Below are 72089 nucleotides of genomic sequence, written 5' to 3'. Positions count from 1 at the left end.
TTGTTGATGACCCAGCTTTGAAATCTGCAGTAGTTTGCGGAAGAGTTGCATTTCTGTCACATTGAACGATTCTGTTTTTAGTCGTCATTGGTCCCATTCTTGTAGGCTCTTTTTCTGGCCGTAGCGATGTCGAAAATTTGGTGTTTTACCGTATTCCTGATATTCATCTGGGGAAATGTCCACTTTATCGCTACCTCGGAGATAACGCGCCATTGTAGCAGCAGTAAACGATCTAACAACTGCACTAGACACTTGTCTTATACAGGCGTTGTCGACCGCAGTGCCGTATTCTGCCTGTTTGTGTATATCGGTATTTGAGTACGCATGCATATATACCAGTTTCTTTGGCGCTTCAGTGTATATTTTAATGCTTCCTGCTAACCCCTACTTTGAACCTCGTTTTGCTTTTCTACTAATTCCTCTGTGTTTTATTATGTACCTCTACTATTGCATGATTTCATTATGTGTTTGCATTATTTCGCTATGTTGAGACATTGTCGCTAGAACATAATTGTCTGATATGGTGATGCTATTTTCAAGGATTATGAAATTTTAAACTTGTGTTACAAAATTGCAAGTCCCAAGCTACCATCACAATGAAGATTGCCATGTTGTTTTGAAGTACTCTGCAAAAATAAGATCCCACTCTCCTCAAGACCAAATCACCTACTCTTCATCTGCTGACAAATAAGTGCAACCCAGCACCACTCCACACAACTGGTTTCTAAGCAGACATTGGCAGCACAATCTTTCTTTCTTTCGCTTACGCCATAGTCCCACAGTGGTCGCAGGGTCGCCCTGGTTACAACGGATTTGGCAATGTTAGTGTTAGGGATGGCAGGATGCCCTTCATGCCACCACCCCGTACCCCCCAGGATGGAATCAGTATACCCCAACTGTCTGCATCTGGTGTCAATCGTGAAATAGTGCTGACATGTTTCAAATGTCTGCAACGTGTGTAACTGAGGCGGAACGTGGGGACCAGCCTGGTATTCACCTAGCGGGATGTGGAAAACCGCCTAAAAACCACATCCAGGCTGGCCAGGACACTGGACCTCGTCGTTAACCCGTCGGGCGGATTCGATCCGGGGCCGGCGAGGCTACCCGAGTCCAGGAAGCAGCGCGTTACCGCGCTCAGCTACCCTAGTGGGTAGACCTTGGCAGCACAAAAAGTGTCTTTAATTACACAAGAGTGGCATAGTTCAGCTTCTTGTGTAGACTTCATTTGTCCTTGGAACATACTGAAAACAGTCTATTGTCTTGTATGCAATAAATTCGACTGTTTATCATCCAGTTTCTACCTCATTATGAACTCCTTTACAACGTACTAAAACAAGATATGGATGCTATTCAAAACCAACTTAATAAAAACAAATGCAGCTTTAATGCTATCCCACATACAACAAACCATGTTTTACAAAATAAACTCCGTTCATACCCAAGTAGATATATGACTCTTGCCGATATAGATTGGCCTACAAAATCAGCTCAGTTCGATTTTAAGTTCTCCTGAATCCTTGCTTCATATCCTTGTGAATATTTCAACACAACTATGTATCCCTCTTCCAACACCACTGTATTGTAAATGCATTATTATGAAGTTGAAATGATCACCCCAAACTTACCCTTCACTTGCAGATATCCATCTGAATTGGAAGGATATATGCCTCAAACCCTACCTACTCCCTATAAATTTACTGTCTTGGTACATATATTGGCAAACAGAGGACTTTTTAACAGTCAGCCAAGATCGACAGATGCATACAGCTCTATATGCTGGAGAGTTTCAGAACTGCCAGTATATCTCCAACTATACAGGTGAGCCAGATGAGACAGGCTACTCCAAATATATCCAGAACCGATAAATATACTGAGGAGTGGTTTTCATCAAGTTATAGTGGAAAATACGTCGAATTTCCGGACATCACTAGTAATTTCTATCGTTTACACATTAAGATATAAACGTCGTTTCTTTCTAATGGAGATATACACTTCTTTCAATGAGATTTGAAGGAAGCTTCTAAGAGAAGTTCAACGACATGACATATATGGAACGTAATGAAATAGCAGCAACATAACAGTGCTGCAAACCACTGTCCCACTGCCAGGAGAAGAAGTTCCCCAAATATCTGCACAAAACTGAAACATGTTGATTGTGTTCACCTATGGACTTGAAGCATATTAGGCCGTGTTCTGGTGTTGTAGCAATCAGACGACTTGCTCGCAAAGCTACTGAGACATTCATGATATTATCAACAGTAAAAAATGTGAATATCACTTACGGGGAATATTGTCTAACTATTAGAACAGCAGTTCAGCTATACGCTGAAGAGTATCCATATAGTGCCAGCACTCACGATCTGTCTTTAAAATTATTATAGAAACAAATTCTAGAAAATGGAAGTGTGGGGAATAAAATACACTACATTTCAGCAGCAGTAACACAAATTGCATGTGTCACTGAGAGGCATATTGAAAGTATGAGAACGGAATAACCAAACAAGTGTTCTGCAAACACTAAATTCCATGGAATTTCATCCTCTTCACATTTCACTGCATCTACAGCTTCATTTGCAATGAATTTACATATTTGGCTTTACTTCTCAAACGTTACCTATGAAAAGCCTAGAGTGACCCTTTATATCTATGCAAGATTTAGTTTAAGGAAGAAGCATCGTTTGCAAGTCAATCTTCACAGTGTGCACTAATCGTCAGCTGAAAATCCATACTGACTCAAAGATGTGGATCAAAAAGAGACTCCTGGTCTATGAACATTTGGTGCATGTTTTTCAAGATCTGCGCCACTGGTCACCATTTAATTGATGAGGATCTATGTACACATAAGTACCTCGAGTTCCTAATTTTTGTTGCTGCCACAGTTATTGGAAGACATGCAACTGGACCTAAGGCAATCGGTGTGATACGAACATCATAGATGTCCCTCCCATGCTATAAACCTCATAAGAGAACCTCTTAAGGAAACAATTTGAAGAACTTTGGAATAATCGTTCACAAAATGCAAAATGTTCTATACATTCACCAAACGTAATACTTCTGTATTTATATATGTAGCGAAAATTGGGACAGGACTTTATTAGGAAACACTAACGACTCTTGAAGAAATGAAATATGATGGTAGTCAATTAGCGCAATACTTTAGTTACCATAAATGTTCCAACAGTCGGTAGCTTCCTCTTTGATTGCCAGTCTTGTACTGAGTGCGACCCCCATACTGCTGTTATTCACACAAGTCATGTAGCATAATGCATATAGCCACTCCAGCTGATAACATGCCTTATCTTGCTTACAACGGATTTTTCAAGATGAACTGCAAAGTTAATGACTTTTATTTTTCTATTTCATTAACTGTAATTTTTAATCTGACCTAACATTTTTTTTAAAATTATGACTATTATTTTGTGTTGATGTTTTATTATCATTAGCTATTTTTATAGTCTTTTGATTCAATTTATTACATTTTTGTTGTGATCACATAAATTTGCATTGAAGGAATCACCCTTCAAGTGTTAATTCTAACTGTTACTCTTTGTTTGTAAGATTCATTAATGCAATCATATTTTGCTGAGGTGTCATTTTATACTTTTAGATTAGATTAGATTTACTTTCATTCCAATTGATCCATGGTGAGGAGGTCCTCCAGGATGTGGAACATGACAGAAAAACAACAATACATGACGAATATTTACTACTAAAACAAATAAGCTAATGTACCATTTCACAGGTCCCAAGTGGAATGATTGTCATTTTTAATGAACACTATATGAGTCATTTTACAAATACTAATGCACTGAATTTAAAATAAAAAAGTTTATTTATTTATTTATAAGGTAATAAACATGTAATACAGCTACTATAATACTTATTTACAATGAACACATTACTGCACTGAAATGGTGCAGAAGTTAGATTGTACATACACACACACACACAGACACACACACAAATCAGTTGGTTTTACTGAGAAATTCATCAATGGAGTAGAAGGAGTTGACCACCAATAAATCCTTTAGGCTTCTCTTAAAGTGAATTTCATTGATTGTTAAGCTTTTTATGGCTGCTGGCAAGTTATTGAAAATGTGTGTTCCTGAATAATGCACACCTTTTTGTACAAGACTAAGTGATTTTAAATCCTTGTGAAGATTATTCTTATTTCTAGTATTGATACCATGAATTGAACTGTTGGTTTGAAAAAGTGATATATTTTTAATGACAAATTTCATTAAGGAATAACTATATTGGGAAGCAGTAGTTAGTATTCCTAGTTCCCTAAACAGGCTTCTGCAGTATGTTCTTGAGTTCACACCAGACATAACTCTTACTGCACGTTTTTGTGCCCAGAAAATTTTAGCTTGGCTTGATTAATTACCCCAAGAAAGTATCCCATATGACGTTATGGAATGAAAGTAAGCATAATATGGCAGCTTTTTCCTTTTTATATCCCGTATGCCTGACAAAATTCATATTGCAAACAGAGATTTGTTAAGACGCTTCAGTAGTTCTTTGATATGCTCCTCCCAGTTGAATTTATTATCAAGCTGTAATCCCAAGAATTTAACACTGTCCACTTCTTCTATCTTCTTGTCACTGTATGTTAGACATGTACTCGTGGGACACCCCTTACAAGTTCTGATCTGCATGCAGTGTGTTTTTTCAAAGTTTAGTGACAAAGAATTGTCTATGAACCAGTGATTATTGTCCACAAATATTTTATTAGCTGATTTTTCTAAGACTACACTTGATTTGCAATTTATTGCAATGTCTGTATCATCGGCAAACAATACGAACTTGGTATCTGGTAATGTTACTGATGAAAAGTCATTGATATACACAAGAAAATGTAAGGATCCCAAAATGGAACCTTATGGGTCCCCACATGTAATTAGTTCCCTGTTGGATGATGCCTGACAGCTTGATACATGTCTCTTTCCTAATAACACACTTTGTTTCCTGCAAGAGATATAAGATTTGAACAATTTTGCAGCATTTCCTGATACACTATAATATTCTAATTTACTTAAAAGTATTTTGTGATTTACACAGTCAAATGCCTTTGTCAGGTCACAAAATATACCAGTTGCCTGCAATTTTTTGTCTAATGAATTAAGCACATTTTCACTGTAAGTGTCGATAGCCTTCTCAATATCAGAACCTTTTAGAAATCCAAACTGTGGCTTTCACAGTATGTTATTTGAGATAAGATGATTATGAAGCTGACTGTACATTACTTTTCCTAAAATTTTTGAGAATGCTGGCAACAGTGAAATTGGATGGAAATTTGATGCTATTTCTTAGACAGTGGCTTAACTTCAGCATATTTCAACCATTCAGGAAATATTCCACTGATAAACGACTGGTTACACAGATAGCTTAATATGTTACTTAGCTCAGAATCACATTCTTTAATTAACTTTGTTGATGTTTCATCATACCCACTAGATGGTTTTGATTTTAAAGATTTTATGATGGACATTATTTCTGTTAGGGTGGTGAGGGTCAAATTCATATTATGGAAGTTACTTGAAATGTCTGGTCTGAGATATTCCATAGCAGCATCTACCAAACCTGACAACACCATCTTTTCAATAACAGTTATAAAATGTTTGTTAAAAAGTTCTACAACACTATACACATCTGTCACCAATGTATCATTTACTCTTAATGCTATTTTTTCCTCTTCATGTCCGGTTCGACTGGTCTCCTCCTTCACTATATCCCATATTGTCTTTATTTTGTTATCTGATATGACTATCTTTTCCTTGTAATATATTTGCTGTGGCGTCCGTATTACAGTCTTTAATATTTTGCAGTGTTTCTTGTAATGGGCTATAGCATCAACATCGGAACTGTTTCGGATTGACAGATATAGTTTTCTTTAACTCCCGATAGATAAATCGATTTGATTTCATAGTCATTCTCATTGATGCTTAGAGAGGTTTAATCAAGTAGATGACTTAGTACATTCTTCATGTTAATAGATATTCAGGTTCACAACTTTCATTTGGTATATTAAATAGTTACAACATTACTTACAGGACGTAATCAGTGGCACTAAGGAAATGTTTCAGTTGCTTATACTCTTTAAAACTGTCTCTGAAACTAGTGTAGGCTACATTTGCAATGTTACCACTGTAATAGTCCTGTGCCAGCAACAGTAGTCACTGTGCAGCAACTATACACACATTTTAAAATATGGGTTGTTAAATAAATTTAAAATATTGTTACCACTGGATTTAAGGCATTACTCAGACTGTAAAATTCACCTGTGGTGAGTTCTTTCATGGAAAGGGGAGGAGACATACAAGGTGCCACCAGGCCCCAAAACGACAGATGTTTAGTATTAGAATTTTACAGGGAGGTCGCCTTTTTGTTCATCGCCTTTCTGCCGCTACCATGACAATTTTTCAGTTCACTGCAGATCGAGGTGAATCATCATTGGCAAAGCATCCTTGCTAATCAAATAACACTACAGGATCACCTAACTTGGGAGGCTGAGGGCTCTTGGAGCCATGGCCGAAAAACGTTGCTCTCTTCTGTTCCACGCCATTACCAGACCAGACGTAAAATGGCTTAGTTACTTTTACCTTTACATGTCCCATCTCTTCCGAAATGGGTCTGGGGCTACTGGAGCTACTTTCCCTTGTTCTCTTGGTAATCCTCACCATGTAATACCCATGGACAAAGAAACCAGTGTTGTCTCTTTTTCTGAACATGTGAACCATATATTATTTAGAAGCCTGCACTGTTTTTCAATCCTGTCATGTTTTCAATAGGGATCTGCAAGAGGTTTCTGCATTATCATTTACCATTGCAGTCCTCTCCTGTGGTATGAAACGCCTTTACTTTACCAGTACTTTGGCCCAACAACTAATCCCAAATTGCAGCAGTGTCTACGACTGTGCATAATTGACAATTTTTGAGAACTCCTTCATTGTACACCTGGTGGATATTTTTTGCCACAGGTTATAGTACTTAGCTTATAAATGTTGCAATTCATTTGAGTGTCTCATTTCAGGTTTTCTTGCAACCATGTTTTTAGAAATTCTGTGGAGTTTACCATTTCTAAATGTCTACTAAAGAAACTTACAATAGGGTTAATGGATGTTTGTTTTGTATAGTACAAAGAAGTATTGAGATAGTATTACTATTTTAACGATAAAGATGTAAATGGTGAACCATTCTGTGATATGTGAAGTGCAATTTTGTACTTCATATAGCAGGTCTGTAACACTTTGGACCTTTATTAATATATATTATTTAATCTGCAAATTTTATATATTTCTGGGAATTGCTGGTCAGTGAAATGAAATGGTTCTATGGCATTATCGCCAGGAGACCCCATCTGGGGTTGTTCAGCTGCTTAGTGCAAGAATTTTTATGAGACGCCACTTCAGCGACTTGCATGTCAATGATGACAAAATGATGATGAGGGCAACATAGCAATAGTCATTCAGCTACAGTTGCTCTGGTCAATGATAAACATCAAGGGTAACACTCAGTTCAAAATGGAACATTATGGCACAACAGGATGTGTATAATATTATCTTTTCTCGTGCGTGATTTCTGCTATTTGCTCCCTAACTTTCAGCTGTGATTTTACAAATTCATGTGTAAACACCATAACTCCTACTTAGCCCAATTCTGAAAACAGTGTAAACACCATAACTGCAACATAGTCCAATTTCGAAAGCAGTGAGGAGTGATCCATCAGATAAAAGGCTTTTGTGAGATTCAGGGATACTGTTGATACATGTTTTTCAGATCAATTGCGGTTAAGAGTCCTTCACAAAATCAAAAATCATAGTTTTTATCGACTTTCGGGTACTTAATGCAAAATTGTTTTTCTTCATGAATGCAGCAAGGCCTTTTTAAAGTGCTTTTTCCATTATTTTAGTAAAATCAATCTTCTAATACTTGCACTGTAAGGTGCCCAAAGCAGAAGATGTGCTTTGTTGCTGGTGCACATTTTGGCGATTTTTGCTGAGATAAACTGACACTGCAATGTTCGCTTTCGTTACATCAGTTTAGAAGTTGTGTCAGAATCAGATAAGTAGAGAAGCAATGCAAGGCGCACATTTATTTATAGGGTATGAAAAAGCCGACAGTGTTAGTTTCCTTTATGTGACACCATGTGTTCCAGATTGGTGAGCTAATTTGAAATTCTAGATTCGCATATTTTGCTGTTCACGCCTCCTCTGCGTAATCTTTCATTGACTGTATCAGTATGCAGTTGTATTGTGATATATTGTGAAATTTATAACTTTTGCAAGTGTCTTGATAAGCTCGAACTGCCATTGGCAATTGTAGGCTAAAATTATTTATGCTCTTTTAAAATTTTTGAGAACAATTGTCCTATCCTCATTCAAAAAGGTGTCATATACTTTCACTGTACAATTACATGAGAAATATTTTATTTTCGAGAATTTTCGAATGCTCACGAAACTATACTTTTCAAAATTTTCGCAAGTCAGCGATATGAGTGTTTTGGATAACTCATTTCATAGAAAATCACCATTTGTGTTTCACAGTTACTGCGAAAGAATAGGTCACCCAGAATTTCGGTGTATATCAATACAAATAAACGTGTATTTTTGAGAATGTTCGGAAATTACTATTGTGCTGTGCATAAACTAATCCATAGTATTAAATTGACTTTTCTGATTTAGTTATTGTAGCAGATATTGTAACTAATATGCTGCATTTAATTTAGTTTTCCCTTTCAAGATGAGCTTATATTATCTACATTCATCGTAAATTAACTGTATTTTCGAGTTTGTTAGCGACTATAATCAACCGGAAGGAGTGGTAGGAAACTAGTAATTTTTAGCACAGTATTTTCTCTTGCCTTAATAGCAATCTCATTTTGTGTATTTAGTTCAGTCAGCTGGCTTAGTTTACAATTATGTGTTGACTTTGCTGTAAAACATAGCACCGGGCACAATACAGCCCAACTGTGAATGCTGTTGTCGGTCACGGGATGAATTTGTTGACGTTCGTTAGCAACTGGAAATCGCCCGGACTATATTCAGACGATTGTCAGCTGCCGAGAATCGGTGTATGAAAGGGCATAAATACAGAGTAATTCAAAAATAACTGTACATACTACTAGTGTAGATGTAATGTACACATCAAATGAAGAGTACAATGTTAAGTAATGTCTTGTCTGAAATCACTTTGTTTCAGAGTAATGCAACAGAGTATGGGTCTCAAGTGCAAGAGAACAACACAAAATTCATCTTCTCAGAAAGCAGCAACACGAAGGGACGAATTTCATCTCACAACTGCGTAGTGTATGTTTACCCCATAACATGTTCAGAACGATGTGCATGTAGACACCGATAGCGTCGTACTCGACTTCTCACTCTCGGAATGTTTCAGGCTCCGTTCATCTCATTCTGCTCACTTGCACAGTTGTTTTTAATTCCTTGCTGTACTTGTGCTACATTTTCGAGAACCCTCCCTGCGAGAGCCAGGGGGTTAAGATGTGGAGGACCAAGCAAGTGGTCTTACACAACCTCTTGCCTCATGACTGAAATGTGAAGGGGCATCATTGACATAGCATTAGTCGATTTGCTGGCAAAGACGACACGCCATAAGTCTCTACCGGCCCATGATGTAATGCCTACCATAAATGACATTATGCATCATATAACTCGGAAACAAATCAATTTCAGACGAAACCTTATTTAACATTTTTGTCTTATTCTGATCCATAAGTTACGCCCACGAAATGTGTGCAGTTACTTTTGAATCACTCTTTATTCTGTGCTATGTACAATTCCATGTGCTGTGCTATTCTTTGATTTTCAAATTGTTGAATATTCCATGCTTCATGTATTAGGGAATCTGATGTATCTATCCATACTAGTATTAATGTAACGTAATATGTGGAAATAAATCATTAACTCTCAGTATTTAACCACATATCGATCTGCCTAATCAACACTTCACTGAAACTCTGCCAGTGGGACTCAGTTCACTTGTTTTGTGGAAACCTGTTCTGTCCTGTATTAAGTGCAGCCAAACGCAAAAAGGTAGGGATCCATTAATTGTCGGGAGTTCAAACGTATGGCGAATAATGGTATCCCTAAGGGAAATGGCACCAAAGCACAGAAATGAACATCAGGGGCACTCAGCATGTATCTCTGCCAAAGCTTTCATAAGAAAGAATCTCACGTACAGCGTAATACGACAATGTAACATAAATACTATGGTAATAACGCAGTCTAGACCACAGTCTAACGTAACAGTCGCGTCACTCACTGCTGAGATAGTTGTTACCGTCTGACACATGGAGCGACACTAGCGTTCCAAGCGGCGAGTAAGGTGAACGTCAGACGCGCCGTAAGCATAATGTTTATTTTGCAACTGTTTCCTACGTAATTTATGAAATATTTGAGTTATTTTCTTGCGTCCAAGGGTTTGTGTAGTATCACAAGGCATATATGTTTCTAAAAATGATTCTTAAATAAGCGCAAGTATGGACAAAAAGCATGAATCGAGTGGCAAGCTACAACACATTCGTGAAGAAACACTTGTGACGTTGGACAGAATTGCAGCTTACCACGTTGATATTAAAAGAATATAAACACACAGATTCGCATTTAAGAAGCACAGACATGTACCTCTACATGCAAAAGCGATCGACAGCTCATTTATCATTCTGTAGACCTGCAATGTTTGTCATTGCCGCCTGTTGCCACAAGTACGGCCTTCATCTTTATGTTATTCTAAGTGGGACAAGCAACTGCCAAATAGTGGGAGAAATATGCTGAAATCTTTACAATGAGCTGATTACATTACATTTCACGCAAAAGCAAACATTTGAATAATTTTCGAACAATCTGTCAGTGAACAAGGCGCTAACAAAATAATGTCATCACAGGAAGGAAGAAAGAAAATTTAAGTCACTAACAACAGATGTGAATGAAATACATATCAATGAAGTCAGCAGCCCCCAAATGAGCCAACTTCTATAGTTTATTATTTGCTTTCTTGTTGTTAGAAACTATGTCTTGATTCCAATAAATATCGGGATCCTACTGTCTTCAACATTCGTTTGTCCTTGTTCACTTGATCCTTCTGGTAGAGTTTCTGTTGCTGTCTGTAGGCACTTTCCTTGTCCCGTAATAGTTTTGCGATCTGCACGTTCTGACACTTCACACACTTTGGTAAGACACGAATAACTGCACTCAATCTAACCACTTCATTGTCAAAGCAGGTCTGTGTTGACTATTCACACGAATTTGGCTTTGATACATGGAGAGTTGAACTGGTTGCTTCTGTATCACAGGACTGTTTTACAACTTTAGATGGAGTGTCGAATCTTTGTGGCAGTTTCCTTGTCGTCGTCAGTTGAGGTAGCTTATTTGGAATGTCAAACAGTGTGGATACTGCATTCCACACGAGGTTTGTATTTGCTGCGTTCATGAACTGGTTTTGTTCGAAATGTAGCGAACAAAACGTAATATTATTATACAGGTAAACCGGGTCATTTTACGTAAGGTCTTCTCATCTGCTATTAACTAACCATTTTCTGCTCCTAAAACGAAACACTAATCATTAATACGCATGTTGTTTGCAAGTGAATCCTGACGATACATTTTTAAGGCTATTTGAAAATTGTTTTCCCAAGAAAATAGTTAAACATAATTCCAAGAAAACATATAAAAACCCTTGGCTAACTGAAGGAATAAGAATATCTTGCAAGAGAACTGTATCTAACAGCAAGAGGGAGTACTGACCCCGAAATTGTTCAATATTATAAAAACTATTGTGCAGTACTAAGAAAAGTTATTAAAAAGTCCAGAAGCATGTGTATCATGTCTGAGATCAGTAACTCTGATAATAAAATTAAACCAATTTGGAATATTATTGAAAGGGAAACAGGGCAACCTAGAGCACAGGAAGACTTTAGTGCCATAAAACTGAATGACAAGTGTACTAACAAACAATCAGAAATTGAAAATATTTTCAATAATCATTTTTTAAAAGTTGTGGAGAAAATAGGATCTAGATCTTCACTAGAATAGGCAAGGCTACTAATAGAAGAGGCCATACCTGTGCAGTTCGAAACAACTGTATTTCCCTCTGAAATCAGTAAAATAATAAACTCACTGAAAAGTAAAAGCTCTTACGGAATTGATGGTATTTCCAGCAAGGTACTTAAAGTTTGTTCCCCACAGATAAGTAGGATTCTCAGCCACGTATGTAATAGATCTTTGGAGCAGAGTGTTTTCGCCGATAGACTGAAATATGCCATTGTAAAACCATTGCATAAAAAGGGGTATACGTCGAATGTCAACAACTATCGCCCAATCTCTCTTCTGACAGCTCTATCAAATTTTTTTGAGAAAGTAATGTATTCAAGAGTAGCCTCCCATATTTGTAAAAATAAAGTACTAACAAAATGTCAGTTTGGTTTTCAGAAAAGCTTTTCATCAGAAAATGCTATATACACTTTCACTGATCAAATATTAAATGCTGTGAATAACCAGACATCACGCATTGGTATTTTTTGTGGTCTCTCAAAGGCCTTTGATTGCGTAAATCATGTAATTCTTTTAAATAAGCTAAATCAATATGGTTTGAAGGGGGCAGTACACAAATGGTTTAATTCATACTTAACTGGAAGAATGCAGAAAGTTGAAATAAGTGGTTCATGTAATGTTAAAACAACAGCTGACGCCTCAAACTGGGGAGCTATCAAGTACGGGGTCCTACAGTGTTCGGTCTTCGGTCCTTTACTGTTCTTGATATACATTAATGACTTACCACTCCACATTGATGAAGATGCAAAGTTAGTTCTTTTTGCTGATGATACAAGTATAGTAAAAACATCCAAGAACCAAGTGATGTAATTGTACATGATGTTTTTCGCAAATTTATTAAGTGGATCTCAGCAAACGGACTCTTTTTAAATTTCGATAAAACACAGTATATACAGTTCCGTACAGTAAATGGCACAACTCCAGTAATAAACATAGACTTTGAACAGAAGTCTGTAGCTAAGGTAGAATTTTCAAAATTTTTAGGTGTGTCCATTGATGAGAGGCTTAACTGGAAGCAACACATTGATGGTCTGCTGGAACGTCTTAGTTCAGCTACATATGCTATTAGGGTCATTGCAAATTTTAGTGCTAAGAATCTCAGTAAATTAGCTTACTATGCTTACTTCCATTCACTGCTTTCGTATGGCATCATATTCTGGGGTAATTCATCGTTGAGTAGAAAAGTATTCATTGCTCAAAAACGTTTAATCAGAATAATTGCTGGAGCCCACCCACGGTCATTCTCAGACATCTATTTAAGGATATAGGGATCCTCACAGTAACCTTACAGTATATATATTCACTTATGAAACTTGTTGTTAATAATCCAACCCAGTTCAAAAGTAATAGCAGTGTGCATAGCTATAACACCAGGAGAAAGGATGATCTTCACTATGTAGGGTTAAATCTGACTTTGGCACAGAAAGGGGTAAATTATGCTGCCACAAAAGTCTTTGGTCACCAACCAAACAGCATCAGAAGCCTGACAGATAGTCAACCAACATTTAAAAATAAATTAAAAGAATTTCTAAATGACAACTCCTTCTACTCATTGGCTGAATTTTTAGATATAAATTAAGGGAGCGGGGAAAAAACCAACTTCAACGTTAGTGTCATGCAATATTTTGTGTAATGTAATATCTTGTACAGACATCTTTTATTAACCTGACACGTTCCACATCATTACGAAGTGTCGTATTCACGATCTATGGAACAAGTATTAATGTAATCTAACCTAAGTAACATAATGGTATATACCTCTCAGGACCCTTAGGATATCTAAAAAAAAGACAACTGTGGTGTCTTCTTCCTGTTGTTGCTGCAATTTATTGTGATACAAACGCTCCCACTTGCAAAAACCATTGTAGAAATCAAACAAACACTATTCGCTTTCACGATTGCGCCGAACTCACAATTTTACTGGCCGCTGGGGCGCTGCTGTCGCGGTATGGCAACAAAATCGGGGCGAAGTGTCACGACTGTTAGGCTGTGGTCTAGACCGTCGTAATACGGTCCTATCCTTGATGTCTATACTGCAGATGATAGAACAACTGTGACTGGTTCCCTATCGAAAAAAACGACTAATCGAATGATGTTTACCTCTGTCTGTGATAACAGTGGGTCAGGGTCTTAAACTGTGGTTGTAGAGTGATGTAATAAATGTAATGCGTTTGTGGGTGGGGCCTGAATGGCAGCAATAATTAAAGGTATTTGAAGAAATGTCATTATTTTATTGGTATGTATGGTGCCCTGCCCTTACTTAGATGACTGGTATGTGGACATCTGCCGTTTGCTGCCTAACGTGTAGTGTTAGGTAGTTATTGATGTAAACCGGCAGACGGTTGTTTTCCGTGTTAATTCAACCGCATAGTGTAGTAATTTTTATTTAATGCTTACTAATGCGCGGCCACAGTGCGTAATGTTAGGTAGAGTCAAACGGATAATCTAGAATGTTGTGAAGGTTTGTAAGCATTTTCAGGTATTTCCCCGTAATGGGTTCGTGTCAGATGATGTCGCTATTCGCTGTTAGTTCGGTGGTAAGATTCCTTCGTGTGAGTATTAAGAAGATATGCTTTGACAGTTGCTTTCTAAAACTAGGGAATTTTTACGAAATCACTGTATGTTGATGTGCACTCGCTCAATTACACTACATCCTTTCCTTCCACATCCTAGCACATGATCGCCAATTCCTGTAGCTCTGGCCAGAATGCTAATACCACATGAGATAGGAAACAGCAATCCCACCCTATAGTCGCATTCCGGCACGAGCTGTCGAAGTAGCCTGTCATGTGTGAATGGGTAATGTAAATTTTTCCGACGAATGCTAAGGTCGAAATCTTATGTGTAAGTGTCTTTTTAATTGTGCCCGTCTGCAACTTGACATGTGATCACCACGATAAGTTACAGTGTAATTATATTTTACTGAATTGTTGATATTCGTATCTGTAGTTTCCATAGTTTAACTACGTACATTCTTTTGGTTAGCAAAATGCGGTGAGTGAACATGTAAATAAACATTATCAGAGTTGATGAACAACCTATCTGAAACTCGGACTGTGATTTACTGAAGATATTGTCACATTGTTACTACAATCACAACTAAATTGATAAGTAGGGTTATCACTGAAGTAAATTACTCAGCACTGAAATCACATTTATCACAAGTGCCAATAAATAGATAGAATGGAACTCCTGGGTGGAGCATGGTGCAGTTTTTACAAATGTCAGTTATTCCAGAATATACAAACGTAAGAGTTTAAAGAACCCCACAGAAATGATAAATTCTAGATAGCAAACAATTGCTGGTGGTAAAGTTTGAACTGGTGACACATGGCATGCCAGGCAGTGAAGCTAACAGTTATGCTGTGTTGCATGCAGTGCACCACATAGCATTGCTGTGTGTCCAAGAGAGAGTGACTCTGTTATGGGAATTCTCATTGGAGCTGACAACAGCATCCTGGATCTGAGTCTTGTAATGGTCCTCTGTATGCCAGCACTGGTGTTTTGCAATGGACTATTTCGTCTGTTTTCTCTCCACATCTGATGGCATCTGCAAAATTCTCACAGAAAAGTTAATTCTCATTGAAGTTGTTTCTGGTTTGAACTAGATCTTGTTGGCAGTTTGATAGTAGCTTCTTTCACAGTCTTTAGTGGTAGCAGAACATGATCCTTTTGTTGATGGCACTGAGCTGCCAACCCTAGACTGTTTTGGCTTTTCCTACATTCACACATCCGGAACGAGTTGTCACTGCTCATGCCAGTTAAAAGATCCTGCTGCCATTAACTACTGTACTTTTATTTTTTCACTTACCACCTGGCATATGACTGAGGTAATGTTGTGATGGTCTTCCATGCCAAAGGGACCACATTTGGTAGTTGGTCATACTTTCTCCTGACTCTTTCCTGTTGCATTATTTCATGTACTTACAGCACCTAATGAATTCGTCATTTGTGGTGAACATCCTTACCAGAAGAGCATAGTGCATGTCTTCGATTCTTTTCATCAAATATGACATTTCATCAGCTTCTGCCATATTCGTATTCACAATGTACCACAGGGCCAAAGAAAATGCTCTGTATGGAAGGCTGTGTTGCTTCCCCATGACATTGATTTTCCATAAAGCAAATGTCTTGCTGATTGTTGTCTGTTCGACCTGGAATTGATCCCAGTAAATGAACTTCTCTTCTTTTTTCTCAAACCACTGCTGTGCTGTGCCATCCATGTAGATTTGAACATTTGCCACACACACATAATGCTATTCTATCTGTTGTATTTGGTGATTTGGTAGATTCCTTTCAGCCATTTCACCAGGTTCTGGTAACATCTCTGGGAAACACTAATTTATGCCTGATATACAGCTGACTTGCTACTATTTTGTATTAGTTATTTACCTGATATATGGACTTTGGGAATAATGTACTGTATTCCAGTTACTTTCTGTGTGAGTGACAGATTTTACATTTCCTGATTGGAGCCACAGTGATGTAAACGTTTTGAAGCACCTTGCACCTCTGCCAAAAATGGTTGCCATAACCTAAATCACATCAAAATCCAAAAGCTGATGCCCCTTTGAAATACAGCACTTAGCACTGAAATCAGTATATCATGAACACCAGAGTACAAATAAAGAACTGAACTCCTGAACGGTGTGTGCTGCTATTTGTACAAACCTCGAATATTTCATAATTTATTAACGTAACGAAAATGAAAAATTTTAAGAACCTTTGTGAAGTGAAAATAGTAACAAACAAATATTTGCTCGTGACCGGGTTTGGTTGGGGGCCTGCAGAACACCAGAGAGCGACGCTAACCACTACACCACATTCGATGCCACACAGTTTGCAGCAGAATTGGTGTTGCTCGTGCAGTATACCCTTCTGGAATACATCATCTTATCAATCAAAAAATTAGAAATGATTTGTGCATTAAAATGGGCAGCCGTTATTGCTTTCTCTTTGATCACATGTCTTATATACAGATTTAATGATGCCATATTTCAATATCAGTGGGAAAATGCCTAGAGTAAGTGATCAATTATATATTTCAGAAAAGGCAACACGTATTACATAGGAACATAAGTCCTTAGCTCTGTATTTCAAGTGCCGCCAAATCCAGATGAGCTTCTACTTTTGAGAAAATATTTAATTTCAGAAGGGGAGACATTTAAATGATTGAATTGTATGAGAGTTGATTCTTCAACACACTGATTTTCATCTTGAACTGATTATCCTTATTTTTTGTAGCACATTTAAGGATGGTTGTTAAACATATCTATTGACTGTGGCTTGTCATCTGTAGCCCTTCCAGTTAAATCAGTAGTGATTTTATGTTTTGTGGCCTGTTGTTCTCCCTCTCATTTCATGGAATTTCATATACGAGGGTTGGTACTTAAATAGTGGCAACTATTAATTTACAGCTCATACAAAATAGATACATGTTTCAAAGTTTTACTGACCTTCAAAATAGTTGCCAGCATTGTGTATAACCCGTTGCCAGTGATGTGGAAGTGCCGGCTGTGGTGGCCGAGCGGTTCTAGGTGCTACAGTCTGGAACCACGCGACCGCTACGGTTGCAGGTTTGAATCCTGCCTCGGGCATGGATGTGTGTGATGTCCTTAGGTTAGTTAGGTTTAAGTAGTTCTAAGTTCTAGGGGACTGATGACCTCAGACGTTAAGTCCCATAGTGCTCGGAGCCATTTGATGTGGAAGTTGTAGGCTACTCTTAGCAGTGCCAGTTGTGTTGACAGTTTGAGCGGTGCAGTCTATTGCCTAATGAAATTGTAGCAGTTCTGAAGCGAATACTGTGAGATGTTTCCTTCAGTTTAGAAAAAGACTTGAACGTACGAAGGCTTAAGTCAGGGGAGTGCAGTAGGTGGTATAGCACTTTGCAGCCCCATCACTCAACCAAATCAGTAACGGCTTGCACTGTACGTCCTTGAACATTGTCCTGCAAAATGATGGTCAGGTCCTGAAGAAAGTGTCATCACTTCTGTCTCTATGCTGTTCATTTTTGGATCACAACCTGCTTAGAGACAGATGGTCATAGTGAACCCTATCACTGTCTCCAACACTTTGGGCCACTATTTTGTGGAGATTTCAAGCTCCACTCACTATCACCCTGCCTTCCTCCATTGGAAACGGGTATGTGCGATTCAGTTGACACCCTTCTCTTCTCAGAATCGTGGTTGCTACATTGCAGCCTTTACTTTGAGGAAGCTAGATCATGCTCTCACTTCATCCCGATCATCTGCCCCAGGACCAGATGATGGTCACATTCAGATGTTGTAGCCCCTTTCTCTTGCGGGCAAGCACTTTTCCTTCCATTATGCTTTTGCATTTGGCCAGAGAGCACATTTCCCGGATACTAGCATGAAGTCACTGTCATAACCATACCTAAGCCTGGTAAGGGTAAACACTTTCCATACCTACCACCCCATTTCTCTGACCATCTGTGTGTGGAAGGGTGATGGAATGTATGATTCATGCCCGACTGGTGTGGTGTCTAGAGTGTTGCAATTTACTAATCACTGCACAGTGTGGATTTAGAGTGCACTGTGCTGCAGTCGACAATATTGTCACTTTGTCAGCCCATGTCACGAATAGTTTCCTGTGGAAATACCAGACTGTGCCCCTGTTTCTCAATTTGGAGGAAGCCTAAGACACCTGTTGGAGGACTGGTATCCTCCATTACTCTCTACAGTGGGGCATCCATGGCTGTGTGCCCCATTTCAGCTATGCGTGGGTTCTGCCTTGTTGAACACCATTATGCAGGAAAATGGTGTGCCTCAGGGTACTATCCTAAGCGTCATCCTCTTCGCTATTGCCATTAACCCTATTATAGCCTGTCTCCCTTTTTCTTGGTGATTTTGCTGTCTATTGCAGTTCTCCATCGACTTATTTCATTGAATGCCATCTTCAGCATTGTCTCAATCATCTTTACTCACGAAGCATCAACAGTGGCTTTTGATTTTCCACTGTCAGAACTGTTTGTATGAATAGCGCACAATTTGTTTCTTCCACCGTCTCTACATCTTGGGCCTGTTGCTCCTACATATGTTGAAACTATGAAATTCCTGGGGCTCATGCTTCATAGAAAAGTTTCGTGGTCCAAGTGTCTTACCTGACTGCCTGATTTACCTGGTCCCTCAATGTCCGACATGTCCTCAGCTGTACATCCTGCGGAGCGGATCAGACCATCTTCCTCTGTTTGTACTGGGCTTTTGTCCATTCGAAACTAAACTATGGATGCTGCATTTGTGCATCTGCATGTCCGTCCATCTTACACCACCTCTATACAATCTGCCATCGTGGACCCATTTGGCCACTGGTCCCTTTTGCACTAGCCCAGTTGAGAGTCTGTAAGCAGAAGCTGCTGACACCCCAGGGGACTCACCACTCTTTGGTGCGTTCATGCTTGGCTACCATGTGGGCACAGCCTTTGCAGCATCTTTTCCCTTCCATGCTGCATGTCTCTCCTTTTGCTATTCTTTTCCCCTCCCGGGGGGAACGTGTCTGGGGTGTTGTTGGGGATGTTCGACATTGTCTGTCGCTGACATCAATCTTATCACTGTTTTTCATTCACTTTTCCTTAATTTTTTTCCCCTTCTCCTCTCATTCCTCTGCTTTGGCATTTGAGGTTCCTCTTTTTCTTCTTCCTCCCTGTGTGCTCCTGAAGGCCGGCCCATGTGTCTGACACATAACAGGTGACTAGGTAACGCATAAATCCCAGCCCCAGGTTGACAGGGCGGGTGCATGTATCCCCTGGTACAGACCAGGCCCAAGGTGATTGCCTGAGCTGCTACCTTTCCAATTTGTGGATTGGTCCCCCATCAGGTGTTCAGGTGGTGTGACCTGAAGTGTGAATAATCACCTAAGGTGGGTGTACCCCCTTGTGAAAGGGGCCCCTAGTTGGCAGGAGCATGCCATTGAAGATGCTGGCAATCGTGGTGATTTTCTCGCAATGAGCCAATCATCTTCACAATCAATGTCTGTTATACATAAAAAGAATGAGGCTAACTATTCAAATTCCTTCCAGTTGCACCATGGTTCCTCGTGGTAAATCCGTCTATAATTCAGAAAAGTGTTGATGCAATTGCCAGCTCTGGGAAATCCTGCTCTCATTTATGGAATGGCACTTTGCTTTTGGAGACTACTTGCGATTCTCAAGCACAACTGCTTACTGCCTTAGTTCCAGGGCTATCATGTTAGTGTCGAGGCCCATAAAGCTCTGAATTCTTCCCACAGTGTACATAGTCTGCTCAACGGTCTGACCAAGGCCGAAATCCTATCTTGCCTCTATGATCAGTGTGTCACTGCCATCCATCTGGTGATGAAAAAGGTAGGTTAATTCTTATTGCCCACCAAAACTCTTTCTAATATGATAGAGTGGTGCTTCTGTCAGACATGAAATTAGACTGTGAAAGTATCACAGTGTGACCATACATTCTGAACCCAATTCGCTGCTACAAGTGTCATTGTTTCAACCATACTAGACACCCAGCCAAATGTGTAACCTGTGACACCCAGCCAAATGTGTAACCTGTGGTAGGAACGTGCACGAGGGCGATTGTGTGCCTCCATCTCTCTGCTGTATCAACTGCAATGGCAGCCGTGCTGCCTCCTCTTGGGATTGTCCCATGTATGTTGATGAGTAGGCTGTCCAAGATATCAGGGTAAATGGAAAAGTTCCTTACCCAGTCACTTGCAAGCTATTGGATAGTCGCAAACCCTGAGTTCTCTGTCTGGCACCTATAGTTCTTTGGTTACCCATCACTCCATGAAAAGCATTGCCACACTGACATGCGACCTCAAATTCAGCTCTTAGGTTGTGAAGTTGCCCAGTGTCAAGGTAGCATCACCATCCTGCCATCCAGCTGTGCAGCAAGCTATCACAGTCTCGCCTCAAGGGACAAAGCCACCAGCTACACAACCGGTAGGCTGGAGAGGACAGGAGGAGTGCTCCTGTGAAGACATCCTATGTCCCTCCAGCCAAACACCTGAGTCTTCCTGTGCTAACTAGAAAGGCTCGAAGAAGTCCACCAAAAGCAAACAGTCTTCTCCTTCACCGACTCGAAGATCCTCTTTGACAGTGGTGCCACATGATACCTTAGCCTGGCCGGCCTCCTTGTTGCTGGTGTGCACCACCAACCGTTTTTCTGCGTTCGACTCCACAGACTGACAGCACAAGCAAGCAGATGCTTCTGTGGACACCATGGAGCAGGATTCTCCTGCTTCTGTACCCTGTGGAAGTGGCACTCTGCAAGCTATCACTTGGCAGCTGCTGAGGTGGCACCCCTTCATCTCTTCTTCATCATGACTCTCCTCCAATGTAACGTTTGTGGCCTTCAGCCCCACAAGGAGGATTTATGGCTGCTTTTAGCATCATAGCATCTCCTTGTACTCTGCCTTCAGGAAACAAAATTGCGTCCTCACGACCGCTTTGAGCTTTCAGATTTCTTCCTGGTTCATTTTGACCTTCCCCTTGAGGTTGGCATTCCATCTTGTGGGGGTGTCGTGCTGCTCATTGGGGATGACTTTCATAGTCAACTCATCTCCGTTAGTACCCATCTTCAAGCTGTTGCAGTTCGCCTTTTCCTTCGTCGCCTGACCTTTTTCCTCTGTATCATTTATGGTCCCCCCCACCGCCCCCACCGTCATTTGATGTCACCAGGGCAGACTTCCTTTGGCTTATTGGGCAGCTACCTTTTCCATTTCTGCTACTCAGTGACTTTAATGCACGTCATCACTTTGGGGTTCTCCCAGAACATGTCGAAGAGGTGCCCTCTCGGCTGATCTTAATCAACTCAACCTCTTCTGCCTTGACACTGGAGCAGCCACATTCCTTTCTGACTCCTCACACATCTATCCCCATTTGGAATTATCCTTTTGCAGTGCCCAGCTTGCCCATCATCTTGAGTGGTGCATTCCTTCTGACACCTACTTGAGCAACCATTTCCCCTTTGCTATCCATTTGCTGACTCCTACCCCACCTGGCTGCATACCTAAAGAGCAGTGCTTTACTCCTCCCTGGTGACGTTCAAGGATTAAGATTTCCGCAGTTGTGATGACCAGGTGGAATATCTCACAAACTTACTGTTGCAGAACATTCCACTTCTTGCACTTCCTCTTTATGGTGCCATGTCCCATTATCTTGGTGGACTGAGGCATGCCATGACACAATTTGTGCATGGAGACGTGCTCTTCGCATTTTTATCTGTCAAACTGCGTTCATTATAAACAGATTTGTGCAAAGTGTCGACACGTTCTTTGGAAAAGCAAAAAAGCTAGCTGGATTTTGCTCATTAGTTCTTTTAACAGTCCAATCCCTTCCTTTGTCGTGTGGGCCAACTTCCAACGGCTCTTGGAACCAGTATTCTTTCGCCCTTACCCCCTAAAAGTAGCAGCCGATGTTATTGTGGACCCTGTTGCTATCTCCAACACCTCAGGCCGCCATTTTGCGGACATTTCAAGCTCTTCCCTCCATAACCCTGCGTTCCTTCATCGGAAACGAGCGGAGGAGACTCGGGCGGTAACCTTCTTTTCTCAGAATTGAGAGTGCTACAATGCTGCCTTTACTATCAGAGAGCTAGATCGTGCTCTCAGTTCATCCTGATTCTCCACCCCTTGGCCAGACACTGTCAACATTCAGATGTTGCACTTCTCTTGCAGGCAAGCACTTTCTGCTTAACACGTACAGCTGCATCTGGGCAGAGGACACATGCCCTGGACATTGGCATGAAGCCACTGTCATACACATACCTAAGCCCAGTAAGGGAAAAAGCTTCCTTCTAGTTACTGCCCCATCTCTCTCACCAGCTGTGTTTGCAAGAAAGTAAGATTCATGTCCGGCTGGTATGGTGGCTCGAGTCCTGCAATTTAATAATGACTGCACAGTGCGGGTTTTGAGCACAGCGTTCTGCAGTTGACCATCTTGTTACTTTGTCCACCAATGTCATAAATGGTTTTCTGCATAAATCCCAGACTTTGACCATGTTTTTAAATTTGGAGAAGGCCTATGACACCTACTGGAGAACTGGTATCCTCCGTACTCTTTACACATGAGACTTCCATGGCTGCCTGCCCTGTTTCCTTCAGGAATTTTTAAAAGACTGAGTTTTCAAGGTGCATGTGGACTCTGCCTTGTCGGACACCTTTATCCAGGAAAACGGGGTACCTCAGGGTTCCGTCCTGAGCATCATCCTCTTTGCTATTGCCATTAACCCTATAATGCCCTGTCTCCCACGGGCATCTTGGGCTCTCTTTTTGTTGACGATTTTGCCATCTTTTGTAGTTCTCCATGGACTTACTTCGTAGAGTGTTATCTTCAGTGTTGTCTCAATCATCTTTACTCGTGGAGCATCCAAATGCCTCTCGTTTTTCCACTGGTAAAACTGTCTGTATGAATTTCTGATGGGGAAGTGGTTTCTCCCAGCATCTTTACATCTTGGGCCTGTCGGCCTTTCATTAGTTGAAACTACGAAATTCTTGGGGCTCATGCTTGATAGTAAACTCTCTTGGTTCTCCCATGTGTCTTACCTGGCATCCCACTGTATGCAGTCCCTCAATGCCCTATGTGTCCTCAATGGTGCTTCCTGGGGTGCTGATCCAACCCCCCCTCCCCCCCCTCCCCATTTGTACCTGTCTCTTGTCCTTTCGAAACTTGACTATAGGTGCTTTGTTAATGCATCTGCACATCCATCCCTCTTACACCATCTAAACCCTAGTCGCCATCGTGGCATCCATTCGGCCACAGGTGCCTTTTACAATAGTCCGGTTCGGAGTCTGTATGCTGAAGCTGCTGAACTACTGCTGCCCTACCGCTGTGACTTTCTCCTCAGCAGGTATGCATGCTGTTAGTCTGCCATGCGTGGCCACCCACCCTATGCCTCTGTTTTCAATGATTCCTTTGTTTGCAGCAGGGGGCAAGTCCCTCTTCTCTGTTACCTCCTGGAGTCCGCTTTCGGCACTTGCTTTGGCAGCTTTATTTCGCACTACCTTCAATTTTCCTGATGGGTGTGAACCATTCACCGTCTTGACTTCGTGAAGAGGCCTGTGTTAACCTTGGCCTTCATTCACTTGCTAAGGACACTACTCCAGCCTCGCTCTATTGCCTTCAGTTTCATGAACTTTGTGTGGAATTTCGCGATAGTACCTTCGTGTATGTTAATGGCTCTTGGACTGATTGTGGTGTTGGTTGTGCCTTCATAATTGGTGCCCAATTTTTAACTATTGGCTACCGGAACACTGCTCTGTATTTACAATGGAGCTCTTCGCCTTGTATCAGGCCATGCAGTACATCTGGCAGATCAGGCTTTTAAATGGTCATTTGCTCTGCCTCTCTGTGCCCTTCAGAGCCTCTGTGCGCTGTACACCGCCCATCCCTTAGTGAAACGGGTCCAGGAAAGCTTTCACTTGCTCACTCCTGATGGAGCCACTGTGATATTTATGTGGGTGCTGCTCACGACAGTCTGAAGGGCAATGAGGCCGCTGACGCTGCTGCCAAGGCTGCAGTCCTTGAATCTCAGCACACTAGTTCTTCCATTCCCTCAGGAGATCTGTGTGTTGCTCTCTGTCACAGGTGGTGTCTTTTTGGTATCACAACTTGTCTTAACTTCATGGGAACAAGCTCCGGGACATTAAACCTCTCCCAGCAGCTTGGCAGACCTCCTCTTGGCACACTCGCCATGAGATCGTTTTACCTAGGTTGCATATTGAGCACAGTCTTTTTTTAGCCATTGCCATTTGTAAAGTGGTGATACACCACCACTTTGTGCTCGTTGTCCTCAGCCATTGACAGTTCGCCATTTCCTTACAGGATGCCTTTTTTTAACTACTTACGTTCTCCTTAGTGTTTGCCGTTATCGGTTGTTTTAGCAAACAACATGTGGGCTACCAATAATGCTTTACTTTTTATCCGTCGTAGCAGTACGGCTAAGGACAGTTTATCTTTCAGGACTTCTTTGTTGTCTCTGGATTATTTTATGGACCTTTCTCCAAGTCCGTGTTTTTAGCTGTCTTTCCTTCTGTTGACAGGGCTTAATGTATAGTTGCTTTTAACTCCTTTTATGTCTTTGTGTTCTGCAGTTCTGACATGATTGCGTATGACCGTAGTTGTTTTTTCGCCCTAATACAAAACAAAATGAAGCCACCATTCCTAGTCTTGGGCACCCGTAAGCCTTTGTGGGATGGAACAGTGATCACTGGCCCTGGTAAAGACCTCAAAACTTTGCTGGCACAAGTTGATTTTTGCCTCTTAAATTATGGTGCCCCCACACACTTCAGAGTGGCACATGGGACTTATTTGGCCATTGATCTCTCCTTTTGCAGTCCCGGTCGTCTCCATCTATCACTGGAGGGCCCACCATGACCTTTATGGTAATTACCATTTGTTGATCTTCCTGTCCCTCCCTCAGTGTTGCTCCCCTGGATGCCTGCCCAGTTGGGTTCTCCATAATGCTGACTGGGATGGCTACATCTCTGCTGTTGTCCTTAGCTCCCCATCGCAAGACAGTTTAGATGTCTCTTTAGCATACAATGGCAGCCACTCCTTTGGCAGCCAGACAAACCATCGCCACTTCCTTAGGATCCCCCTGTTGGAAGATGTACCCTGGTGGACCCCAGGATTGTTGTGGCCATTGAAGTTCATAGGCAGGTTGTCCAATACCATAAGAAGCACCCTTCAGTGGAGCACCTCATTGCTCTTAAAACGGCTCCATGCCCATGTTCGCTACCTCATGAAAGGACGAAAGCAAGAATCCTGGAAATGGTATATTTTTCACCATTGGATTATATACCTCTCAATCACAGGTATGGGCAAAGATCAGACAATTCTACAGATTCCAATCCCCTGCAGGTGCACCAAGTATTTCCATAGCAGGTGCCATTTATACTGATCCAGATACTGTTGCCAAGTATTTTGCTGAGTATCTCACTCTTGCATCTGCAACTGAGAACAACCACTCCTCCTTTCGGCTCATAAAACAACGGGAGGACTGAATGCGCTTATGATTTACTACTCACCATCTGAAGCTATACAATGCTCCATTCAGTGAATAGAAACTCTACAGTGTCCTAGCCCATTGCCCTGATATGGCCCCAGGCCAGAACGCAGTCAAAACCAAATGCTGAAACATATCTGAATAGATAGTCAATAAAACAGAAAGAAACTTCCACATGGGAAAAATATATTAAAAACAAAGATTCCAAGACTTACCAAGCGGGAAAGCGCCGGCAGACAGGCACATGAACAAAACACACAAACACACATGCTGACTATCTATTCAAAACAAAGATTCCAAGACTTACCAAGCGGGAAAGCGCCGGCAGACAGGCATATGAACAAAACACACAAACACACACACAGAATTACGAGCTTTCGCAACTGGCAGTTGCTTCATCAGGAAAGAGGGAAGGAGAGGGAAAAATGAAAGGATGTGGGTTTTAAGGGAGAGGGTAAGGAGTCATTCCAATCCCGGGAGCGGAAAGACTTCCCTTAGGGGAAAAAAAGGACAGGTGTACACTCGCACACACACACACATATCCATCCGCACATACACAGACTGTGTATGTGCGGATGGATATGTGTGTGTGTGCGAGTGTACACCTGTCCTTTTTTTCCCCTAAGGGAAGTCTTTCCGCTCCCGGGATTGGAATGACTCCTTACCCTCTCCCTTAAAACCCACATCCTTTCATTTTTCCCTTTCCTTCCCTCTTTCCTGACGAAGCAACTGCCAGTTGCGAAAGCTCGTAATTCTGTGTGTGTGTTTGTGTGTTTTGTTCATATGCCTGTCTGCCGGCGCTTTCCCGCTTGGTAAGTCTTGGAATCTTTGTTTTGAATAGATAGTCAGCATCACATCCTTGCCCTCTTTAATGGGATCTAGGGTGAAGGTATGTTCCCATCTCACTGGCGAGGAAGCACAATAGTTACACTACTGAAACTGGGTAAGAATCCTCTAGAGATGGACAGTCATTGTCCATCTGCCTTACTGATGTCTGTTAGTTGCTTGAATTCATGGTGAGCAAGTGACTTCTTGAGTTTCGAGGTCTACTGTGCATCTCTAGACAGTTTTCGCAAAGGCCGCTCCACTGCTAATAGTTTGGTTCACTTGCGAGTCCACCATCCAGACAGGCTTTGTACTTCATCAGCAGTTCATTGTCTTTCTTTGACCTACAGGAGGCTTATGACACGATGTGGCATCACCACATCCACACTAAGTTACATTAATGAGGTCTCAGGCTCCACTCCCAATTTTTGCCAAAAACTTCCTGTGGCCCCACACGTTCTGCGTTCAAGTGTGCACTTATACTCAGTCGTTCCTTCTCCCCCCCCCCTCCCAATCCAAGAGAACATGATCCCACAGGGCTCTGTACTGAGTGTCCCATTCTTTCTGATGGCTATCAATGGTCTAGCAGTGACTGTGGGGCCTTTGGTATCGCCCCTCTCGTATGCTGTAGATTTTTTCTTTTATTATTGCTTCTCACTGTCACCTACAGGGTGCCATATGGAAAGCGGAGTCATGGGCTCTCACCCATGGCTTTGTTTTCAGCCATCAAGACTCATGCCGTGCACTTTTGCTGCCATCGTATTCCCCCTCTCACACCCAGAGCTTTACATAGATGATCAGTTACTTCTTGTAGTTGAGACACACCACTTCCTGGGACTAGTCTTCAATTCCTGGCTGATGTGGTTTCCCCACCTACATCAACTTAACTGAAAATGTTGGTGGCACCTCAATACACTTTGTTGCCTCAGTAACACTAGCTGGGGTGCAGATTGCTTTACCCTTTTGCGACTCTACAAAACCTTGATTCTGTCCCATCTCGATAATGGGGGTCTTGCATATGGTTCAACATCGCCCTCAGCATTGCAGATACTGGACCCCATTCATCATTGTGGGGTCTGAAGCAATGGGAGCCTTCTGGATTAGCTCTGTGAACAACAAACTGCCGTATTTACTCGAATCTAAGCCGAACCTGAAATTTGAGACTCGAAATTCAAGGGGGAGAGAAAAGTTTTAGGCCGCACCTCCAAATCGAAACAAAGTTGGGCCATTGTAATATGAGACACAATTTAGGTTGAATGAATGATACAGCTACAGTAGTTTGGTTCGAGTCGTAAGCTTAGCAGTTTAGCTTTACCACGTAGCCATTGCTATGCGTCAGGTGCTCCATCCGTATTTATACGGGTACCCTTCCTTTTTCACGTGCTTCGTCTGGTTTGAATCGATTGCTTATTTTGCTTTGATCTGATAAGAGCAGTTTTCTTTGTTATAGGTGTTTGTGTCACTCTAAGCTGAAAATCCATTACTGCACTGTCATGAATTGTTTGTCACATTCTGATAGTGCGTGTTTACGGCCTGTCGCCACTTGCAGCATGGCTTGCTTTTGTGCGTGCTACCGCTGCGTACAGTTAAAAGATAGAGGAATCTTCTCATTAGCGAAACAATGGCAAGAGATTATTTGCTGTTACTTACACTGCTGCTTTCTTTGATAATGATCAACAAGAACCAAGTAATAGACTGCGTATGATAGAACATGTTCTGAACGAGAGTTGGCAAAAATTTTTCTCCGTTTGAAAATCATTGTGGCTGCTTCTTTATTACATCAAATTCTGCACAGAAATTAGTCATCTTAGATTTAAAAATCTAGTCAGTTGCCGTGCTTCGTTTCTGACTGTATCACTATTAGGCATAAGAATAATACGAATATAAACATGACACGATACGTATATTCTTCCGCGTTTGCTGTTGTCTCACTCTAGTTTCACAGTTTATTAGGCAGACAGGATTTAAATGAGATAGCGGCAAACACGAAAGAATACATGGCAAAATGTTTATATTCGTATTATTCTTATGGTGAAGAGAATACTGTATGTGATTCACATTTCATCAGGTTCCTATTAGCAACCATCTCTTACAGGTAGGAAAAAATTCAGAACGTAGTTGGCCATATTGACAAACATCCCAAACAGTCTTGCCAGTCGGATTTTCGTAGTGCACTGAAGTTCTGCTACATTTGAAGATGAACAATACGGAATTTGTATTTACTTTGTTGGATAATGTATGAAAATGCAGTGGTCGAAACTCGGGGTGGAGAAAAAAAAAGCTAGTCTTCCACCTTTTTCTTTAATTTATTTACTGACGCAGAGGTTTTGGCACCAGTATTTATTTTTGTGCCTACAAAGCATGCCTGTGTAGCGCTACATATATTTGACGGCAGAAGTTGTGGCGCCACCTACCAACATTTTTCAGAACTTCTGCTATCAGGCGCCAACAACAGTTGCTGAATTATGATGCTATTAATGCATTCATAGCTTCCCTTAGCATTCCAACTACCATGTCCTTTACCTTGGAAGGGAGCTCCACCTCCCACATTGGCAACTCAGAACTGCGTTTAAAATTGCTGAAGGTCACCAATGTCTCTATTTGGAACTGCAACTTCTCCATTGTTTCCTCTGGTCAAGGAGACATCCTTTCTACCCACATGGCTTGTGCCCTGACCTAAGATTTGCCCCAAGGTCTCCTTTGATTTAAAAGATTGTTGATCCCATGATTTTTTTGCCACCTGTTCTTGGCTGTCCTTGAGAAGTAACTGGTTATGGAAGTGGTATTCACCGATGGCTCAACAGTCAATGGACAGACAGGCTTTGCATAAACAGGTGCACAGTGTAGTGAACTCTACTGTCTGCCAAATGGCTGCAGTGTCTTCACAGCTGAAGTGATGGCCATTAAATTAGCCTTCAGGCTGTAAACCAGTGCTACTTTCCTCACCCACTGGTTACGACTATCCAGGATCTTGTCTCAGACCTCCATAAAGTTGGGCAGCCAATCATTTTTGTTTGGATTCCTGTTCATGTTGGAATTTTGGGAAATGAAAGAGCTGACTGGTTGACCAAACTGGCCACCAGGTTGCCGATTCTGGAAATGGATGTCTTGGAACCGGACCTTTGGTTGTTTATATGCCATCGATTGCTGGAAGCCTGGAACTCGGAACGATGTTTCTCTGATATCCCTAAACAAACTGAGGACAATTTAGGAGACCACAACCATGTGGCAGTCTTCCCTGTGTGCTTCTCTCAGCAAATCCACTGTCCTCTCTGTAGACTTTGCTACACTTGGCTGACCCATGGCCACATTCTGACATGAAAATCCCCTAGCTGCCAATGTGGAGCTTCCCTGACCTTGGTCCACTTAAGCTTAGGCTGCCCTAATTTGTCTGCTTTGAGACGACATCTTAATTTTCCTGACACATTCCCTCTGGTGCCAGCAGATGACACGAGCTCGGCTGGTCTGGTGTTGAGTTTTTCCTGTGAAGGTGGTTTCTATTTGTCCGTGTAAGATAAAGCTTTTTGGTGTCATTGACTGCTTACGGGGTTGGTAGGGCACCCATCTGTCTCCCCTTCCCCCTCCAGGGGTTCCACTGGCCCTTGCTGGGTGGCTCAGCCTGGCCACTGACCTTTCCACCTTTTTATTCTCTTTGTTTATTCTCTTTGTTCTTTTTCATTTCTTATTTTTAACGCATTGTCTTGACTTATATTTTAACAACCTGTCTTTGCTGTCTCTTTTTCTGGGCTTTCTCTGGGTTTTTTGTTAAGTCAGTTACACTTAGGCTTTCCAGAATTTGTCTTTCACCTCCTTCCTTTGACAACTACTCGTGGTTTGCCACTGGACAGATAAAGGGAATGATGACCAGCTGTCACCACATACTATTAACTGCTTGTTGCTGCCTGACAGATAGCACAGTAAGGAATTCATATACCCCATAAACAGTTCAAAATTTCCCCGTGGGGATCTGTACATAGTTACAATGAAAAGTGAACAATTTTTCATTATTAATTCACAAGCGCACATTTCTGTGTGAAGGTCACTAACCTACAAAATCTACTTTTTTCAATGTTACTTTGTGTTCTATGTTAATGTGCATCAACTCTTCCTTTTCCCATGCTAGTTTTATGTAACATGCCAGAGTGTAATCTCTTGTATTTAACACTATGGTTATATGATGCGCAGATGAGCACTGGATGTATCTGTCTTTTCAGAGCCCTCTGAATTTTCCAAACAGACAAGAAGCTCTTCTGTGTTGTTATTTAGTCCTCTAATATTCTGATGAAATAAACTACCATTACTTTTCTGTGCATTCGTAAGCATTGTGTGTGGTGTTTGTTTTAACTTCTTTCACAACAAGGTGCTGGAATCCTTGTTCCAACCTAAAAATGGTACCCCTTTGACACCAGTAACCACAGGGATCTTGCTTTGTATGATAGTGTCTCTCTGTACTTGTTTTACAAGAATCTCAGCCATCCTATATTTCCCTGAATTTTTTACAAGAATCTAGCCAACGTATCTTTTCCTGATCATGCCGATTATCTTGATTATGCTTAAGGATATTGGTTAATTAAGCTGCTCAAAAGTTCGTCACTACTTTGACAACAGGTGCAAGACCAACAATACAGAAACTTAAGACCATTGGTGTCACCAAAATGTCATTTTACTTTGTGTGGCATTGCACTTTGCTGTGAGAGAATAAAATAGAGTATTTGAAACATCTTATTATATTTATGCAGAGTATCAAGAAATAGATGTTTTATGAGGAATACTCATTCCAAGAAAAGTTGAATAACATACTTCTTCCTCCTATATACATCTTGCGAATTGAACATTACAATGAAATTTGATCTTGAACAGTGGCTTGCAGACAGCTGTTCTTTGCATGTACCTTTCATTTCTGGAACAGCAAAAGGAAAGAGAATGATAATGACATAATATGTACCCTCCAACAAACACCGTAAAGTGGCGTATGAACTAAAAATGTAGATCTAGACACAGAAAACTGAAATACATGCTGACCACAAAGTTGGGCATAGAAGGATGTTTTATATCTTAAACACTTGTCATTTATGTAATAATAACTTGGAGGAAAGATATTGTACCTCTGGATGCAACAACTGGAAATCACTGCTACTTGAGTGCACTACCCCATGTCGATGTAAAAGTTTTAAGCCAAGAAAGTGAAGAGTAGCTGAAGATGATTGTGAATAATCCATATAACCCATGTTCCAATTGTACTTTAAAAGAATTGGCTACTTGGCGGTAGTCTTGGAAAACAATTGAAATTGATAAAGACATGATAGGCGGCATAATGTTGGAGCAGTTGTCATATGTACCAATCACACCAAAACTGCAGATTATTATTCCTTCCTTGGATGTTTGTATGGGGATCAAATTTAATTAACATTGGATGCATACATGAAAAGATATGCATCTGCAAAGTTAGCCAAAATTATCTATATGCAATTTTAGTGTATTTTTTGGGGGTCAATATCTCAACTGTGTCTAGTTCAACCTTTTTTTTTTTTCTTGCTACAGCTGGAAAGAGCATGCTTTAAGCTTTCAAAGCTGGCTTTATGTATCATGCATATTGATGTGTAAGAACACCTATCAAAAGTGGGGAAAATGGATTATCGATAAATACAAAAAATTAATATGGTTTGAAGTTGTAAATGAAAAAATGTGTAAATAATTGTCTTTTAATAGTAAAAGATTTGCCTGTGGTTTAGGGAATGTGACTATGCTGATAAGAAGTGTTTACATTATTTTACAGTATAGAATATAAATATAATAAAGCCTCAGAAAATGTTCTTAAGATTATAAAATCTAGATGATCATAATGGAATGCTGTGTCATTTTAGAATGTTTTAATCCTACAGTGCATTGTGGTGCCTACAGTATATGCATTGTCACCCAGTTTCCATTGGCATTATAAAGCAGCAATGGTTTTTAAGGCTCTGTCCTTGCAGCAATGATACGAGGGTTGTTCAATAAGTAATGCCTCACATTTTTAAAAAAGCCATTAATATATGTAGACAAACGTCATTGTTGGTACTTCACATTTAATGTTTGTTCTGTGTGCCGATGAAATTTCAAACCATTCTGACAGATGACGGAGCCGTAGTACAGCGTCAAAGTGGTGTCTACATATGAATCACATTATAAGCAACATGCTGTTATTGAATTCTTGTGTGCAGAAAAAGGAAATGTGGTGAACATCCACATAAACATTTGTGAGCAGTGTATGGTAATGCTGCAGTTGGTAGGCAGTTGGATGATGGGTAAAGAGAGTTACTGCCTCAGGAAATGCAGAAACAGAACTCCATGATCAGCCACACTCGGGATGTCCTGTTGTAGCCACTGCTTACGACACGCTGAATTATGTGGATGCCATTATTCATGCCGACCATTGCATCACAACTCGACAATTGGCTCTGCAGTTGGTCAGCATTGGAAGTGTGTTGGCAATGATAGAGACTGCCAGATATTCAGAGGTGCTCATGATGGGTTCCACAAATGCTCACAGTGGACCACAAGACTCAAAGAAAGGCCATTTCATCTGAATTGTTGGAGTGTTTTGAGACCAATGGAGAGGCCTTTCTGTCACGGATCATTACGGGGATGAAAGCTGGCTGCACCACTTTGCGTGCTTTTACCAGCAGGGAATATATGCTTTTCCACAATGTTGGCATATGGCCATAGAACGCGATGGAGACCACATCTACATATATACTCTGCTAGCCCCCAAGCGATGTGTGGCGGAGGGCACAATTCGCGCCAAAATCATATTTTCCCCCCCCCCCCCCCCCCCCTCTCTCTGTTCCACTTGCGGATCGCACAAGGGAAAAACAACTGTCTGAATGCCTTGGTACAAGCTCTTATTTCCCTTATCTTTGAATGATGATCATTATGCGATTTAAAAGTTGGTGGTAATAATATATGCTCTACATCCTCGGTGAAGATTGGATTTTGGAATTTAGTGAGCAGCCCCTTCTGTTTAGTGCGTTGTCTATCTGCAAGTGTGTCCCACTTCAAACTTTCTATGAGATTTGTGATGCTCTCTCGATGGCTAAATGTACCAGTCACGAATCTTGCTGCTCTTCTTTGGACCATCTCAATTTCTTGAGTCAGACCCAATGGGTAAGGGTCCCGTACAGACAAACAATAGCTGAAGATAAGCATTGAAACAATGTTTTGATATGCTAATTGGTATATTTTATATACAAACTAGTCTGAATCTGCTATGCTTTAAACCAGGACATTCATGAGCTTTCAAAATTGCTTGTTACAGGTTAATAAACTATTGTATAAAATGAACCAAGAGACCCTTGCACCCTGTTACTTTGGTAGATAGGATGGCACTGCTTGTCATAAGTCATTACCATTCTATTATGAAATATCACCTGTGGACAAGGAGCTTCAACATAGGTCTGGGCTTGATTTGACTGAAAATGCCCAAATTTGTCCATTTGATAATGCCTTGTTGATGACAAAATTTCAATTCCTGCAGAAGACTTGCTGTAACCTGTTTGGTGAAGAAAAACATGGTATCAAGGTGGTTTTAACATCGGTAACTATCTGATATGTTGAAATTGCTGACTAATGAAGTTTTTAAACCTGATCAGAAAATTTGTACCAAATGTAGACATGAAGTGGCCCAAAACGAATCATCCCATCAGGATAAGCAAGAATCACTCTCCACTGAAGACATGGATGTTGTTGAGGCTTGCTTCACTGCTAATGCTTCATTATCATCACTTAGTGTCACCATTAAAGCTTATACATATCGGCAAAAAGGATTCAATGGGATACATAAAGTGCAAAGATCTGAAAGCTCAAGGCAGCATTATTAAGGTACTTGCTGCAGCTGCTGGTGTGAGCCAAGTAGATATTGATCAAATACAAACAGAAGAGTGCCAGAAATGAAAAGATGTGGACATCTTAATTGAAGACTCAAGTTTCAGAGTTCAAAAAATTGCAGTAAAGTTCAAATTTTGACCCTGGCCTCAAATAGCTGAACTGTTGAAAAAACCACTAAATAACTTCCTGTTTCACATAAAATGGTGAAGTGAGCTAGGAGACTAAGGAGGGAAGATGGGATTTTGGCAGTACCTGCAAACCAAAAGCAGAAAAAGCTCAATGTTGAAGTAAAACAAAATGTCCTCACATTTTCTGAAGATGACCAGTTTTCTCATTTGTCCTGACAAAAAGGGTTGTGTTGCAGTAAGAATAAATGGGGATAAAGATTAACAGGCAGAAATGCCTGCTCCTTTGGAACTTGAAAGAAGTGTTCATTTGCTTATTGTAAGCAATATGGAAATCAACTGAGGTTCTCAATATTGTGAGCCCAAGCAAAAATGGTGTTCTACAGTTAGTGTTTCTGGATCACATTGTGTGTGTGTGTGTGTGTGTGTGTGTGTGTGTGTGTGTGTGTGTGTGTGTGTGTGTGTGTGTAAGGGGGGGGGGGGGGGGAATTATTGCCGGCATCAGCAACATCCATCCAAGAATTTGACGAAAGAAACTGTATGCAGTTTGGAATCAAAAGATTGTATGCTGCCACATTGTGAGGAATGTCCAGTGATGCTTCATTTTGGCCCACATATTTTCATTGTCCCTCAAGACCATCATTTGAACATGCCAGTCGATGAGGTTGACACCAGTCTGTTGCAGAAACTACAGCTGAACAAACTAATGTGAAGGTCACGGTTAAAGCAGGCTCAGACATGGTAATTAGATGTCTCTATAAGCCCCCTTGCTCAGCAGCTGTTGTGGCTGAGCACCTGAAGGATAATTTGGAAAATATTTCAAGTAGATTTCTCCACCATGTTATAGTTCTGGGTGGAGATTTTAATTTGCCGGATATAGACTGGGAGACTCAGACATTCATAACGGGTGGCAGGGACAAAGAATCCAGTGAAAATTTTTTTAAGTGCTTTATCTGAAAACTACCTTGAGCAGTTAAACAGAGAACTGACTCGTGGCGATAACATATTAGACCTTCTGGTAACAAACAGACCCGAACTATTTGAAACAGTTAACGCAGAACAGGAATCGGCGATCATAAAGCGGTTACTGCATCGATGATTTCAGCCGTAAATAGAAATATCAAAAAAGGTAGGAAGATTTTTCTGTTTAGCGCAAGTGACAAAAAGCAGATTACAGAGTACCTGACGGCTCAACACAAGTTTTGTCTCGTGTACAGATAGTGTTGAGGATCAGTGGATAAAGTTCAAAACCATCGTACAATATGTGTTAGATGAGTATGTGCCAAGCAAGACCGTAAGACATGGAAAAGAGCCACCGTGGTACAACAACTGAGTTAGAAAACTGCTGCGGAAGCAAATGGAACTTCGCAGCAAACATAAACATAGCCAAAGCCTTGCAGACAAACAAAAATTATGCGAAGCGAAATGTAGTGTGAGGAGGGCTATGCGAGAGGCATTCAATGAATTCGAAAGTAAAGTTCTATGTACTGACATGGCAGAAAATCCTAAGAAATTTTGGTCTTATGTCAAAGTGGTAGGTGAATCAAAACAAAATGTCCAGACACTCTGTGATCAAAATGGTACTGAAACGGAGGATGACAGACTAAAGGGCGAAATACTAAATGTCTTTTTTCCAAAGCCGTTTCACAGAGGTAGACTGCACTGTAGTTCCTTCTCTAGATTGTCGCACAGATGACAAAATGGTAGATATCGAAGTAGACGACAGGGATAGAGAAACAATTAAAATCGCTCAAAAGAGGAAAGGCCGCTATACCTGGTGGGATACCAGTTCGATTTTACACAGAGTACGTGAAGGAACTTGCCCCCCTTCTTGTAGCGGTGTACCGTAGATCTCTAGAAGAGTGTAGCATTCAAAAAGGATTGGAAAAGGGCACAGGTCATCCCCGTTTTCAAGAAGGGATGTCGAACAGATGTGCAGAACTATAGACCTATATCTCTAACGTCGATCAGTTGTAGAATTTTGGAACACGTATTATGTTCAGGTATAATGACTTTTCTGATGAGTAGAAATCTACTCTGTAGGAATCAGCATGGGTTTCGAAAAAGATGGTCGTGTGAAACCCAGCTTGCGCTATTTGTCCACGAGACTCAGAGGGCCATAGACACGGGTTCCCAGGTAGATGCTGTGTTTCTTGACTTCCGCAAGGCGTTCGATAGTTCCCCACAGTCGTTTAATGAACAAAGTAAGAGCATATGGACTATCAGACCAATTGTGTGATTGGATTGAAGAGTGCCTAGATAACAGAACGCAGCGTTTCATTCTCAATGGAGAGAAGTCTTCTGAAGTAAGAGTTATTTCAGGTGTGCCGCAGGGGAGTATCATAGGACCGTTGCCATTCAAAATATACATAAATGACCTTGTGGATGATATCGGAAGTTCACTGAGGCTTTTTGCAGATGATGCTGTGGTGTATTGAGAGGTTGTAACGATGGAAAATTGTACTGAAATGCAGGAGGATCTGCAGCGAATTGACACATGGTGCAAGGAATGGCAATTGAATATCAATGTTGACAAGTGTAATGTGCTGTGAGTACATAGAAAGATAGATCCCTTATCATTTAGCTACAAAATAGCAGGTCAGCAACTGGAAGCAGTCAATTCCATAAATTATCTGGGAGGATGCATTAGGAGTGATTTAAAATGGAATGATCATATAAAGTTGATCGTCGGTAAAGCAGATGCCAGACTGAGATTCAGTGGAAGAATCCTAAGGAAATGCAATCCGAAAACAAAGGAAGTAGGTTACAGTACGCTTGTTTGCCCACTACTTGAATACTGCTCAACAGTGTGGGATCCGTACCAGATAGGGTTGATAGAAGAGATAGAGAAGATCCAACGGAGAGCAACGCGCTTCGTTAAAGGAGCATTTAGTAATCGTGAAAGTGTTACGGAGATGATAGATAAACTCCAGTGGAAGACTCTGCAGGAGAGACGCTCAGTAGCTCGGTATGGGCTTTTGTTGGAGTTACGAGAACACCGAAGAGACCATGAGGATAAAATCAGAGAGATTAGAGCCCACACAGAAGCATACCGACAGTCCTTCTTTCCACGAACAATGCGAGACTGGAATAGACAGGAGAACCGATAGAGGTACTCTAGGTACCCTCCGCCACACACCGTCAGGTGACTTGCGGAGTATGGATGTGGATGTAGAATGTGAACAGGTGAGTGATCGTCCTGGAACTGAATTACTCCATTGGGATAATACACTGTCGGACTAGGCACCGTAATGTGTTTCATTGGTGTGCACACGGATTCATGGTGATATGACCAGAAGTTCAATGAACTATCTCTGATCCATCTGATGACATCCAGCACAAACCACTGATGTAGTCGTCATGCCAATCTTGCGCCCTGTGCAGTGCATCGTAACTTGCTCCCAGTGACCCATAGACCATCACCAGACCGTCATTCACTGTACCAAATATTGACTCGTCTGAAAGATGATGTGGTACCAATAGTGGTCTACATTCAGTCAATGCAAACCAGCCTATAAAGTTTGTGATCATTGGGGAGGGACTCTTTATTAGCAGCCCAATGGACTCCATGGTGAGCATTCTGTAAGCAGTTGTGAATGGTTTACAAGCATCCAGTGAAATTGTTCTTATTCCAGTGTGTATATGACTCAGGACAGCCGGGAGATCCAGGAAAAACCTGGGAATTTTTTCATCCGGGAGAAAACCAGGAAAAACTCGGGAATTTTTCATTGTTTTTAGTTAATTTTTTGTAATTTTGACTGGTAAAAACCAATAATATAACAAAGGATATTGCTGTATCCCGCTACTGCAGATAATACGGCAGCAATAAAACATGAACAAGAGAAAAAACAGAAATAAAACTTAAATTGCAAAGTAAATGTGCCATATACAACAACCAAACTCAGTGCTCATACAAGCGTCTACCAACAGCAAAATGTGTCAAAGGCTTTAGGAAGACTATGCAGTGCTTCGTAACAATAAATTGCTCCTATGAGCGTCATGTTACAACTGTTTACATTGGATTCGTTTTAGCAGTTACGAGCGGGATCAAGCATATGCGCAGTTGAATACTGAAAAGTACCTTCTCCCGCTGTTGGCTGTGTAAGCAGTCGCAGCAGCTAGTTGCTTCCGGGAAAAATTTTACTGGAGCGCCCAAGCTGCCAGATTAATGCATGCGCTGCAGGTCCAGATCGAGGGGGCTGGGGGGCAAATTCATATTCTTGAGGGGGAAAAAAACCTTGTTTCACAAAGTGACTAGCATCCATCGCACGTTAATCTATCGATTATTCATATGACTTTGAAATGCATCCCTGTCGCTTTTTTAACATTTTTGAACACGTTCTAAGTTGATTTCGGAATGAATCGAAGTCTGATTGTGTGGTTGATTGGGTTTGTGAATGATGAGCGTTGTTGTGATTACTAGCAAAATCATAGATTCAGACTACAGGAGTGGAAATAAACTAATAACAGGTAAGAAAGATTACACATTACGTTCTCGGTGTATCGAAGGAAATGAAATTTTGACGGAAAATTTTTGGCCAGATCGCTATACTAGTAAGGGCCAGTTGTACAGTCCCCAGTTAGAAGCCGCCTGAAGTTCTATTCTGGAAGAAGTGCGGAAAACGCATTGTACGAACATGTAATAATGCCTAACCAGTGAATAATAGCGGGATAACTAAACTGGTAATTCTGGCATAGTTAGTGAAGTTAACCTGTGAATAAGCTTTGACACTGGCAGGAATAGTTACAGAATTAGTGATAACCAGACTATTTGTTAGAACGAGGAAGGAGAAGAAACGGGGACATCACACAAATTATGGAACAGTATGACAATTCCAAGTTTGTATAAAAATTTCGTACTACTATTCGATTTCGTGCTTGAGAAATTGGGGCGTCGGAATGAAGTGAAACTATTCCCTAACGTAAAGCTTCTTGCTTGTAGTTGGCCTAATAGGCATTTGATATTGGTACTCTGTGAATTATATACTGTCGTTGCAAAAAAGACAGTTTGTGCCAAAACAGTCTCATTTATTTAGTGTGTTACAATTGTTGCAGTATTAGAAAGGCCTAGTTTGTTTTATCTAGCAGACAGTGACAAAATAGACGCAATAAGATCAGGAAACCACACCAGTCTTGGGTCCTATATGTATTAAGAGCTTTTTCAGTATTAGACAGTGACATTTCGATTTTTCATGTAGCAAATCGTTTGACGAACTTTGATGAGGTAATACATCTTTTCACACAAAGGAAAGCACGTATGTAAAGCTGTAGCAAGATTAGAGAGAGAGAAATTCTAGGAGCTAAGGATTGAAGAAATGTGTGTGGTCTTGCTTGTCTCATGTCTTTACGGGTCTACGTATCCTATATTTAATTTTATGTCACACAAATCAGCAAGTTATTAGCTGATAGGGAATAAAGAGTGCAAATTTTCTGAAGAGCTCTTTAAAAAAAAACAGAGGGACAGGATGTCAAACCGGCCAATTGTAAGCAGGAGAGGCACCACAGGACATTTTAATTTCCACTGTCCTGAATATGGTTTGATGGCATCCATTACAAAATATACACGTTTCAATTCCACAGAGTGAAATATAGTGAGGTGCAGTAGAATGCTTTATGAAGAGGTGAGGCACTGCACTTTGGTGTACTTAAGACCATATAATATGTCCTACATTTCCTCGAACACACGTTTTATGCATCAGACTCAACAGAAAGCTGTGCGCTACAAAATGAACAAATTTTTGAAAATTCCTCTTTTTTTTTAAATTTTTGACATCCTATCTCAAAACGCTCGGAGTGGCGGGGTATTGCCCCGGTTCGGAAATATCGCAGACCCGGGGCTGATGTGCAGAGCAGTCTGAGTTAGTGGGGAAGTGGGTAGTCTCCACGTGCCCCGTGTTTACATTTAATGATTTTGCTATTTCCTCTTTCCTCTTCATTTACTGCTCTCACATCAAATGAAAACAAAACAGATTCCTGTGGCTGGGAGCTATCAAGTGAATTAAAATATATTCACATAAGGCGAAAATGTGTTATTAGTAGCAGATTTTATTTCCGCCTTCCTGACAGTCAAGCATTAATTGCCTTGCAGAACAATGAAGTTATTTTTGTTGGTTTGCTGAAGAAATTTCCTTTTATTATTCTTTTCTGCTGAGGCAGACAATATATTTGAAACAAAGTGTTTAATTCCACACACTGTTCGCTGCATTTCAAGTGCACGTTTTCAGCTTCTAGCACATATAGCATTATGCCATAATAAACAACCAAACATGAGATAACACAGTATTGATACTCCAAGAAAATTTTTGTCCCAAAACCCACATTGATAAGCTTAATATCAGGTTGTGGCCTACTTCACTGGGAATCTGGATATGAGTGTGCACTTTAAATGTGCACATTTTACTATGGGTCATGAAATTCCGATGCTCTTGGAATACCCTTTGATGTTTTGTTTCTTTTATTACATAATGTAAGATCTTTTAATGTTTTACACGTACGAATATATGGACTCCCCACGGCATTGTAGCTGGGAAATCTGGGGAATTTTTTTTTCCTTGTCCACGTATACACCCTGTATTCTCTTTGTTGAATAGCTTTTAAAAATGGATGTTCCAAAGAATTGTTAACCAAAATGTTGTCTTGCGGAGTTGTTAACGTCTTTCCTAAGTCCAACACTCATAGCCAGCCAGTTACCCCTATCTTGCTCAATCATTTCAACCACTTGTGAGTACAGCGAGGCTACGGGTACGTGTGGACTGAAACCATCGTACTGGATGAGTACCAGGAAACTGTCTCATGGTCTACATATGGTTAGTCATTCTGGCAGTAAATGACTATTTGATATATCCCATCTGTGGCACAGTGTTATCGTGTTCAGCATACCTCAGGTGCATTTGTGTTAAGCTTGTAACACATCAGCAAACAATAAAATGTTATAAAAGAAAGTATGGTATCTAGGAGATGAGAAGCCTAATTACTTTGGTGGAATTCCAAAGGCCCTGCTATTGCCATATAATTGTACAGATTTGCTGGAGGAGGAGGACCGATTTCCTTTTTGTACTATTCATTATTCCATCCTGGATTTTTCATAGTTTGCTATTACATTTAGTTGGTATTAATAAGAAGTGAAATGTAATCTTCACCTCAATAGAAGAGACTGAAAGTATATTACAGAATAATCATGTACTTGAATGTGGCTGAAGTAAATGTTGATATTGGATATTAAACTTGGCAGATTTGTTTCTTGCAATGTGTGTTGAGTACTGTAGCAAATAAACATTACAAGGTATGCTGAAACATGTGAATTACTGTTTTGTTCATATGTGAGGTCTGTTATTTTGAATTTCATTTTCCAGACACGGGGGAGCTATGGACACGCCTGTTTGATCATAGGCCTTTTTTAAATGGAGAGATCAAATTTGTTCTGAGAGAATTTGAAGTAAGTTTTCACATGCTTTTACCTACGTCATTTTACTATTTTCGGGTTTTCTTTGTTAGTAACAGTTTGCTCAACTATCATTCATGAAATGTTAGCAGTATATTTAAGTATGGGAAGTGACTAATGTTAAATATCTGAGAAGTGATCAATGGGTAAAGCATAGCGTTCATGTTTTTAATAGCTTACTTGGGGTCGACCAAAGCATCCGATCCCACCTGTCGGCTTTGACCCGTGATGTAAGGCTGTTGTGGTGTGTGACGTTACTAATTTAGTTTGTGAGAGTGGCGTGTTTGTAGGTGTCGTTTTGATGCGATCGATGGTGCTCTCGGGTGGTGTGTTAGGTGATGTTTTTGGTTTAGTTTGCGAGTGTGGTGTCGTGTGTGAATTTTGGTAAATTGCTTTTTTTGTCTTTGGTAGGTATGGATATGACTGACAGTGTCAACAGTTTTCGGTTGTTGGCTATGATGGGGGACAGTGCGTTGTCTCTAGTAAAATTTCTTCAACTATTTGGATTTTTGGATGAAGTCGTGAAGTGTTCAGTATGTCATGAAGAAATGGGGCTTGCTTAAAGTTCCGGCGTCTCGGACCAGGGATGACTATGTGGAGATGTCGTAAGGATAACAGGTCAAGGGAAGTGTTTGATCCCAATGTGTGGCTGTGAATGTTGGTATTGGTATTGGTAGATGTTTTTGGCTATATAGGTCAAGGGAAGTGTTAGGTCCTAATTTTTGGGATTGGGAGCTGCTGTTGATCTATATAGGTCAATGGAAGTGTCTGATTCCAGATGATATTGTGTTTAGTGGTATTTGGGGAGTTTTTTGATGTTGGGTTTTTCATCTTTTTGTGTTTTGTATGGGGATGGGTGTCTAAATTTGTTTATATTTAGTTTGTCCCCACCCAAAAAAAACCTATTTCCTGCACTTGTCCCGTTAGTATCATTAGGCTTTTTGTGGATCGTGTGTGTGTTTGTTTTTCAATGTATTTTTGTCCTCATAATGTGTACTTAACGACTTTATATGCACCATATTGGAATCGTGCTTTATGGTTGTTTCGCCTTGTTTGTGGCGTCATGAGTCAAAGCAGATGGGCGGTTTCGGACGCTTCTGTATTTCCCTTACTTGCTGTTCAGAGCTTGCCTGACAGCTGACATGTTCCTTATCTTCCTTTGTTACCTTTACATTTGCAACATTTTGTGTTAAACCTAAAATAAAAATGTTGTAGTGTTATAAAAGACTGTTGCTTAATATATTCTGAAGCAAGCTACAGTAACCAGAATAAGGCTGAACATTCTCCAACAGTAAGAGATGGATTGAATCAAGGTGTTCCTTTCTCAAATTGCTCAGAATGCTGCAGTAGAATAGGAAAGAGGCACGAGATACATGCTACAAATAATAATTAATAAACAGCCAAAGTTGCGATTCTTTGTACTTGCATTTCCCTCTAACAGAGGAATTATCATGAAGTTTAAGAAGCTGACCAGTGAAAAATCCAGGGTGGATGTGTTTGGGAGGTGCGTTTGTGAATTGCGAGTGAGTGTTTGCGTGTGTGTGTGTTTAAATCTGGCCTGTTTGGTCAAAAGCTTTGTTTGGCAGTCTTATTGTTGTGCCTATCTGGGACTCAGCATCTCTTCTGTATGTTGAGTTTAAGAAGCTTAATATTTAATATAATAAGGAAAGTTCTGGCAGAATGCAAATAATTTAGAAGTAAAGGAGACCAGTCACTGTATATCAAAGAACACAGAAGAGGAGGGATTGGGGAGGGTAGCTCTTGGCTTGGAGGAAGGGAGCAGGTTTGCTGGGGAACTGAGGAGGCAGAGGTGCTGGGTGCAAGGGCTAGGCATGTGGTGCACTTGTACAGGTGCCTGTGGGGTGTCGTTCATGATAAACATCACATGGGGTGACAGGACAGAGGAAGAGGACACTGCTGGCTGGAGGGTGAAGACTGAGGGCAGGAGGGTTATGGATGCAAATGATATGCTGCAAGGATAAGTCCCAGCTTTAGTCAGCAGAATTTTCCATCAATCATACATGCAACAAGTAATTTGGTTATATTTGAAACATATTTTCTCAGTAGAAATATGTGTATTTAAAACACACATGAATGGCTTTTATGGTAGTCTTGAGCTTGAATTAAATTCAATATTTGGACCTATCCAGAAACTCATGTTTGAATAAGATGAGCTTAAAAACTAAAATGATGTTAATTTGCTTTTAAAACCAATTTGTCTATCAGTATCTTGAATTCACAGGGGTGATTGTCAAATATTTTAATAGTTGAATGCTTTGGTATCTTTTATGCAAGAGACATTAAGTTTTTAGGCCATTTTTCCTAATATTATGAGTGTTTCTCTTATTTTCAAATTGTGAGCAGGTTTTAACAAGAAATTGTCTGTAGAATGTGCAAATGTATTAAAAAATGTCACAACAGTGGAGTGGAACTCTATCTTGCTTGTCACAGCAGCTACTGAATGTAGAAAAAATGAAGGGTTTCAACATCAATGCTCCTGTTCATATATCTCATCTTACATAACGGTAAAAGTTCCTGATCACCATGGATAAGTAGGAGCAGCATGAAATAGCTCAAATGCTAACGATATAGATTCTCACAAATACTCAGAATTTTTTCTTTTTGAGCTGACTATAAACAGTTCCTCTCATAAGTTTATGAAGTAATCCGTAAAGAACTTGCAGTCGTCAATTATTTGATCATTTTCTTCAATTACTAAAGCTAAAAAAAATGCTGTTGACATATTGTAGTTGCTGAGAGCAATGCTGCCTGCTCACAGCTGGCTACATTTGACAAGGCCCTGCATTTGCCTACAATCTAGGCAGCACAGTGAGCAAATGGCACTCTTGAAGAAAAAGGAAAAAACTATAGCTGGCAGCTGGTCCTATGTCTCAATTTGCTGAAATGTTGATCAAAAAGTTATATTAATCAATGTACAAACCATTTTGTTCCTTGACAAACATCCCAGTTTCCGTTCTTCCTATGACTTTCCGTTCTGTATTTTTTCCCTCTTAGAATTATTATTTTATGAGATGATGGGTGAGCTTTGTGATTGTTTGCTAACCCTTGTCAATAAAAATAGTTAATTGTAGACTATGATAGTTGTTGCACAGATGTGATTATACAGTCAGTTTCATGTATTTCTCTTTTTCTGTTTCGTGATACTTAGATGCATTTTTTTGATGTCTCATGGTTGTCATATTGAACACTTTTCATTATGACGGAATCGTTAGAGCTGAAATAAGTACATTTTAAAGTGAGTTAAGTAATTATATCATACCTTATATACCATCAAGAGACACTCTGTGCATTCCTTCTAAAGCTGCTTGCCTGTCTGGATTGTTGTTAATTCATCTGATAGCTTAGTACACACATGAAATTGGGTTCTGTCATGGTGTGTAGTTCATCTTTGTTGAATGCCACATTTTTGAGGAATACTTGTTCAACTGGTAGTTATGAGTCAGTGCAAATTGTGGCATCTTTAAACTACAAAATTTGACATTGATCACTGTTCTTTGACGATGCTGTGGAGTGGAATTAATTCACTGACTGACATGAAAAATGCAACACTCAATAAATGATGTAATTATTGTGTAATTATCTATTTAATTGAAGTGAAGCACTTCAACCAATTTTTTTTAGACATGATATATTGTTGGTACTGCTTTGTGAACAAGCAATGGGGTGTTGATTATTCATTGCACTACCCTTAATTATTGTTTCCTGCGCAACGTGGAAAACACACTACTGAATGTGAGCAAATAATGTTTTACCACTCTTGTGCATTTATTGTTGTACCCTGAATTGTTCCCCTTTCAATAACGTGTTTGTAGTATCTTTGTATGATGTTGATCAGCTTTCTGTAGCAAACATGACATTAAGTCCTGGACAAGCTGCAAAAGCCGTTGCTTAGATGGAAGATGGCTGCAGCATCCATTGTGTTGCAGAAGTGTTGACATCTATTCATTTCTGTAACTGTACAAAGGCACAGGGAAACTGGAGGCTTTGCAAGGAGGGCAGTACAGGCTTGAGGAGAGCAACATCAGAGAGAGATGACTGCTTCTTAAAACTTATTTAATGTTCTCCGCAACCATCACACCACCCTTACTGCAGTACGAAATCAACTCCACCAGATTTGAGAGATCAATGTTAGTGCTAGTACCATTTGAACAGAACTGGAAGAAGCCAATCATCAGTCTAGAAGACTTGCAAAGCATTTTAGAGCTGTGCAATGGTCTCTGGTGAGTTCCAGACCTGTAGCAAGGGAACATCTTGGCTGGGCAGTATAAAAATGGGATCAAGTGTTGTTCACTGATGAGTCATGATTTGGCCTCCAATCACTTGACAGAAGAGAGAGGGTCCAGAGAAGGCCAGGGGAAAGGTATTCCCCTTGCACAATATCATCCAGGTCGCCTTTTCAGGGTGGATCTGTGATGGTGTGAACAGGAATCAATACGGCTGCAAGGATGGATTTGGTCTTCGTGGAACATGGGAGCCTTACTGCACATTGGTATGTGGAGGACATCCTTCTGGAGCATGTTGTTCCTTTTGCCCCATTTATTTGTTATGATTTTACACTAATGAATGACAATAAGTGCCCACGTATTGCGAGAATTGTGGAAGAGTTCTTAGATGAGCAAGGATTCATGTTGTGGGTTGGCCTGCTTGAAGCCCTGATTTGAATCCCATTGAGCACGTTTGGGACCAGCCGGGGAGAAGAGCCTGTCAGCACTATCCAGAGACCCTACAGAATGCCCTCTTGGAAGAATGGGATATGATTCATCAATAGGACATTACCACATTCATCTGGATCATGCCTGAAAGATTGAATGCCACCATTGGTGTAAGAGGTGGCACTACACGCTTTTGAAGATGCTGACAGAAGTCTCCTCAGTCGTCTCTGAGGTCTGTGAAGGAAAGTGTGACGTGTGTAACTTCAAGGCAGACATGCATAACCTTTATGAGCTTACTCAGAATTCCCTCGAATGTTCATCTCTGGCTTAATTTGTTGAATTTGTTTATAATCATCTGTCGTTTGTCATTATTGGATACTTAGATGGGACTGTACCATAATATTCCATCATAATATAGCAGATTAGTGTCATTAAATTATCACAAATTTAAAATAAATTTCAGTTTTTGTAAGAAATTGAAGTGTGGTGTTTTTTGTGCCATTCAGTGTATAAGGGGCATTCAAGTGAAACCCGGTCACTAGTGTAAAGTAACATTAATAATTTTATTAACTCAAAAATGTTGTTATACACAGTACATCCTAGAAAATGGTCACCAAAACTGTTGGAACATTTATCCCATTGCGACACTAGCCGGTCGATTCCATCCTTCAAGAAACTAGTTGGCTTCTGTTGGATCCACGCCTGGACTCAGTCACACACTTGGTCGTATGTTGCGAATCGATGCCCGTGAAGAGCTTGTTGTAGAGGTCCAAACACATGAAAGTCACACGGTGACAGATCGGGACTGTACGGTGGATGAAATTTCAGTATTTCCCACCGAAACTGCTGCAATGTTGTCTCTACCACATTGGCCGTGTGTGGGTGGGCATTGTCATGCAGGAGGATAACGCCATTCGCCAGTGCCATTCGGGTATTGTAGTGTTAGTTGGTCAGTTGGTGGGGAACCCACTACCCAAAGATTTATTCGAAAGTTCAAGTGTTGATGCATTATGGAGTGGGTGGTGCCCACATTAATACCAATGGATCTTGTCCATGGTGATTCTACGGTTGTCAAAGACTAAAGCATTCACTTCTGCAACCATTTTTGGTGTGATGATAAGATAAGCCTGTCCAGGACAAGCATTGTCTTCCAGTGACTCGTGCCTTTCAAGGAATCGTTTGTATCATTCCACAACACTTGAACGAATCGCTGTACTCACCGTACACAGCCTTCATCTGTTAGTACATTTCATGGCCTCCAACTCCCTCTGCCACCAAAAATCAAATCACTACTTGCTGTTCCTGCTTACTCACCTGCATGTTCGGTAGTGGATGATAACTTGTGAGAGACCACCTTCTCTTCAGTGTGAAACCACACTGGCACTGTTGTTGTTGTGGTCTTCAGTCCTCAGACTGGTTTGATGCGGCTTTCTATGCTACTCTATCCTGTGCAAGCTTCATCTCCCAGTACCTACTGCAACCTACATCCTTCTGAAACTGCTTAGTATATTCATCTCTTGGTCTCCCTCTACAATTTTTACCCTCCACGCTGCCCTCCAATACTAAATTGGTGATCCCTTGATGCCTCAGAACATGTCCTACCAACCAATCCCTTCTTCTGGTCAAGTTGTGCCACAAACTTCTCTTCTCCCCAATCCTATTCAATACTTCCTCATTAATTATGTGATCTACCCATCTAATCTTTAGCATTCTTCTGTAACACTGGCACTATGCAACATCAAACAGTGAGCATGTGTCAGTCTCTACCAATAGATGGTGAAACCATATCCGCAGTTACATGGTGCCACCTTATGTGTAAGGCGCAGGTAGATGCACTGACCAGGTTTCATTTGAGTGAACCTCATATTTTGTTTTTCCTGCAGGAAACTGACTGTCAGAATGTGTTGATACTCATGGAAAACCACCATGGCTTGCCAGCAGACAACTCTGCCCTGCAGATAACTTGAAGTCTGTCAATGTAGCCATCTTATACTTTGTGCTACAATATAGATAGAAGTGTAAAGTTAGAACTACTATTCAGCAAATGAGAGTATTCATTAAAATTTAATAAAGTATTCTTAGAGAGGAAGCAATTATCAAACAATTGCAGATTAATGTGAGGTCTGGTTGAATTACAGGACAAGTTGGAAAATAAGGAAAATAATGGCCATATACACTCACTCACTTACTACAAAGTAGAGGAGAGGTTCATTTTACTGTTTTGCTTTTGCCACTAACAACAGTTTTCTTTAAGAATACAATAGAGCCCCAGTCTTTTGGGGTTTCGTAACCCAAGCTGGTCTTAAGATAATTAAAAAAGTAAATTAATTTTTTATATATAAAACTAGAGTAAAAGCATGTTCATATATTATCTGCATGCACGTTTTACACACTTTCAACTGTGTTCCATTTTGAACTTTTTCAATTTTCCCTGTACGATATAGGTAAAACTGTCCCACTTAGGGTTTGCATTCATAATGAACAGAAATAACTTGGCCTCAGAGTGCCAATTCCTCTCTCTTACAGATGGACCTACTGTTAGGTTTCGAGGAGTGCGCTTTCTTTTCCTATATCTACCCTTCACTAACAACTGTACAACTGACAAACAGTTGCACAGTGCATAGCATCCACGTTGGCACTGTGATTGTTGTACCTTAATGAAGTATGCCTAAGTAACAATACACATTTTACAACATTGGCTGACCATTGTTGCATGAACTGTAGTTAGTTGTGCAGTAACATCAGTACTGTTGAGAGTCCACCCGTGTCACTTTAATTTTAGTTTTGTATGTATGAACAATGAGTGGTAGGAATAAGAGAAAATTTGTGCCTGTGAATGTGAAACTGGAGGCTTTGAAAAAAAGACAAAGGAGAAATATTAAAAAAAATGCTGCTGAGTATGGATTCAGTGAAGTGACAGTTGGAGATTGATGTAGAAACAGACAAAATTGAGAAGTTTTCATCAAACAATTGTTCTAATTTGCATTTAAATGGAAGTCAGTGAAGAAATCTGTGTATAAAAAATGAGGGAGGCTTTGGTCATTTAGTTTAGAGAGACCAAATGGAAATCCAATTTCAGTTCTTGTTCTGCAAGAAAAAGCTGTATTTTGTAGAAATGAGTTAAAGGAAGGCGAGATAAGATGTTATTGCAAGTACAGGATGGTTGGATAGGTGAAAGAAGCAATGCAATGTAAGGCAACTTTGAAATTCCTGGTGAAAAACTTTCTGCAGTTTTTCAAACTGTTACACAATTTTGTGAGAAATTAAGAAAAAAATATACAAGAAGAAAATCTTACTCCAGATCAAGTGTGCAACCGTGATGAAACAGAACTAAATTATAAAATGCTTCTGTCTAAAATTTGAGCCTTGAAAGAAGAAAAGGCTGCCCTGGGCTACAAAAAATGTAAAGAGAGGTTAACAGTTCTTGCTGCATTGAATGCAAGTGGAGATCATAAACTGAAGCTGCTGGTAACAGGGAAGTATGCTAAGCATAGAAGTGTAAAAATATCACTGCTTCTGCACTGCCAGTTATGTATGTCTGCCAAAAATCTGCTTGGATCAACAAAAAATATTTTTAAGAAGAGGTTTTGAAGATTTTGTTTCAGAAACCAAAAGCTACCTAAAACAAAAAGTGCTTAGCTTCCAAAGCAATCTCAATGCTTGGCAACACTGGTTCACACCCTGATAAGGCAGAAGTACTAAATGACAGTGTTCACACATTATTCTTACCCCCTAAAGTGATGAGTTTAATACAGTCTATGGACCAAGGTGTTTTACAATACTTAAAAAAAAAAGATATAATCATTGTTCGCTTCGGATGCTTCTACACACAACAGAAGGTGAAGGAACCATCAGAGAATTTCTAAAAATAGCTATAATAGAAGACAATTTATTGGATAGCCTATTCATGGTCTGAGATAAAGGTGCACAAAAGTCTTGGAACCAGATTTTACAAAATGAAATGGATACCTAACACACGCGAGACAGATTGTCATAAAAGATCACACAAATGAGACTTAGACAGGTATCTACATCCACATCCATACTCCGCAAGCCACCTGACGGTGTATGGCAGAGGGGTACAGTCAGTACCTCTATCGGTTCTCCCTTCTATTCCAGTCTTGAATTATTCGTGGAAAGAAGGATTGTCAGTATGCCTCTGTGTGGGCTCTAATCTCTCTTGCCTTTCTTGAGGAAGAACAACATGGATTCATGAAAGATCAAGGTACTATGGATCTTATTTTTTTTAGTAAGAATGCTGTCAGAAAAGTACTGGGATATAGAAGAAATCTTGTATTTATTTTTCTATGATTATTGTTCTCATTTAACATTCTCGATTCATGATTTACCCATTGATTTAGTGATATTTCCATATTATCTAATTTTTAAGTAATTTGGTGTAGCCTCAGCCCCAATTAGCTTGAATTACTGGAGCTGTACTGCATATTTTAGTGTCCAGGCAACTTATAAAATAATATAAAGCTATCACATTATGTGCTTTCATTTTGTCATGGGTAACATTATATAGTCTGCACTTTGCTCTAGTCTGTGTGTTGTTTGCGACAGTCTTTAGACTTGGGGTTTAGGGTGGTGCCGTCTTTGTTTTGTCATTAGAAGTTGGGTCTATTTCATTTTTAACCTCAGCTGCAAATTGATTTTGTTTCTGGAAGCTCAGAAGTTCAGTTTCATCTTTATTGTGTACTGAAAATGTATTCTATCTTCAAATTACTTTGGAATTACTTTTTAGTATCATCATTAGAATTTGAGTTGTTAAGAATTGTCACAGTTGTTTTTTCTTGCATTTTTATTTTTTCTGAAACATCCTTGTTTCTTTATTTTCAGGAGAAGAGATCAGATGGGGAAGTAGAAAAGCTGTTCAAAATACTTGAATGTGTATCAGAGATTAAAGATACTCAGATTGAGAGAGTAAAATTAGCTTCTGATATTCATTTACCGAATCTGAATGGAAACCTGGAAGTAGCTGTGAGCATGTGTAATGGGATTCTAGAGAAAGAACAAAAACATCGTTCGGTTAGTGGCTGCTACTGACTTAGCTTATTTTATTCATTTTAAGTAACTAAATGCCAGTTGTTAATATTTTTCTGTTTCCACTTGTCTTCAGGATACAACATTGGAAGCTAAGAGAGAAATTCGAAAGGCTGAATGGGAAAATTTTATAGAAGATATGGCTCAAAAATGTGCTAAAGTTGATACAACTTTCCAAGAAAAAGAACAAGAACTGAAGGACTTTTACTTAGACCTTGAGAAGAAGCTTCACATAACAAAATAAGAGTTGGCCTGGTTTGTGCAATAAATTGTCAAAATGGGATCCATAAATGACCCTACAATAAAAATAAAACCTTCGAAGAAGCTTGAGAATTTCATAGTAGAGTGCTTAGGAGAGTGCAGCGATGTTTCAGAAGGAATTAAACAGATTCAGCTGGGTGAATATTCAGATAGTGAAGTTTTACTAAGTATTTCGGACATAAAATGGTTATACCAATATCTACAGCATGGAAGTGTACGGAAGGATGGAACAGTGGTTTATATCCATGAGCTCCTGGAAGGTAGTGAAATTAAATTACCGGAACTGGAAGTCATTCCTCGAAATCCAGAACTAGAAGCAAGAATCCAAAAACTCAAGGTTGAGCAAGCGGAACGTGAATATAAGGCCATGACAAAAGCTGTTGATGGAGTCAGAGTGAGGCTACCGGAAGATTCCATTGGCTATCAGTGTAAGTCAAATTCTGCTCTTGCGTAGATTTTGCTTCCATTTTGGAAGTTTAGGATTTGTGAAGAGAGCATAATACATGGACCACCCTCGACATGTTAAATATTATGTCCAGTCTTGGATTTTTCATGCAAACTTAACTTTTTATTGTAACAGATCTTTTAAGCTCAGTGTCTTCATACTACCTTTAAACAACACTGAAAAAAAAAAAAAGCCACTCTGCTTATCAGTATTTCTTGGCCACTTGTCGTTTCCATCCTATGAAGCTATAAAATAGGCTGCATCATATAAAGAAAATGGTCATCAAACATACGAAAGTTGATTGTGTTATTTACGAAAATGTTAATTTGAGAAAGTGAGCTTCCTTGGTTTTTGACCTGGGTAACATACTCATTTGATTAGTATTTTATTATGTTAAGAAATAACTGCATAATCACTATTTAGAATTGCCGTTCAGAGTCTGGTGTGCACGTACATGAATGAATGTTTCACGATCTCTTAGTAGTATATACATATTACCAACTGAATACTTCTTTTGTGTTGAGGACATTATTTTAAGAAAGGTACATATCTTTCTGACACTGTTCTATATTGAGTTCCTGTGTTTTACATTGTTGTGTAATCTTTATGCCATTTTATTTTGAAAATATGCTTTCATTTCTATGCTATGCTTAACTATTAGTCACAAATGTAGTTTTAATTTCAATAATTATAATAAGAATGAAGTCCTCCATCTTCCCTAGATGTTCATATGTATTCATAGGTAAAGACTGCTAATGGAAAGTCCTGGATTGTAAATGTCAAACTAACGTCCCTCCCAAACCCCCCCCCTCCCTCCCTCCCTCCCTCCCCAATCGTATTGACCAACTAGGATCACGTTAACAACTTCAGTTCCTTATCGTCCTTTGTTGTTGTTTCCTATTTTTCTGGTATTCCCTCATTTTCTCCCCATGAAGTCTCTTCCTTTCTTCTGTCCATGTTGTTCCAATTTTTTTATTTCTTCTGTTTTGAGTATATAGAGGGCCTATACAAGGGCAATGTACTTGAACACAATGTTAAGGAAAAGGAAGAGAATGTAGATGAAGATGAAATGGGAGATATGATACTGCGTGAAGAGTTTGACAGAGCACTGAAAGACCTGAGTCGAAACAAGGCCCCGGGAGTAGACAACATTCCATTAGAACTACTGACTGCCTTGGGAGAGCCAGTCCTGACAAAACTGTACCATCTGCTGAGCAAGATGTATGAGACAGGCGAAATACCCTCAGACTTCAAGAAGAATATAATAATCCCGAACCCAAAGAAAGCAGGTGCTGACAGATGTGAAAATTACTGAACAATCAGTTTAATAAGTCACGGATGCAAAATACTAATGCGTATTCTCTACAGATGAATGGAAAAACTGGTAGAAGCTGACTTTGAGGGAAGATCAGAAATGTTGTAACACATGAGGCAATACTGACCCTATGACTTATCTTAAAAGCTAGATTAAGGAAAGGCAAACCTACGTTTCTAGCATTTGTAGATTTAGAGAAAGCTTTTGACAATATTGACTGGAATACTCTTTCAAATTCTGAAGGTGGCAGAGGTAAAATACAGGGAGCGAAAGGCTATTTGCAATTTGTACAGAAACCAGATGGCAGTTATAATAGTCGAGGGACATGAAAGGGAAGCAGTGGTTGGAAAGGGAGTGAGACAGGGTTGTAGCATCTCCCCGATGTTATTCAATCTGTATATTGAGCAAGCAGTGAAGGAAACAAAAGAAAAATTCAGAGTAGGTATTAAAATCCATGGAGAACAAATAAAATCTTTCAGGTTTGCCGATGACATTGTAATTCTGTCAGAGACAGCAAAGGACTCGGAAGAGCTGTTGAACGGAATGGACAGTATCTTGAAAGAAGGATATAAGATGAACATCAACAAAAGCAAAACGAGGATCATAGAATGTGGTCGAATTAAGTCAGGTGATGCTGAGGGAATTAGATTAGGAAATGAGACACTTAAAGCAGTAAAGGAGTTTTGCTATTTGTGGAGCAAAATAACTGATGATGGTCGAAGTAGTGAAACAATTACTAACAAAGAGATAGAGGGGCTGGCCAGTACTTACCTCAGCTCAGTACAGCCGATAGAAACACAAAAAACAACCGAAAATTTAAGTTCCTAGCTTTCGGAATAAATGTTCCTTCATCGGGGAGGAGAGAGGGGAAAGAAAGGGAAGAAGGGAAAGTGGATTTAGTTACACACAACCCAGGTTATGAAGCAACAGGGAAAGGAAAACAGGCTGCCTCCATCCTTGCTACCTTCCCTGTTTTCCTTTTCCTGTTGCTTCATAACCTGGGTTGTAACTAAATCCACTTTCCCTTCTTCCCTTTCTTTCCCCTCTCTCCTCCCCGATGAAGGAACATTTATTCCGAAAGCTAGGAACTTAAATTTTCGGTTGTTTTTTGTGTTTCTATCGGCTGTACTGAGCTGAGGTAAGTACTGGCCAGCCCCTCTCTCTTTGTTAGTAATTGTTTCACATCTTTATATGAGATTTTCCATTAATTAGTTAGATGGTCGAAGTAGAGAGGATATAAAATGTAGACTGGCAATGGCAAGGAAAGTGTTTCTGAAGAACAGAAATTTGTTAACATCGAGTATAGATTTAAGTGTCAGGAAGTCATTTCTGAAAGTATTTGTATGGAGTGTAGCCATGTATGGAAATGAAACATGGACGATAAATAGTTTGGACAAGAAGAGAATAGAAGGTTTCGAAATGTGGTGCTACAGAAGAATGCTGAAGATTAGATGGGTTGATCACATAACTAATGTAGAGGTATTGAATAGGATTGGGGAGAAGAGAAGTTTGTGGCACAACTTGACCAGAAGAAGGGATCGGTTGATAGGACATGATCTGAGGCATCAAGGGATCACCAATTTAGTATTGGAGGGCAGTGTGGAGGGTAAAAATTGTAGAGGGAGACCAAGAGTTGAATACACTCAACAGATTAAGAAGGATGTAGGTTGCAGTAGGTACTGAGAGATGAATGAGCTTGCACAGGATAGAGTAGCATGGAGAGCTGCATCAAACCAGTCTCTGGACTGAAGATAACAACAACAACTGTTTTGAAAGCCTTCCAAATTTAGTATTTTGTTTTTAAAACAGTTTCTTTGTGCTATTTCTGATTCTTCGATATTGTTTCTTTCAAGATCTTTTCTTACTTCTGTAATCCATGCTATTATCGATTTCTTCTTCCAGAAATATAGGAGTATTTGTTTTAAATAAAATAGAAAGAAACTTCCACATGGGAAAAATATATTAAAAACAAAGATTCCAAGACTTACCAAGCTTGTGTCTGTGTATCTGCGGATGGGTGTGTGTGTGTGTGTGTGTGTGTGTGTGTGTGTGTGTGTGTGTGTGTGTGTGCGCGTGCGCGAGTGTACATCTGTCCTTTTTTTTCCCCTAAGGGAAGTCTTTCCGCTCTCGGGATTGGAATGACTCCTTACCCTCTCCCTTAAAACCTACATCCTTTCGTCTTTCCCTCTCCTTCCTGAAGAAGCAACCATCGGTTGCGAAAGCTAGCAATTCTGTGTGTGTGTTTGTGTGTTTTGTTCATGTGCCTGTCTGCCGGCGCTTTCCCGGAGTATTTGTTTTGTTAGTCTATTTCCATCCATTCGTTAGAGATGTCCAAAAAAGGTTAATCTTCATTACTTCTTATTTTCCAGCCATTTGCAGTTTTCATTGTACCCATTATTTTTCTAATAATGCTTCTTTTCAGTACGTCTAGTTTGTCCATCTTATAGTTCATCGTTAGGCATTCAGATCCATATAAACATTCTGGTCGTACCAATGTGGTGCAGTGTTTTAGTTTTGTTTTTCTAGATATACATTTCTTGTTGTAAATATTTTTGGTCAATCCATATGCTCTTTCCATTTTGTTAATTCTTACGTCTATTGCAGATTTTTCTAGTCTATTCTGTTGTATAGTTTCTCCAAGATATTTAAATTTATATACTTGCTCTATTTTACCTATTTGTGTTTCTATGTATTTTAGTGCATTTTTTATAGTCATGAATTTTGTTTTTTCAGCTGAAATTTTGAGACCAGTTCTGTTTGCTAATTTTTCCAGAATGTTTAACTGCTTCTGTCAGGTTTTCTGAAAGTACTACGAAATCATCTGCAAAAACCAAGCTGTTTACCTTAATTCCATTTGTTTTCTTTCCCGGAGTTATTGGTTCAGTTTTGTGATTTTTTTTAGCTCTGAATTCCAGATCCTTACAATTTTTTCTAGGACACAGCTAAACAGTAAAGGTGATAAACCATCACCTTGTCTAACACCAGTTTTTATTTCAAAAAGGCTGAGATACTTCTCCCATAAATTTGACTTTAGATACTGTACCTGTTAGTGTTTCACAAATTACGTTTGCTAGTTTTAACACCAAATTCTCTAATGACTTTATCGTTTCTCTATCTATACAATCAAATGCTTTCTTGAAATCTATAAATGACCCTAGTATTTATTTGCTGGTTAACATTCTATTCCGAATTATCGACTTTAAGTTAAAAATTTGTTCTGCACAGGATTTTCCCTTTCAAAAACCACCCTGATTTTCTCCTAGTTGTTTGTCTAAAGTATCTACCACTCTGTTGAGAATTTTTGACAATATTTTGTATGCCACTGGCAGAAGTGACACTCCTCTGTAATTACTGACTTTTTGTTTGTCTCCCTTTTTATGTAATGGGTGGATTAATCCTGTTTTCCATTCAACTGGAATCTTTTCAGTTTTCCAAATGTTCTCAAAGTACAGCTATAGATCCTTTTCGATTTTTGGTTCCGACCACTTCAACAATTCTGCTGTAACAGTCTTCACCACTTGCTTTATTGTTTTTGAGTGTTTTGATGGCTTCATGAATTTCTAGCTCTGTTGACGGGAAATCTTCCTCTAGATTTTGAGGTGTCAATGGAAATTCTAATTTATCTGTTGAAACTGGACAGTTTAACAATTTTTCAAAAAAAATTGCTAAAATTTCACAATTTTCTTTATTATTGAATCCTATTTTGCCATTTTCGTCTTTGAAACAAATACTTGGTGCCTGATATCCTTTAAGTATGTGTTTAAAGGTTTGGTAGAAATTTCTAGAATTATTTTTTGTAAAATTTTCTTCTATTGCAATAAGCTGACGATCTTGAAAGTTCCTTTTGATTTTCCGGATTATTTTTGATGTTTCTCTTCTTTGTTGTCTGAATTGTTCAAGGTCTTCCTCTTTTTTCGAACGTCTCCATTTTCTCCATTTTTGAGCTCTTTGTATTAGTGCTTCTTCACACTCCTCATTTCACCATGTCTTCTTTTTATTTTTGGCTAATCCTAAAGTTTTCTCTGCTGCTTGAATTATTTTCATCTGGAGTTCACGCCAATCACCTTCTTTACTTGTCTCAATTTCTTCTCAAAATTTTTCTATATTTTCTTTTGTAATATTAGCGTAGTGGTGTTGTATCTGATCACTTTCTTGGTCGCCTTTTTTGGTTTAGATGGGAGAAATTTTATTTTAATTTTAGAGAGATAATGATCTGAATCGAATTCACCATTTCTGACTATTTTAACATTCATAATTTCCGTGATGTACCATTTAGATATGGCTACGTGATCAGTTGAAATTCACCTAGGTTTGGATTTGGATGTCTCCAGGTTTTGGCTTTTCTTGGCAGTTTGCGGAAATGTGTGGACATGAGTTTTAACTGAACATTTTACACATGTTGATCAGTCTTTCACCATTTCTGTTTGTTCTTGAGTGTGCTGGATATTCATCTACAATAGTTCTGAATTTCTTTTCCCTCCCAATTTGCGCACATAAATCACCAAGAAGTATTTTAACATTCTTTTTAGTCATGATAGAAATTTCAGATTCTAAAATATCCCAGAATTTATTTACTTTCTCCAGATTTCTTCTGTTGTCAGCGTTTATAGGTACATGACAGTTTATGAGGGTGTAACTTTTATTCTTGCACTTCATTGTTAACATGCATATCCTTTCCGAATTCGATCTAAATTCTGTTACACTATCTAAGATTTTTTTGTTTACATAAAATGCTGTTTCCTTTATACATTCACCTTCTTACATCATCAGGCAAAAGTCCCAATTTATATTTCGGATCAAATTTTTCATTTATGAAATATTCAGTCAGACTTGGAGGTATCTAAACATATTGAAAACTGAAACACACACTATTAATGTTCCAAAATAATAATTATTTGGTTGTGGGCCAGCTTTCAACTTCCTTGTCATCAGAGACAATATGAGTGTGGCTTCTGTTGCCAGAGACTGCAGTCATGTGTGCATGAGGTGTGTGTGTGTGTGTGTGTGTGTGTGTGTGTGTGTTTTGTGTGTGTGTGTGTGTGTGTGTGTGTGTGAGAGAGAGAGAGAGAGAGAGAGAGAGAGAGAGAGAGAGAGAGAATGTATTTTTTGACTAAGGCCTTGCTAGTCGAAAGCTTATTTGTGACAGTCTTTTTGTTGTGCTCATCTGCGACTCAGCACCTCTGCTGTATGGTGAGTAGCAAATTTCCTTTTCAAAATATTATTATCAGACAGTGTAAGACAGATTACAGTTCACACAATATTGATGGCTTCTGACTGTACAAAGATTATTTCCAAGGATGTGTGAAATTGTAAGATTATGCATCTATACGAGAAACACAAAATTGTGGTGTTTCAATTTTAAATTGATCACATGGTGTACTATTTCTTGTTTTGTGCCCAAAGTATCCAGACACATGACTGAAAATGACTTAAAAGTTCATGGCACCCTCCATCAGTAATGCTGGAATTCAGTATGGTGTTGGCCCACTCTTAACCTTGATGAGAGCTTCCACTCTCACAGGCACACATTCAGTCGGGTACTGGAAGGTTTGTTGGGGATGACAGTCCATTCTCCATAGAGTGCTGCACTGAGGAGGGGTATTTATGTCAGTCAGTGAGGCCTGGCATGAAATCGTCATTCCAAAACATCCCAAAGGTGTTCCATAGGATTCAGGTCAGGACTTTGTGCAGGCCAGTCCATTACAGGGATGTTATTGTCGTGTAACCATTCCTCCACAGGCCGTGCATTATGAACAGGTGCTCGATCGTGTTGAAAGATGCAACAGTGGGAAGCAAGAAGGTGCTTAAAACATCAATGTAGGCCTGTGCTGTGGTAGTGCCACGCAAAACAACAAGGGGTGCAAGCCCCTTCCGTGAAAAATGCCACCACACCATAACACCACGATCCGTGAATTTTAGTGTTGGCACTACACATGTTGGCAGATGTTCGCCTCGCATTTGCCATACCCACACCCTGCTGTCAGATCGCCACATTGTGTACTCTGGTTGTCACTCCACACAGCAGTTTTTCCACTGTTCAATTGTCCAATGTTTACACTCCTTACACCAAGCAAGGTATCATTTAGCATTTACCAGCGTGATTTGTGGCTTATGAGCAGCCGCTCGACCATGAATTCAAAATTTTTTCACCTGCTGCCTAACTGGCATAGTACTTGCAGTGGATCCTGATGTAGTTTGGAATTCCTGTGTTATGTTCTGGGTAGACGTCTGCCTATTACTCATTACAACCCTCTTAAACTGTCTGTGGTCTGTCAGTCAACAGGCGAGGTCAGCCTGCATGCTATTGCTGTAAGTGCTCCTTCACGTTTCCACTTTACTATAACATTGGAAACAGTGGACCTAGGGAAGTTTAGGAGCGTGGAAAACTCACATACAGACACAAGTGAGACCCAATCAACTGACTGCGTTCGAAGTAAATGAGTTCCGCCGAGCGCCCCAATCTGCTGTCTCCCGATGTTTAATGACTACTGAGGTCGCCAATACGGTGTACCTGGTAGTAGGTAACAGCACAATGCATCTAATATGAAAAACGATATTATGAGAATGAAATTTGCTGCCCACCATATAGCGGAGATGCTGAGTCGCAGATAGGCACAAGAAAGAGATTCTTACACTTAAAGCTTTGGACCAATGGCCTTTGTCAACAATACACACATGTGTGCGCATGCATGCGCACGCGTACACAAATGCAACTTGCACACATGACTGCAGTCTCAGGCAACTGAAACCACGCGTATGTTCTTGGAGGTGTCTGGATACTTTTGCTCACATAGTGTATGTAATAATGTACTGAACGTTTTATATTCTACAGATATCAGTGTAAGTCCCTAATCCTACTGTTTGATTGACCTGAAAATATTATATTAAAATCTCACAAACTGTCTTTAGAATATTGAAATAGATACAAAGAAGATATGTATCAATAAACATTATATTACATTGTATCAAAGATTAAAAATAGTGAATACAAATGGCGAAACAGTACGCTGGTTGAGTAATGGCACAGGCTACTATCATATAGGAACAAAAATACAGAGGTTGGTGAATGTGATGAAATGGACAAGGGGAGGGTTGGGAAGTCAAGTTTCTTTAATTGGTGTGTACTGACAGCCAGTATTTGCTATAATATTAGTTGTTACTAAAAGATTTAGACTGTTGCACTGTTCCAGACTTCATTCATCAAACCTAAGGCCCACCTGTTTAATATGGATATTACCAAAGCTTGCCATTCAGCAGAAATGTTAGTGCCTCATGAGTTGTTATTAAACACATTTTGGAGCAGATGAGACCTTCTCCCAGTGTTAGATTTCTCGGCTATTCATATTCTCTGAGTGCCCTTTACTCTATACAGTATTTGTACCCAGCAGATAAAGTAACCCAGACTATTCAGGATACCCTTGTCTGACTACAGCAACTGGGGAAGGAGTCTTTCTACTGGGTACCAGGGCATGTGGGAATTCAGAGGAACAAAAGGGCGGATCGAGCCAAAGAGGCATGTCGTGACCATCAGGTCTTTTGGCGTGCTATTCCCCTGCATTCTTTCACCTCGCTGTTGAGGTACAAAGTCCTGTGTTGATGGGAAGACAAGTGGCTAGAAGTGACTGACAAGAAGCTCTGTATCGTCAAGCCCACAACTCGGTCGTGGCGTACTTCCTCCCAGCCACGTTGATGGAACGAGGTCCTTACTTGTCATTGCATCGGCCACAGCTATCGATTTTTACTCCGGCAAGAGGACCCTCCAATGTCTGGTGCTTGTGGCGTGCAGATCACAATGTGCCACATTTTATTGGAATGCATTTTATTTGCTGACCAGCGGATTTTCCGGCAGATCTGCAGTCTATTTTATGTCATGAGCAAACTAATGTGGTTTGTGTTTTAAAGTTCTGTAATTGTCCCAAATTTTTAACAAGATTGTGGGGAGATGTTTGTAATGTGTCAACAGGGTGGCTGGCTCATCCAAGTTTTTTGTAAGTGGTCAGCCAGTCACATTTCCCTGTGTTGTTCTTTTAGCTCTTCTGTGTGTTGTTTTCCATCTGTTTTACTTTCTTGATTAGCTATCTTCCATCCTCGTTGGTTTTAGTGCATGTGAGAGTGCCTGTACAATAGGGAGATTGTGTGCTCATTTAGAGTGAATGCGTGTATGACAATTTTAGTTTTTATCCACATTCGTTTATTTCAGTAAATGTCAGGGCGCTGATAACATCGCTGTTGGTTGCCCATTAGATCCGAAAACACACACACACACACACACACACACACACACACACACACACACACACACACACACACACACTCTCTCTCTCTCTCTCTCTCACTTGATGCCCTACTAATTAGTGACTTTCTCATCATCTTTGGGTGATGTTCATTAAATGATTATCCCGACATTTAGCCAACCACTCGAGCTGGCGAAATCCCAGGAAGACTGTAAAACAACTGCACTGAATGTAATCTGCTATTGCTTACAAAACATTCAGTTGATCAGGAGTACCAACTTTCTCTAACTAGCACTAATGACACACTTACTTATTGTTAAAATTGAGGCTTTCGTGGCACTTGTTGACGTATTGCCTGTTGGATTCTGTCTCAGGATATTGACTGGCATTTTGTGATTTTTCTGAGGTTCAACCAGTGTGAGTGGTTGGTGAAATGTCATGAAAATCATTAAATGAACATCAATCAAAGATGTCGAGAGAGAAGTCAATAGCGATATGGTTGCATCTTGCATCAAATGTTCTAACCTTCAATCTCTTCTTACCATCTTGATTGGATTTCATATTGCACTCTTCCTCAATGTCCTAACAGTATAAACAAATTAAATAAAGTTTGGTTCAATGCAGGCAGTCAGTGTACAATTCATTATTTGTATTGTACAAAATTTCATGTGAGATGGGTGTCAATCATGTCATTCCTTTGCTGATACCATTGTAACTTCAGTCAGTAAGCCTGTCAGTCGGTCCTGAAAAGGGAATTAGTCACAAAATGTCTTGGTGCTGGGGTTGGAAAGGAGGGTGAGGGGGTGGGGGGTGGGGGGGGGGGGGGGGGGGGGGAATTAGTAGCTGAAAACATTATTGATGTATTTTCAGCCGAAATTAATTTCATTTATATGTGCAGCTAATTGCCAGATGTTATATGAGACACAAGTTCAGAATACTTTTTGTTGGCTTTCCTAAGTAATTAGTATCTGAAAATAATTTCCAGAATCGGTACTGATACAGAACCTGCAGCTTTGCACATCTTTAAAGAGAAAATTGTTGATAAACTCAGCCAAATTATCCACCAGTACTTGGCTTAAATTGTCCTATGTATTCAGTTCAGGACCAAGTAGAAATTACTCTTGCTTCTATAGGCTCAGTCCTGAGTAATCAGCTGTCTAAGAAATGGCTTGGCTGTAACATGGATCATTATTAATTGATTGCTGTAGAGACTGCCTGTCAGAAAAACTGAAGTACCCAGATGGGGAGGAAGAAATGAAATGAAATGAAATGAAACTTCACAGGTTGAGAGGGTATGTGACCTTATTTCAGCAGTTAAAATATGAAGTCAGATTAACAGAGAACTTGTTAGTAGGAGCCAGCTTATTGCACATTGCTACCCACTGCCTCCCCTAACTTGGATGTGTGCATCAATTTCATTCGGAATGGTGTCATAAAGCCCTGGTATCTCCTCCTGAGGCAAGCAGGCTCACAGCTGTAATAACTGATTGTTGATATGCCTAATACTGGGATGGAGTTGACATGCAAGTTGGTCCCACATGTGTCGAGGGTAGATCTGGGGATCTTGCTGGCCATGGCAGTACCTCAAACGATGGTAACAGTTCATAAACTCACGGGCTGTGTGTGAGCGAGCAGTGTCCTATTGAAAAATGGCATTGTGATACAGTCGCATGAAAGGTAACATTTGAGTCTGTAGGATGTCTGTGATATGTGTTGTGCTGTCAAAGTTCCCTTAATCATTACCCACCATTACCTCATTTCATACCCAATAGCTCCTGAAACTGTGGCACCTGTCGTAACACTGCTGTGGAACTTCAAAACGTTGGAATAATTGAATCTGTCCTCAGGTTGTTGCCATACCTGCCACTGATAGTCATCCATGATAGTGCAGAACTGTGATCTGTTGCTGAATTCAGTGTGATGCCATTCATTAGCAGTCTGTGCTTTTCAGTCATGGTGCCTCTTCAAATAAAGCTGTTTGTGTTGGGGTGTTAATGACAGTCTACACATGGGATGGTAATTCCAATGTCCAGATACTTCTAGTCTCTGACCAACCCTGCAGGATTACACAGATTGCTGAAAAGTGTCCATTACTTGTTTTCAGATGACAGGTACAGATTTGAAGCAGTTACAATGTGCTTGGTGTACAATACAATGATTCTTCCATGTGGTGGTGAGACATGGTCAGCAGGAATCTTGATGACTAATATTCCTTCTCTCATCTCCTGTCACATCCTCATGCCCACAAATCTGGAAATTGAACACTTTGACCAACTGACCAAATGGATACCCACTGTGAGACCTCTTTCAAATTCTTTCATGTGCTGCAACACACTCTGCAACAAGTACATGGCATCTCTGTGTCTGTCACACTGATCATTCAACATCTGACACTGTTCATACCTGTTACATAGCCTACTTGGTCTGGTAAAGTCACTAAACATGAACACTAACACACTCAGGTGGCTGTTCCGTCACAGATAATTGCAACCCTACATGAAGTGTACAATTATATGGTGTGTACATGAAAGCAATTAAGATTCTCATCTAACTATGTCTTCAGGGTGCTTCACTTTTTTTGTCAGGCAGTGTACATACACAGGCAATCAGAATTATGTGACCTTCATACTAATCAATATCATCTGGATGTATCAACAGGCAGTGTGTGAGGACATACAGAAATTAAAACAGTCATTGCAAACTAAATTGTAATCACTAAATTTTTTAATAGTGTGACCATTTGTTTTGATAAAAATTGAGGTGGTTTTATGGGGGAAATGCTATAGTAGTAAAATAAAAAAGGGGATTACAAGGGAACAGTGCTAAATTTCATATCGAAATATTGTTGAATATTAGGAGTAATCCACTCATTTGGAGACCTGAATATGATCAAGAGGGATGATGAAACAATGATAGACCATGGACAGTGTCGAATAAAAAATCATTTTTTATGGAGGCATTGGCCATCTTGTCTCACAGTTAGGGCAAGTACTTTTAATAATAAAAAAAATTATGTACTTATTTACTTCTTTTCCTGGGTTCTGTACCTCAGTTTGTATGAATGAAACCCTAAGAGGATCACTTTGTTCATCCTCTCCCTTCCTACCTACCTCCCTTCCTACCTCCCTACCTCCCGTGTCTCCCCGTCCAAGATTTCTTAGATTAACAAGTTGAAATTTCAGACACACTAAAGGCTATGGTCCCTTGGCATACTGAAACTTTTAATTTTAAGTCACTGTTACCAAAAAATACAGCCATTTGTCACTTACTTTGATACTAGCAAGCTCCCACATCAAAATCTTTGGGATACTTTCTGTTGACCTAGTAGCATGAAATTAGACAGTAAGCAAGTTCTCACATGAAAACTAAAGGAAAAATCCTAGAATTGAAATTGAATCATTCAGAAAAATTCTTTCGTCATTTGTTACTTAAAATTAAAACATTCTCAAAAGTCTAGGAGTATTATTGTCAGTAAAAGGCAAAAATCGTCAAGATTCGTGATTTCCAGGATGGATGAACTGTCTGTATACATAAAGTTTCTACAGAACCCTCAGAGTGTAAGCCCTACTCACACATGGCCAATGTGTTTCAATTTGTCTCATTTTCATTTGACTGCCCCTTATAAATGTACATTCTAACCCACTTCATAGACTTTGTCTTGCTTCTACACTGGATGTATTCTTTTTCTACTTTAGACAGTAGATCAGTAACTTTTGTAATTATGACATCCAGAGATGATTTGGGATGCAGTAAACTTCTTTTCAGGTGCGTGTGAGAGTGTGTGTGTGTGTGTGTGTGAGAATGTCTATCGTGATACACTGCCACCACAGAGATTTGTTAGTGACTTTTTTGTATGGTGTGTATTTGACTACTGGATTGTGATTAGCACTACTGAATGTTTAACTGTTTACTTTGTGGTTCTATCTGGAGCCAAATATTTGATTGCTTCAGTGATGGCCATGTTTCTGCACAGGAAGACTTCTGGTTCACTAGTTTCATTGTAGTATCCCTTGTGCCCAGATACGCTCTCCTCACCTGCTAAAATTTCTTTTTGTATTTTCACAACTTCTGTATCCATGCTGTGTATGTCTACATGTATGGTACTTTTTTTGCTAACAGAAAATTTTTCTACTAAGGTAACAACAAATTAGAATTAATTTAATTGCTCTTTAGACATACTGGAATAGAAAGAAAGCATCAGTGAGTAGCATATGGAATCAAGTAAAAAAATGTGTTTGTAGTAACCATGTGCCAATACAATATATAAAATACGTGATGGGTAATGTTAAACATTTGAAGCTATTAGTTCCTCTGGTAGCCCTTGAAGTAGTAGTATGGAAACGAAGTAGCTGTACCAGGAGAGAAGGTAAGTCATTCCCAACTCTGTACTGAGAGAAACGTAAAAGACAAATCTGAAGCAGAAGTGCATTTTAGCAGCTGAGTTCCTATTTATTTCTTTACCAACTCTGTATAAGTTGGAGTTCAGACTAGTTTGCAGGTACCACTACTTCATGTGCTAACTGCTTATGTCTTTCCCTGTGTATCCTTTGTTTCCTTTCACTTTTTCTCCTTTCTTCTCTCTCTCTCTCTCTCTCTCTCTCTCTCTCTCTCTCTCTCTCTCTCTCTCTCCTTTTTTGTATAAAGTCAGGATTCAATGTTGTGTGGAACCAAGAAGCATGTTACTCTCTTTTTTGGTTTTTTCTCCCTTCAAATCCTTTAATCCATGAGAATGAGGAAGATGGTGAATCACCAGTTGTGGATCAACAGGTAACACATACACATAATAGCTCAGAAAGTTGTACCAGATTTTGAGCAAGCTATTGATCTTTTTTGGCATAACTGTGTGTGGAGGGGGGGTTGTGAAAGTAGGAAAATGTAGATTAATTTTGTTAAAATTATGAGACAGAATTGCTGGCCAATGCTTACATTCACAATGAGTGCTGCCTATAGACACACAAAAACATGATATATCCTAGCATTTAGAACTATTAGTCTTCCATGGGGAGGAGAGAGGGACAGGTTGGGTTGGAAATGGTTATAAAAAGCTAGGTCACTTGGACACTAGACTGAAAGGGGCCCCACATGTTGAGGAGAAGAGACAAAGATAAAACACCACTCAATGATAGTAGCACAGGTGATTTTACAAGTGACACTGTCTTTAACAGGATAGGTAATATTAGTGGCTGGACTGCAGCAGGGAGTGTGGGTTTATGAGACAGGTCTTGTGCGTGTATCGTCTTCTGTGGTATGAGTTGCAGGTGCAGGACTGGAAGTTGGGCTGGTACAGGGATGTTATGTAGGTATGTATGGTGGGCGACAAGAAACTGGATGGGCTGTGTAGGTAAAATTTTGGGTATGATGCCTCTCATTTCAGTATACAATGAAAAGACTGAGAAGACCTGCAAATAAGTGTGAGGTTTTTCAAGTTCTGTGTGATGATGCGTGTCAGTGGTTGGTTCACATAGTGGTGACAGGGGCAATGCTTGTTGTGTCCATGGTACTTCTGATAAAGCCCCCCCCCCCCCCTTTCCTGTTGTCCTAAATGGTGAACAGCTTGGGGAGCTCATCCTACATTTGCTGGCTACAGACTTGACACACCAATTTCCAGAGCTGAGGACTAAGTGCTGCCAGTCCTCTGAACTGTAAACTCTGGACATGCTGCAGTGACCATTTTGCCACAGGGCAGTAGAACATTGTATGTCACAGGGAAAGGGGACCATAGATTAACTGCTTGGATCATGACATGATATAAAACTTTATTTATCCATATAAAAACAAAACAAAATCCTTCAATCTCAAGGTGTGCCATTTATGAGGCTTACCTAGGCAAATGGAGCTTTGTGTGGGTGGACACTTTTCCCCTCACTGCTCTTGGTATCGAGATGGAACCATTGAGCTTTTCACAGTCACCTCCCAGTGCAATGGGAGTACTGCTGAGGTCTTTCTCAACATCCAACACAGCAACAAAACTCCTGTAACCAATCCTCCTGGAACAGGAATTAGTCCAAACATTTCAGTAGCAGAACACATGCTGCCAGGCAGAATGTGTTTTTAATAGTTAAAAACAAAACAAAACAGGGCAGCTTTGAAAATTTCATCTTTCTAACATTTGAAAGGATTTATAGGGCTTTGCCATGCACCTTAAAACATTTAAAGTGATTGAGAAATGGGACTCTGTTAGTTGAAACATTTAGTTCCCTCGAGCACCGAAACTGCGGGCAGTAGAACATTAACGGGTTCAGGACACGTGATCCTGTAAGAGGACCCTCCAGTGTGTGGTACTTGTGGTGTGTGCATCACAATGCATGATATTTTAGCAGACTGTTTTATATTCAGATAAGAGGGCAGCAGTTAATTTACTAACAGATTTGTCATTATGTTTTAGCTGAATGGGATGAATGTAGTGCAACTTTTAAGGTTACTTTCAATGTCTGATTTGATCCTTAAAATTTTGGGGGGAAATTTTTAATGGTGCCAGGTTTGTTGGTGTCATGGGGGGAAAAATAGAGCAAAGCATTTTTTCTAGATTAGCTCTACAGATAATGACTGCCTGTGGAGGAGGCTATAGCATGGTCATCAGGATATTCAGAAAACATTCATTTCCCACTGCAGATGCTATGTTCGGAGTGACTTGGTGGAATTTGTGGAGGAGCATGGGTGGAGAGAGGTTGGAACTTTTTAAGACAAGGTTGCATGTGTGGTTTTGACTTACTGTGGTCATTACGGAGAAAGGTGAAAAAAAAAAACACTTTCACTGAAGAAATGCAGCTCATTGAATGTCCAGCATGGTTAAATCTTGGTTTAGGGCTGAAGGAGAGTACTGACTTCTGCAGGGATCATGTTTCTGGTAGACAGTTTGATAACTACGTTGGGACGTGGGAAGTGCATTTAGAGTAATGTGTTTAATGTGGTTGGAGAAGTATGTGGATGTGTGAAAGGTGGAGTTGGTTAACAATGCAGGGTTGGAAACCTATGTTCCAACTGTTGAAGGGCAACGGCCCTAATCTCAGATATAGGATGCAGGAAACTTCTCACAAAGTAATCTGATTTTGTAATAGAAGCAGAGGCTGTTAGGTAAGGTCTGTGGTTGGTGGTGAAATGGCATAGTACGATGTGTCTAAGGAATAGGGAATGACAGAATTGGAAGGGTGAAAGTATTTGTAAAAGTGCAGATGGCAGAAGAGTACATGCAAGAGGATTTTTGTTTTGGAGATTTTACATTTCCAAATGTTGGTTAAATGTCCATGGTTATTGGGTGGTGCTGGTTGGAGCCCAAGTATGTTAGAAATGCAATTAAAAATGCAAAAAACCAATAAGGTAAATAATTATGAAAGGAGTTATTGTTGTGATAATAGCAAAGGGACTGAAATTGCTTAAAGAGGGAAGAGGACAGTATAGAATCTTCACAGTTTAAGAAGATTGTGAGCGTGCTTAAAGATGTGTGAGAGACCGTGTGTGAGAACATATTAAATATGTGGGATCAAGAAGCTGAGGTTGGTAGCTTGAGCTGAGGTAATATTACACAGCCAGGATCCTTTCTTCTCCCCACCCCACCCCACATACAGTAGCTGACTAGGTGGCCCGGAAAAAAGTGATAGCTTGTTCTAAACTTAATATTAAGTTTTTTGTAAATCATATTTTGTATTTTTGTCTGCTTGTGTCTGTGTACGTGCGGATATGTGTGTGTGTGTGTGTGTGTGTGTGTGTGTGTGTGTGTGTGTGTGTGCGCGCGAGTGTACACCTGTCCTTTTTTTCCCCTAAGGGAAGTCTTTCCGCTCCCGGGATTGGAATGACTCCTTACCCTCTCCCTTAAAACCCACATCCTTTCATTTTTCCCTCTCCTTCCCTCTTTCCTGACGAAGCAACTGCCAGTTGCGAAAGCTCGTAATTCTGTGTGTGTGTTTGTGTGTTTTGTTCATGTGCCTGTCTGCCGGCGCTTTCCCGCTTGGTAAGTCTTGGAATCTTTGTTTTTAATATATTTTGTAGAAATGTATATAGAGATTAATTTCTTTATTTTATTATTTTTTTTTTTTTTTGTTGCAGTGAAGCAGATAAACAGACAGCTAATAGCTGTTCTTCAGTTTGTATTTTCTGTGATTGCTGCCTTTGTTTTTGGATTTTTGGGAATCCAGCTGATTGTGGGAGAACTGGATTTTGGTTTTCGCCTTCTATTAGGTGTAATTTGTGGACTTATTGTTGCTCTTGCTGAGATATATTTCCTTGCTAAAAAGCTCAGTGAAGAAGATATTTGTGAACCTGATCTTACATATGGTAAATTGCACCAGGAATAAAAACTGTTTGTTAATCATATTGTCATTGTAGTATTCTTATTTATAAACAAATAATAATTTATATTGTGTGATATGCATCTAATAGTATTGTACAGAATAAAATAAAATTTAATGTAAAATTAACATTCCCTTCTTCCCTTTACTTGCCAACGTACATATAAATTCATTGCATCTGTTCAGAGATACAATAGGAACACTATGACTTTCTTGTTATTGATCTTAAATGTTATAAATTCCCTTGATTATGGCATAATGAAGGTTATAACAAATATTACGATGTCACAAAAAGATCCCCTAACATAAGTGCAGTGTTGTTCCACAAATATGAGTATTTAAAGTAAGGCTTTCACCTGAAAAAATAATTATGGCTAAATAAATAAAAACTTTAGTGTAGTTGTTTAAGATTTATTTTCTAAAATATTGTCTGCTATGAGCTCACATCAATTTTCTCTGATAAAAATGGAGATAATCATGAGTGGATTCGAGTGGCTTCCATCTTATTAAAAACAGAAACTGAAATCAAAGTGCAAATACAATTATATATAGCTTAACAAATGAAATAAATCAATGAGGGCATGTCCCATGTCTTTTTGTTATAGACCTAAAGTATGTAAGAAAGTACATGGGTGCTTTGCAATGCCATGAGAATTGTTTGTCATAAGGTATGAGGCATAAGATATGTTTCTGCAGTTTCATAACATTAAGCAATAACCTGTTAAGATGTTTAGAAAAGGAAAATATCCCATTATTGCAAAGATTTTACACAAAATTGCAAAATTTATACAGCAATTTAAAGTGATAATAGGCTGTCATAACACCATGGCATTGGGTGTTACTAACTAAAGATGTAGTGTCATTTGTCTAACAAAAGTTGGATTCCTGCAATAAATTGAATATATACTGGTGAACCATGGATTTTGATGGGATGGGGCAGCTTGTGTGCCTCTGTGATACAGATAGCTGTACTGTAGGTAAAACCACATGGTACCGTATCTGTGAAGAGGCTAAGGTAACATACAGTTTCTCAAGAGTGACTGCAATCTTTTCAGTAGTTGCAGAGGCAACAGTCTGATACAACAAAAATAATAATTTTTTCAACATATTATGTAATTGGATTGATAACAAATTTACTCAACATGTAGTGGCAGGGGCATGAAGTATTAAAATTTGCAAGCTTTTGGAGCCAGTGATTCCTTCTTCTGGTAGAGGGCTGAAGGAGAAGGAAGGTGGTGAAGAAAAAGGACTGGTAAGGTTTAGGAAAAAAGGTAAAAATTCGGAAAAGTCACCCAGAACTGTGGGTCAGGAGACACTTGTTAGATGGGACAAGAAGGAAAGATTAATTATTGGGACTGCACCAGATGAGGCTTGAAAACCTGAGATCTTAAAGGTGGAAGATAGGGTAACACTCAAGACAGAAATGGCTGCCAAAATATTGTGCACAATTTAATAGAAGCAGAAAGCTAAATACAGATCTCTGCTCTTAGTAACTCATGCATGATGTTTTG

The 72089-nt window shown here is 39.8% G+C and overlaps 2 protein-coding genes across 2 annotated transcripts; both read left to right on the top strand.

The window, feature by feature from the left end:
* The first annotated feature begins 14022 nt into the window (after positions 1–14022).
* Positions 14023–52483, top strand: LOC126345031 (biogenesis of lysosome-related organelles complex 1 subunit 5). The gene is made up of 4 exons (XM_050002070.1): positions 14023–14275; positions 42231–42313; positions 51835–52023; positions 52115–52483. Exons 1-4 carry the CDS (start codon positions 14257–14259, stop codon positions 52280–52282), a joined length of 459 nt encoding a protein of 152 aa, XP_049858027.1. The 5' UTR covers positions 14023–14256; the 3' UTR covers positions 52283–52483.
* Positions 52316–70707, top strand: LOC126345015 (transmembrane protein 199). The gene is made up of 2 exons (XM_050002069.1): positions 52316–52727; positions 70337–70707. The coding sequence occupies exons 1-2, from the start codon at positions 52316–52318 to the stop codon at positions 70582–70584; spliced, it is 660 nt and encodes a 219-aa protein (XP_049858026.1). The 3' UTR covers positions 70585–70707.
* The last annotated feature ends 1382 nt before the right edge of the window (positions 70708–72089 follow it).

This window comes from Schistocerca gregaria, chromosome 1 (assembly GCF_023897955.1).
Source record: "Schistocerca gregaria isolate iqSchGreg1 chromosome 1, iqSchGreg1.2, whole genome shotgun sequence".
NCBI lineage: Eukaryota > Metazoa > Arthropoda > Insecta > Orthoptera > Acrididae > Schistocerca > Schistocerca gregaria.
The sequence above is the reverse complement of the archived record's forward strand: the minus strand, read 5'-3'. Positions and strand labels throughout refer to the sequence as shown.

Coding starts and splice junctions, on each gene's coding strand:
- LOC126345015 (XM_050002069.1), top strand. CDS start 52,316: ATGGGATCCATAAATGACCCTACAATAAAAATAAAACCTTCGAAGAAG. Junction 52,728..70,336: donor AGATTCCATTGGCTATCAGT/GTAAGTCAAATT, acceptor TTTTTGTTGCAG/TGAAGCAGATAAACAGACAG.
- LOC126345031 (XM_050002070.1), top strand. Junction 42,314..51,834: donor TTGTTCTGAGAGAATTTGAA/GTAAGTTTTCAC, acceptor CTTTATTTTCAG/GAGAAGAGATCAGATGGGGA. Junction 52,024..52,114: donor AAGAACAAAAACATCGTTCG/GTTAGTGGCTGC, acceptor ACTTGTCTTCAG/GATACAACATTGGAAGCTAA.